The sequence below is a fragment of the Myiozetetes cayanensis genome, unplaced genomic scaffold (genome assembly GCF_022539395.1).
Source record: "Myiozetetes cayanensis isolate MyiCay16 unplaced genomic scaffold, myiCay2020 scf183, whole genome shotgun sequence".
Lineage (NCBI taxonomy): Eukaryota > Metazoa > Chordata > Aves > Passeriformes > Tyrannidae > Myiozetetes > Myiozetetes cayanensis.
The window spans coordinates 1-72,089 of record NW_026087393.1 but is presented as its reverse complement, the minus strand read 5'-3'; the positions used below and the strand labels follow the sequence as shown (position 1 = coordinate 72,089).

The following is a 72,089-nucleotide window of genomic DNA, read 5'->3' as shown; positions in this document are numbered from 1 at the left end:
AGACAAGGATGGAGAAAATGATAATTAGAATTCTTTGATTTTCTGCTAGCAGGCTCTGAATGGCAAGAGAAGTGGCATTGGTTTCTTTGGCCATCCAGCAGGCCATGTGGGAAGGAAGGTGGAAGGCAGTTTAGTGGGTTGAGAGAAAAGTTTAGTGGGAAGAGGGTAAGGTTGGGAGTAATTGCACCGTGCGGTGGTGTTAGTATAGATGGAGGAGATGGGGGATAGGTTAGGTTTTAGGGTAAGGCGAATAGTAGTGGGTTTAAATCTAAGCGAAGTGGTAATTACAAATGAGCCTAAAAGTTCTAATTCTTGGGGATCTGTATCTAGGGTACCTAAATGTAGGAGGGTTTGGGAAATAGTGTTTGAAGAAGGAAGGAGATTATCTACGAGGGAGGTGTTTTGGATAAACCCGTTCTAGTCAGGAATACCCACGAGACAGCTTTTAAATGGATGACTCACGCTGTCGAGGGAAAGGCACATTGTATCAGTGTTGGTGGCTTTGGTTAGGGTAATCCAGACGTTTTCTGCTGGTCACTGCATCCAGTCTTGAAGCCACTCAAAAGGAAGTAGTCTTCGAGAAACAAGAAGTTAAAACACAAAAATGTAAAACACTACAGGAAAGCTTAGCATTAGGAAACCACGGAGGTAATAAATTGTCTGAGGGAACAGAACATGTTGATAAAAAGGATACTAAAACCATAAGATAACACAAAACAAGGAGATAGTAGCATCAGCAGATTTAGGATGGGCCAAGGTTACCAAGACCCTGCCAACATCACAAGGGAACTACCCAAATTAGGAAAGATTTGAGGAAAGTTCAAAAGTTTACACCGAGGAAGACCAACCAGATGATCACCTCCCCCGATGAAGGCTCCGGATCTCCCACCTCTAAACCTCCCCAAATTGAAGACTCCGCCCAGACTCCGCCTATATATGAATATTATGAGTAGATGTTGCAATGTAATGAATATACATGTATAATGATGTAATCCCTACTCAGAAATTGTATAAAAGAACTGCACTAATTGTTAACGACGGAGCTCTTTGCCCAGGGTGACCTGGAGGGCTCCTCAACGCGTTGCTAATAAAATACCTCCTGCTTTGAGCATGAAACTTTGTCTCTAAAGCAGTTTCTCTGTGCTTCTTTGGGGCAAATTCGGCATCAGTCTGGAACTGAGAAGGTTGAGGCAGTCTATGGTGGAACAAAGAGGTGGAGAATCAGGAGGGTTTGGAGTCCTCTAGGAAGGGCTTGATCCTTCTGGAAGGGACCCATCTTGGACCTGTATCAGTAAGTATGCATGCATGACCTCTTCCCCGGGTTATGATGGGGAAAGGCCCTAACCATTTGTCAGATACCAAGTCTTTGAAAAGTACTTTGGTTTTTTGAATAGGAACAGAGTTTGTTCTGGTAAAGTGTTTAAAAACTGGTACCTGTCCATTCTCAATCCTGTTGAGGAAGTTGAGGACGTACATGGCTTTTTGCAGACACTCGTGTGGGGAGAGGCCACTGCTCTTTCGTTTCTGCCTCTTCAACATGGATTTGAGTGTCTGGTGAGCTCTCTCAACAATTGCCTGTCCTGTGGGAGAGTGAGGAATACCAGTGCGGTGTTCCACGCCCCACAAGGCCAAAAACTCCTGAGTGTTCCTTGCTACGTAGGCAGGCCCATTGTCGGTCTTTATCTGTTTGGGTATGCCCATGTGAGCAAAGGCTGTGGTGAAGTGTTTCTGTACATCACGGCTCTTCTCACCAGAGTGTGCAGTGGCCACAATGTAATTTGAACAGGTGTCAATAGACACATGAACGAATTTTAATTTCCCAAAAGAGTCAATGTGTGTGACATCTGTCTGCCAGATTTGTAGTGGGAGCAAGCCTCGAGGGTTTACTCCTTCTGCAGGCAGTGGAGTGATGAGCTGGCAGTCAGGGCAGGCTGAAATGATGTCACGAGATTGTTTTTGAGTGAGGCCAAATTCTTTTTGTAGCGCTCGGGCACTCTGATGGAAGAAGTCGTGGGAGAGTTTGGCTTGTTCTAACCACTGTGGGACGACAGCTGACCCTGCCAAAAGGTCGGCTTGTCGATTCCCCTCTACTATTGGACCAGGAAGTGTGGTATGGGAGCGAATATGAGTGATAAAAAATGGTGAAGAGCGGTGATTTACAGTAGAAAGCAATTTTTGGAATAGCCGAAATAACTGTTCATTTTTAATTTCTCTGAGGTATGAATTCTCACACCGTTGGACAAGGCCCACCACGTAGGCCAAGTCAGAAATGATATTAAGGTTGTCTGGGAACAAGGACAAGGCACGAACAACTGCTGACAGTTCAACTAACTGAGGAGAATCTTGGACCTTGTGAATGTCTTGTTGTCAATGATCCCCCTCTTTCCAAACAATGACAGCATTTCCTGTGGTGCCTGAGCCGTCAGTAAAGACTGTTAAGGCGTTTGGAAGGGGATTAGGAGACCAATTGGATGTGTATTTAAGGGAATTTTGTCTATGTTTTGGATAAATTTGCAAGGGGGGTAATGGATTTTAATTTCACCCATAAAGCTGGATAGAGCAATTTGGAAGTCCAGGCTCATGATCAGGAGTTGTTCTAGATGTTGGGAAGTGAGTGGGAGGTAGATGTAGGCGGGATCTACACCTGCGAGTTCCCAGCACCCGGTCCTGCCCTTGTAACACAATTTGGTCAATAGTTCCGGAAGGGAAACTATGGTTTTTGTGAATTGGTGGGGGAGAAAGATCCACTCCCATAGGCACAGCTTACTGTTCCTGTCGTAGAGTTGGCCCAGTAGTGCGAAAGGCTGAGTGGATCCTCTCAGCACCACAAGAACAGCTTCTTCTTTCTCTAGGCGTCGGTGTACCTCACTCGCTATCTCACGGGGTGCTCTGGTCGCTGTCGGACTGGAGCGGGGTTGCAGCTGCGTCTCCCAGGACGGGGTGGTGGTGGTCCGAACACGGGTGGAGCGGGGCGCGTCTGCGGCGCTGGGCGCAGGGTCGGCGACCGGCGGTTTCGGCAGCGGCGGCGGCGGCAGCAGCTCCAAGCAGGGGGGTCGCTCGGACCGGGGGTTTTTTTCTTGCAGCAGCAGCGACGTGAGACTGTGTGGACCGGGGGTCCACGGATCGCTTGAGTGAGGCAGGGTCGTGGGGTGAGTTTGACTCCGGAAATCAAATGGCACCAGTAGCTCAGGTGAATCAGAGACCTTTCTTAATATAAGAAAGGGGAGTTCTGACCGCGTTGAGCGCCATTTATCGCGGGTGGGGTTTGTCCCCGCGAAGGACCCTCGAGCACATCTTGTATAGGAGACGAGCCCCCAGATAGGTGACTCACAAAATGGCGTTTATTAAAACAAGGTGTCAGTTTATATAGAGGGGTACATAGAAGGGTCTCGAACAAGGGTGGGATTCTTGCCAGGGGCACGAATCCTAAGGGTTAGAGATAAGGGAAAATGGAGGGATTGGCTGCAGGGATATGTCCAGCCATATAGGGAGATTTGGGAGTTAGGGAAGGAAGGGAAGGAATGGTGAGGGGCACAGATAGGGGAATTCTGCAGGGGTCTGTGGAAGCGGCGTCTTATCACTGGATCTCAGGCGCTTCCTGCAGTTGCAGCTGTCAAAGCACCTCTAGATCGATTTCTTCCTCCGAGGTTTCTTCGTAGCCTTTCTGTATCTGTCTCCATTCTCTGTAGGCCTCCATTGCTCCACCCCCGACAGATTTGTCCCATGGATGAATCAATATCCCCCAAATTCAGCCATTTGAGTGTCAAGTTGCTCAATCTAGCAGTTATCCAGGCACCAGAGGTTCCCACTTCTGCCCTATAAAGACTGTAGTGGGTTGACCTTGGCTGGATAGCAGGTACCCCCTAAAACCACTCTCTCACTCCCCTCTGCAACTGGACAGAGGAGAGAAAAAAAAACACAGCTAAGGATTCATGAGTAGAGATAAGAGCTGGGAGAGGTCACTTACTGATTACCTTCACAGGCAAAACAGACTCAAAGTGAGGATATGACAGGGTTTGTAGGGAAAAATCCTCTCTGTGCTCCGTCTCACAGGAACAGAGTTGCTGTGATGAGAATCCTGGTGCAGGCACGCAGCACAGAACCACAGAGCGTGCAGGCAATCAGGAGGCAAAGAGACCTTATTCAAGTTTCCTGCAGCTTATGAGGCTGCTGGGAGGAAGGGAGGGGCTCGGCTACTCAGCTAGCCAATGAGAGGGGATGGGAGGTTAACACTCAAGGAAAACCCAGGAACTGGGGAGAGACAGGTGAAACAACCAATGAGGCTAGGGTAGGGGCATGGGCTAACTTTGTGGGTGGAACAAACATGGCGCTGCCCAAAACAACCTCGTGTAACAAAGTGAAAGGGGTTTTTCTACACAGCATAGGGGACCCTGGCACAATAGATTCTCAATAGAGTTTCCTGTGTTGACTTCGGGAAACTGAACCCGCGTTGACTCTTCCTCTACAGATGCTGTTTCCAATGCGTATATTTGGTATCGTCTCTCACAAGGATATTACTTAAATTTATTACTAACAGGATAAGAGCCAAAGACTGAGAAATAAAACAATCTTAAAAATACCTTCCCCCCACCCCTCCTTCCTTCCATGTTCTCCCTCCTCCCCCCCAGCAGTGCAGGGGGACAGGGAATGGAGGTTAAGGTCAGTTGTTGTTTTTGCCACTGCTCCCGTGGGGTCCCTCCCACAGGAGACAGTCCTTGATGGATCTCTCTGGCCTGAGTCCATCCCTCTGGTAACTTCTTCACAAACTGCTGTCCCATGGGTCACTTCTCCATGGTGTGCAGTCCTTCACAAATGAGCTGTACCAGCGTGGGTCCCCCACAGGGGCCACAAGTCCTACCCAGGAAAAACCTGCTCCAGTGTGGGCTTCCCTCTCCATGGGCCACAGATCTCCAGCAGGACCCTACTCCATTTTGGGCCTCCCATGGGGTCACAGCCTCCTTCATGCATCCACCTGCTCCAGCATGGGCTCCTCCATGGGCTACAAGTGGGTCTCTGCACCCCAATGGTCCTCCATGGGCTGCGAGAGGACAGCCTACTTCACCATGGTCTTCACAGGCCACAGGGGCCTCAGCTCTGTGGCAGTGATTTCACGGACCAACCAGTTTGAGTGTAAACCAGCAAATCAGTTTAATGCCAACTGACCAACACTTTTATATCTTTCAATTACAAATGAGGTTACGTCAGCATAGAACACGTGACACTCCCAAACCAGTCATTCTTGAGCCCGTCCTGTGGGCATGCCAGTCAAGCACTTCATTGGGGGGGAGGGGGCCTACTGCAGAGACTATACTTCCCATCCTTCCTTGCAGCAATCTTCCTGTAAAAGCATGCCTCCTCAGGCAGGGACACATGAGAACCTGGTTATGGGGGCAGAAGAGAAGCCACCGTTTCCGCCACACAGTGGGAACAACATGACTGCGCCCATGCCTCCACGCTGTGGCCATGTGGTGGCGCTTCCACAATGGCCATGCGGCCGGGGTGAACTCACGGCCCCTCAGCAAACTCACAGCAGGGGTTTAACGGCTGCCCCTCTATAACGACCATGCAGCCTGAGCTAGGTAATGGCTCCTCAGAAACTGCATGCCAGAGAAAAAGCGGCACTGAATTAGGCAGCATGACATTCTCCTCCTACTGTTGGCAGCAGGAAGGTGGTACTGGGTCAGACAGTATGCTATCTCCTTTCCATTCTCCCTCCCTCCCCTGTGGTCTTCACAGGAAACAGGGGCCTTGTAATAAACTATATATATTTTAAAGGGATTTTTTGTTAAGTTTGATGTATGGTTTCCGTGTGTATTTCCCACATAGCTGTTAAATGCTTCTAACAAACTGCCGTTTGTTCCCGAGGCTGATAATGAAGGGGGGAAGTCTGGCAATGTAATTAACTACACTCAAGCTGACAAGCTGGAGACACCGAGAAGTTTCCTCTAAACAAGGAGTCAAAGTGATTTATATGTGCGATAAGCCTGGAAGGGGAGGAAAAATACCTATTAAATGCGCATGTTCCAAGCCGGGTGCAGATGGAGCTCGTTAGCCCTGTAAGGCAATCCATCTACATCCTAAGGACCTCGCTGCCACCGTCCAAGCTCGCTTGGCCCCGGCAGATGAACCTTAGGATTAAAGGGTGGGCTCAGTTCCGCGCACACTGTTTCTCACCTAAAAAAAATCCAATGCGCAGGCTGGAAGGTGTAAAGACCTTCCCCGGATCTTCGCTTGCGAAGACTGGCCATTATTATTCATCTGACGGGCATCGAGGAAGACTAAAAATCTTCATCGCAGAGACCCCGGCCCACAAAGAAACCCCCAGACCACCGACGCCAGTAACACAGCCCAGGAACATGTATGGGGAAAACTTTGCAAAAAGCACATGCCCTGGACTATGTATGAGTAAGAACCTAAGCACTGAGCATGTCTGGACGGGAACCTGGAGGGTTCAAAAGGCAAAGTTTGAGAGCTTGGGGCGGGCGGCGGCGAGCCGTGAGAGAACTTTGTTCTGTTCTGAACGCCCGCCCGCCCGCCCGCCCCCCGGCGTGCTGATTGTTTATCTACCGCTTACTAATAAATTTGCTTGCTATTGTAAATTGGCTTCTTCAATTTATTTAAGGCATCACTGGTAACCTATAACAGACCTCAACTCTGTGGCATTGATTTCACAGACCAACCAGTTTGAGTGCAAACCAGCAAATCAGTTTAATGGCGACTGATCAACACTTTTATACCTTTCAATTACAAATGAGATTAGGTCACCATAGAACACGTGACACTCCCAAACAATTATTTTCAAGCCTGTCCAGTGGGCATGCTCAGTTGGGCACTTCCTTCGGGGGGCCTGCAGCAGAGACTACACTTCTGATCATTCCTTGCAGCAATCTTCCTTTAAAAGGTTAACCCTTTCCCCACACAGCTCCGGTGCCTGGAGCAATGCCTCCCCCTCCTTCTGCACTGACCTTGGTGTCTACCCTGTTGTTCCCATGTTCTCACTGTGCTCTTCCCTGGCTGGAATTCTTTCTGCACCACAACCTTCTGTTCTTAAATATGTTATCACAGAGGTGTTACTATTACTCCTGATTGGCTTGGCCTTGGCCAGCAGAAGGAAGTCCATCCTGGAGCCAGCTGGCATTGGCTCCACCGGACAGGGGAAGCTTCTAGCAGCTTCTAACAGAAGCCACTCCTGTAGCCCCTCCCCCTCACTACCAAAACCCAGCCACAGAAACCCATTACACCTACAGTGATTAACTGGAGGCACTTAGGTTTTTTCTAGGAAGAACTTGGTAGGACAAACTAAAAGAGTAGGTTTATATTAGATATTGGAAATAAATTCTTTACTGTGAGGGCGGTGAAATACTGTGTGATGGTTTTAACACCAGCAGGGAAATTAAACTCCAAATAAACCACTGCCCTTCCCCTTTCCCTTTTGGTAAGGAAGGGACAATAAATGAGGTAAAATAACAATTTACTAGAAGCACAATAACAACAGCAGTATTAATAGAAAAGTACACAAAAGAGAAACAGCATTACCCACAAAAGGATATACACCACTGGGAACAAAAAAAACCCACTTCCTGAAGATATTGCCCATGTGAAGAGAGAACCAGGCAAGATGGTGAACTTTCAGTTTCCCATGTCCAACTTTTCCTGCTGAAACCACACTCCAGCAATGATGTGGGTAGTATAGAATAAACACTGTGGTCAAACACAGTACTAAAAACTCCACCCCCTTTCTCTGTAACCAGGACATTTTATACCCCTTATTCTATACAATACATGTCATGCCCCAATTTTATACCTTTCAACTATATACATATACATATAACTAAACACAGGTATTATTTCAGTAGTCACTGACCATTGCTTCTAAGATATCTGTTAAGTTCATTTAGTCCATGACTGGTATAACTGGAGAAGTCCATACTCATTCTCTCTGGTAGTTACAACATACAGTAGCAGTGTCATTCAGATGGGAAGTTGGGAAAGCACTGGGTAACTTATCAATTCCTCTGCATGCCAAAATCTCCTAAGCCTTTACTGGTGTAACAGGGTGAGTTCGAAAGGATGCCGAGATTGAAAACCAAGACTGCTAAAAGCTCAACAATAAACCCAATATTTGTTACAAAAGTTGCCAAGTAAACGGGAACCTGAAAGAAAGAGAACAATAAGAGAATGCGACACCCTACTCAGGCAGGTGTCACCAAGAAAGTTATCTTACCCACTCCCGATATCATAGGAACCTCTACAGCAGCTGCGTCTTTTGGACAGGTGATGGCTCACACGTGCAGGCGTCCCCGCTATAGACAAGTGGTCTTTCATGTGAAGCAAAAATCTCTTTCAACGCATGCATGAATACTTTGGAATTCCCCTCTCATATGTGCTGTTTAACTCAAGGGGTCTTATCTATTTGGGTCAGGGGGCTTTACTTAATCTTCTCTTCTTCAGTTTCTCTTTCAAATGTCCTCTAAGACAACCAACCAATCACAGAACACCAATTAAAACAGTTTATACAAGAAACTGTCTCTCCAAGGACGAAGTTCAAGTTTATCAGTGAACTTGGCAGGCAAAGAACAAAACTTTTGCAGGTGGCTGGGCCAAACACAGACCAAAAAATATCAACAATCCCTACAACAACTGGATAGGGCTCTATTGGAGAAATTAGAAGCCAAAATAAAATTCTGCAAGGGGGGGTGTTGGGGCCTTAGCAATTCTACATGACTATACTGAGTTCTGAAAAGGTCATGAGGTAACAGTAAGATAAACAAGAAACGGCCTGCTGCTACAAGAATGCAGGAGTCAGCAAAAGCAGAATGAGAAAAACAGTGATAACAGAAACCGTATGCAAATGTGGGCTTCAAAACCACAAATCGGTGGGTTACCTGAGGCGCGTGGACAGTGCGTGCTGACCAATCGTGATGGCGTGCTGTGCTCGTGTTCGCGTGAACAGAACTCAGAAGAATATAAATTGTACAGCCTAACAATAATAAAACTGGATTTGAACTTGCATCTTGTGGATGTGTGTGTGGTTCTTTCCCGCTCGCTTGTATGCCTGCAGCAGGGGGGAATAAAAGTCATAATCCCTGACAATAAATATATCGAGGCAGCTACCTTTTTCATAGAGGAGAACCACAGACAGATCCCCGCAGAGGTTGAGAATGCTGTCATCCCTATAGTGCGGGCTAGCGATTGTCCTGGGAGGTCCAAGCAAACAGAACCTGTAAGCATCACGCTCAAACCAGGAGCAACACCGGTAAGACAAAAACAATACCCCTTGAAGCTAAAAAACTGTAAAGGATTAGCACCCCTAATTTAAAAGTTTCTTAATTTTGGGTTATTGGTAGAATGTGAATCCAAATACAATACCCCCATCCTGCTGGCAAAAAAGGCTGATGGTAAGAACTATCGATTGGTGCAGGATCTAAGGGCAATCAACAAAATAACAGAGGATATATACACCCAGTAGTGCCCAACCCCTATACCTTATTGACCACTTTAACAGATGATTTAGGGTGGTTTACTGTGCTTGATCTCGAGGAGGCCTTCTTTTGCATTCCCATGCATAAGGACAGTGAGGAGCTTTTTGCTTTTGAATGGGAAAATCCTGAGACAGGGAGAAGAACTCAAACACCTGGGCGGTTCTACCACAGGGCTACAAGAACAATCTGACTATATTTGGAAACCAAGTGGCAAAAGAACTGGAGGACTGGAGAAGGCAGCAGCCAGAAGGAGTTGTCCTGCAGTATGTGGACGATATACTAATTGCTACCAAAAGCCGGGATGAATGCATGGAACTCACTGTAAGTCTTTTAAACTTTTTGGGACTATGTGGGTATAGAGTCTCAAAAGAGAAGGCACAAATTGCAAAGGCAATAGTCATCTATTTGGGACTTGAGATCTACCGTGGACATTGACGACTCAGCACAGAGCAGAAAGAAGCCATCTGTCATCTCCCAGAGCCCCACACTGTACAAGAAATGCAGGCTTTCCTAGGAATGGTAGGGTGGTGTCACCTGTGGATAGCTGACTATGGGTTACTAGTCAAACCCCTATATGAAGCACTGAAAGCAGCCAAGGAAGGAGTCGTGACATGGACAGATGAAACCAGAGCCGCATTTAAATAGCTGAAACAATCTTTAATATCAGCTCTGGCAGTGGGACTACCAGACCTAATTAAGCCTTTTGAACTGTTCACATATGAGCAACTAAATGTTACTCTGGGGGTACTGTCACAGACCCTGGGAAACCAGCGAAGGGCTGTGCCTTACTTCTCCAAACAGCTAGACAGTGTTAGCCAAGGGTGGCCGGGGTGTTTGAGAGCTGTAGAAGCAAACTGTTATCCTGATCCAGGAGGCCTGAAAACTCACCCTTAGGCAGCGCATTGTCATGTATGTATCCCATGCAGTCCAAGCTGGACTTGAGCAAAAAGGGGGCCATTGGCTGTCCCCTAGCAGAATGCTTAAATACCAAGCCGTGTTGTTGGAACAGGATGATGTTACTCTGAAAACAACATCTATTGCAAATCCTGCTATGTTTCTGTCTTCAACATTGACTGACAGTGTGCCCGAGCATGTCTGTTTGCAGACCATCGAGGAGGCCTATTCCAGCAGACCAGACCTGAAGGACGTGCCTCTGGAAAACCTGGACTGGGAACTGTACACGGACGGAAACAGTTTCCTGCAGGATGGTAAGCAAATTACAGGGTACGCAGTGACAACCAAGGACGAGGTAATTGAGGCGAAGAGATAAGGCCTTATGAAATATTATATGGGAGATCATATCAAGTTCCACATATTCCTGTGGACATTCACATGAGGGGGAAAGTTGATTTACAAAAGTATTTAATGGTTCTAGGTTCTACTTTACAGGAACTCCAGAGATTCATCCAGCTATCCAGACCCATAGGATTGGACCCCCCTGCTCATCAATTCCAGCCTGGAGACTGGTGTGACAGTAGGCATGGACCCACCAGTTTGAGTGCAAACCAGCAAATCAGTTTATTAGCATTTAAGTCACGCTTTTATACCCTTCAATTACAAACAAGATTAAGTCACCATAGAACACGTGATACTCCCAACCAATCATTCTCGAGCCCGTGCATTGGGCATGCACGGTCGAGCACTTTTTCGGGGACCTGCTGCAGAGACTACATTTCCCATCCTTCTTTGCAATAATCTTCGTGTAAAAGGTTAACCTTTTCCCCACATATCCCCCTTCTTTATTATAACAAGTTACAGAATGGTATAATTCTTAAACCTTTTTTAACATAAAGCAACCTTATCTTAACTAGCTATACAGTAACTTCACTAACCATTTAACTTTCATCAGTCTGGGGTTTTTAACAGGTGGGTCGCGTAGGACTTTTCTCTGAGGGTATTTATGTAACTGGGTGAAAAACATCAGCTTTATTTCATGGGGAAATGTGTTAGGGTATGAGTATTGTGTTTAACTGTCCTCTGAGGACATTGGTGTCGTTGAAGTAGTATTGTTGTATAATTGTGCTTTTATTTGAGGCATTATTGATATGAAGTGCCCTTGAATTCACACACACACACGCATCTTTCCACTCAATCTGCCACACTTCATGCACACATGTTTAAAATCGTTATTCTGTTTTTGCATTTCAACCATAAGTTTAAATTAGCAACAGTTTTTGACTGTGTGTTTCTTCTGCTTCAGTTTCATCATTTGTCCTTTCTGGTGATTGTTCCTGTTCTGAAAAAGAATTAATATAAGGCTTAACACATTGAGTGGGGATCTATCTTAATTTGGTACCCATGGACATGCACGCATATCCTCTCCCCCTTTTTTTGTTTTTGTAACATTTCTTTTAATGTACGGTGTGCTCTCTCAACAATAGTTTGTCTTGTGGGTGAGTGTGGGATGTCTGTAATGTGAAATACACTCCAATCTTTAAGAAATGTTTTAACTTTCAATAAGCAGTAAGTAGGACCATTATCTGTTTTTATAGTTTTTGGGACTCCCAAAACTGCGAAACAGTTAAGCCAATGCCTAATGACATCTCTTGCCCTCTCCTCTGTATGTGCAGTGGCATTAATATACTTAGAGGGGGTGTCAATGGTGACATGTACGTACTATAGTTGACCAAACTCAGCTATATGAGTGACATCAGTCTGCCATATCTCATTAGCTATTATGCCCCAGGGATTAACTTCTTCCTTAGATGGCATTGGGGTAAATTGTTGGCAGTTAGGACATGATATGATGATGTCTCTGGCCTGGTTCATAGTGAGTTTGAATTGTCTTTTTAAAGAGTGTGCATTTTGATGAAAAAAGAGGTGAGAGAGTTTGGCCTGCTCGAAAGTTTTGGGAACAGCAACTATCATAGCAGTGGCACCTGCTCTTTGATTACCTTCTGCTATGGGTCCTGGAAGTTCTGTGTGAGAAGGTGTCACAGTTCCAATTTTAGCAAGGAATTTTTCTTTCCCTTCCCCCTGCCGTGTGTGCTCTGTGTATAGGCCATCAGGTGAACAAAAGAATCGGCCTGATCCACTAATGGCTGAGAGATTAGTCTCCTTGACAACGAAGGGGGAGGAGTTGGGGGGTGCTAGTGTGTGGCTGGAAGGAGGTGGGAAGGAGAGGCTGGTGTGCCAGTGGACTCAGGACCTGCTGCAAGCTGCAGACGCTGCCTGGTTTTTTTTTTCTTCCTGTCAAAGGGGAGTTTGCTGCTGCTCTCTTCTCAGCTGTTGCTGGCTGCAGGCCCTGCTTAAAGCGAATCCTAACCAGCTGAAGTTCGTGAGTTTTCTTCCATTGGGAGAACTTTCTGTTTTATTGCTGTTTTTTCTTCCCCCTTCCCCCCCTTTTTCCAGTGTGGGAAGGGAAGGGGAATCGAGTTTTTTTTTGTTTTTTCTCCAATATACCCTGGGGGGTGTTGTTTTTTCCCCTTCCCCCAACCCACCTGGCGGTAACCAAGGATCTCACAGCGCCGCCTGGTGACGGGCACTGGACATTACAAGTTCTACTCCTCCAGTGATCCAAAATAGCCACCTGGTGAATGGTACAGGACATTACAAGTTTTACATCTCCAGTTACCCAACGGTGCCCCCTGCTGACTGTGGTTGGAACTGCACCAAAGGGTGTAAAAAAAATTGAACTATTTAATTTTCCTTTTGCCGGTTTATCAGTTTTGTTCTTGAAGGGGATTATTGGTGGGTATAGGAGTGTTGCTAGGTTGTTTTACTTGGTTTTTTTCCGTGTTCCTGTTAATGCACACATACCTTTTAATAAAGGGCTGTTATTTTCCCTTTTCCATTATTTGTTTTTCTTCAATCGGAACCTCTTAATTTTGGATTTATAATTGCTTAGAAAGAGAAGTTTGGGTCTGCAGACCAGACCTGAAGGACGTGCCTCTGGAAAACCTGGACTGGGAACTATACACAGATGTAAGCAGTTTCCTGTAGGATGGTACACGAAGTGACAATCAAGGACAAGGTAATCAAGGCGAAGGCCTTGCCAATGGCTGTATCATCCCAAAAGGCGGAACTGATTGCACTGACAAGAGCACTAGAAATGAGCGAAGGAAATAGGGTAAATATATGGACTGATTCTAAATATGCACTGATCATTGTACATGCTCATGGAGCCATCTAGAAAGAGAGAGGGCTACTAACTGCCCAAGGTAGCGTGATCAAACATGCAGACCGAATCCATGTACTCCTGCCGAGTATTTGGAAACCAGAGGAAGTGTCTGTTATGCATTGCAGAGCTCATCAAAAGGGGAAAACAACTCCGGAATTGGGAAATCATTTTGCCGACCAGGAGGCAACAGGGGCTGCAGAAAAAGGTACCCTAGCGGTAATATCACAGAAGGAAATAGATCTGACAGGGTTCACCACAAAATATGATGAAGACCATCAGTGAGTTTCCGTATTTCTCCCGGGAGGCGAATCAGCTGACTACAGGGTGGAGCCTACTCAATGGTGTGAGATTTAAACAGTTGCTGGGAGCACCAGTGACCTGGAGTGGGCAAACAAAGATGTGGCATGGCAGTTAGCGAGGCAGTTCGCGCATGCAAGGCAAGCAGGAGGGACATAGCTACCTCCCAGCTCTCTCGGGTGAGGCTTGGTTCTTTTTCTTTTCTCTTTTTCTTTTTCCTTCCCCCTTGTTTTGGAAGCAATGGTTTCCAAAAAGTGAATGCAGTTGCTGCTGTTTTCAAGAAGGACACCAAGATGGATGCAGCTGTTCAGGTCACTGGCTGCACAGTGTTTGAGCCTGGCATTAGTACCTGAGGACAGTGTGAGTGGCATCTGTGTACAGTGCGAGCAGGTGAATGATTTGCTATGCCTGGTGGTAGAGCTCAAGTAAGAGGTAGAGACGCTAAGAAGCACTAGGGAAAGTGAAAGGGAAATTGATTGTTGGAGTTGCACCCTTTCGATCCTAAAGGAAGCCCAGCAGGAGGCAGTGAAGCCCTGCCCCTCCTGCCATCAGGCAGATGGAGTAAACCAAGTAGATGGGGAGGAATGAAAACAGGTCCCTGATGGGAGAGGTAAAAGAATCCCCTCCCGACCCCAGTCACCTCCCCAGGTGCCCTTAAAGAACAGGTTTGAGGCCCTGGACCCAGAGAGTCAGGTAGAGGACAGTCAGGAGGAAGATCTATCTGGAGGGTGTCCTGGTTACACCCTGTCTACCAAACGGATTACAACCACAGCCATAAAGAAAAAAAGAAGGGTAGTTGGAGTTGGTGAGTTCCATCTGAGGGGAACTGAGGGCCCTGTATGTCGACCGGACCCATTCCACAGGGAGGTCTGCTGCCTTCCCGGGGCCCAGGTGAGGGATATTAGTAGGAGACTCCCTGAGCTAATTTGGCCCTCAGATTATTATCCACTATTGGTAGTTCAGGCAGGCAGCAAGGACATTTATGGAAGAAGTACCAGGGTGATTAAAAAGGATTTCAAGGTGCTGGGTAGATTAGTTAATGGGACAGGAGCACAGGTGCTGTTTGCCTCAGTTCCTGCAGTAGCAGGGATGAATGAGGAGTAGGAAAACCCATCTCATCAATAGGTGGCTAAAGGATTGGCATCGCTGGAGGAATTTTGGTTTTTTTTGACCATGGAGCAAATTCTATGGTACCTAGTCTCCTCAAATCAGATGGGCTTCATCTATCTAGCAAGGGCAAAAAGGACTATAGCCTGTAAGTAGGCAGGGCTGATCCAGAGAGCTTTAAACTAGATTTGAAGGAGGAAGGGATTGAAACCGGGCTCTCCAGAGATGAGTCTAAGAGTAGGAAGCCCAGGTTAAGAGTGAAACCAGCAGCCCAACTGAAGTGCATGTACACCAATGCACACAGTATGGGTAACAAACAGGAGGAGCAAGAAGCCATCGTGCAGCAAGAAAGCTATGATGTAGTCGCCATCACAGAAACATGGTGGGATGACTTGCATGACTGGAGTGCTGCCATGGATGGTTACAAGCTCTTCAGAAGGGACAGGCAAGGTAGGAGAGGTGGAGGGGTGGCTCTGTATGTTGGAGAGTCTCTTGACTCTGTAGAACTTGCAGTCAGTAATGGTAAGGTTGAGTGCCTATGGATCAAAATCAGGGGGAAGGCCAGCAAGGCTGATATCCTTGTGGGAGTCTGTTACAGACCACCCAACCAGGATGATGAGGATGATGAATTTTTCTACAAGTAGTGGGCAGATGTCTCAAAATCTCCAGTACTTGTTCTTGTGGGTGACTTTAACCTGCTGGATGTCTGCTGAGAACTCCACACAGTGGAGAAGAGGCAGTCTAGGAGATTCCTAGAGTGTATAGAGGATAATTTCCTGCTCCAACTGGTAAATGAACCTACCAGAGATGGGGCTACGCTAGACCTTCTGTTCACAAACAGAGAGGGGCTGGTGGGAGATGTGGTGGTTGGAGGCCCTCTGGGGCACAATGACCATGAAATAATAGTTTTCAATATGCAGGGATGCAAGGAGGGCCATCAATAAAACCTCTACGCGGGACTTCCGGCGGGCAGATTTCAACCTATTCAGAAGACTAGTTCAGAGTGTACCCTGGGAAACTACCCTTGAAAACAAAGGGGTCCAGGAGGGATGGACATGCTTCAAGAAGGAAGTCTTGAACACACAGGAGCAGGTTGTCTCAGTCTGCCAAAAGGAAAGCTGGTGGGGAAGACGACCAGTCTGGCTAAACAGGGACATTTTAAAGGAAATTAGGGTAAAAAAGAGAGCCTACCGATTATGGAATAAAGGGTTGGCTACTCAGGAAGAGTTTAGGAATATAGTTAGGTCTTGTTGAAAGAAAATCAGAGAGATGAAGGCAAAACTTGAACTTGATCTTGCCACTTTTGCCAATCCACAAAAATGGCTTCAAGGAGGACCCGGGAAACTTTCAGGCCTGTCAGCCTGACTTCAGTGCCTGGCAAGGTTATGGAGCAGATCATCCTAGGTGCAATTACACAACACCTACAGGATGGACAGGGGATCAGAGACAGCCAGCATGGGTTTAGGAAGGGCAGGTCCTGTCTGACCAACCTGATCTCCTTTTATGATTAGGTGACCCACCTAGTGGATGAGGAGAAGGCTGTGGATGTAGTCTACGTGGACTTCAGCAAAGCCTTTGACACCGTCCCCACAACATACTCCTTAAAAAGCTGGCACCCACGGCTTGGACAGGGGCACTCTGTACTGGGTTAAGACCTGGTTGGAGGGTCAGGCCCAGAGAGTGCTGGTGAACAGTGTTGCATCCAGTTGACAGTCAGTCACTAGTGGTGTCCCCCAGGGATCGGTGTTGGGCCTAGTTCTGTTTAATACCTCTATCAATGATTTAGATGAGGGGATTGAGTCCACCATTAGCAAATTTGCAGGTGATACCAAGTTGGGACTGACTGTCAATCAGCTGGAAGGCAGGAGGGCTCTGCAGAGGGACCTGGACAGACTGCAGAGTAGGGCTGATTCCAAGGGGATGAGGTTCAACAAGACCAAGTGCTGGGTCCTGCACTTGGGCCACAACAACCCCTGCAGCGCTACAGGCTGGGCACAGAGTGGCTGGAGAGCAGCCAGGTGGAAAGGGACCTGGAAGTTTGGATTGACAGGAAGCTAAACATGAGCCAGCAGTGTGCCCAGGTGGCCAAGAAGGCCAATGGCATCCTGTTCTGTATCAGGAACAGTGTGGCCAGCAGGAGCAGGGAAGTGATTCTTCCCCTGTACTCAGCACTGGTGAGGCCACACCTGGAGTGCTGCATCCAATTCTGGGCCACTCAGTTCAGGAAGGATATTGAGGTGCTGCAGCAGTTCCAGAGAAGAGCAACCAGGCTGGTGAAGGGACTGGAACACAAGTCCTATGAGGAGAGGCTGAGGGAGCTGGGGTTGTTTAGCCTGGAGAAGAGAAGGCTCAGGGGAGACCTCATCACTCTCTACAACTACCTGAAAAGAAGTTGTAGCCAGGTGGGGGTTGGTCTCTTTTCCCAGGCAACTATCAGTAAGACAAGAGGTCATGGTCTCAAGCTCTGCCAGGGGAGGTTTAGGTTGGATATTAGGAAGAAATTCTTTACAGAGAGGGTAATCAGACATTGGAATGGGCTGCCCAGGGAGGTGGTGGATTCTCCGTCCCTGGAGGTATTTAAGAAGAGACTGGATGTGGCACTTAGTGCCATAGTCTAGTAACTGTGGTGGTACTGGATCAGGGGTTGGACTTGATGATCTCAGAGGTCCTTTCCAACCCATCTGATTCTATGATTTGCAGCAGCTGCCCAAGGCACCTCAGGCTACAAACTGGGTGTTAAAGAACTCTGCAAGGAGTGTTTCTTTGTCTTGGCACCAATGACTCAGCTGTGATAACTTCCCTCTGGGGAGGAATTAGCACCTTCAAACCCAGCCTGAGGTGTCATCTCTGATAATGGGCCATACTGGAATGGCATAGTAGGCAGCTGCAACCACCTAGACCATCAAAGACTCCAAAAATATCCCATGACTCACATCATCCACTGTGAAACTACCCACCCTGGCAGAGGCACTGGGCATTCCTACCTGAACTTAAACTTCGGCTTTTGGGACTTCTGTTACCACTCATTGGATCCAGAGGAAGACCAGAATTTCAACAAGACTGCAACTACCACTCTCCACAAGATTGCCATCATTACTTCAACAAAACTTGAACCATCATCTGGACCAACAGTTTATCCTTTCTTTTTACTTTTCACCCAGGGGGGCCACGTGATCCTCAGCACAGGGGTCAACAAACACTGTTCTGTTCTTGTCCAGGGTGCTGGGTTGTACATCTGTTTCTGTGAGTTAAAACCAGTTTTTCTCTGTATCCTTGCATCTATTGTAATTTATTTTTCATAAATTGTAACTCTGACTTATAATCTTTCTAGAGCTGGGTTCATTTCTCACACCAGTTTACTTTTAAACCCACATACCAGGCAAAGCAAGGGAAGAAAACAAAGAATATTTCAAGTTCTTAGATTTCACGTTGGTCCAGAGCTGGGGTTGCAAGACAAGGAAAACAAAAGGGAAAAAGAGGAGAAAGAGAGTAAGGAGGCCTGATCCCTGTCCTTTTCTAGTTAACCTGGTGAACACCTCTTATATAAATGAGATTTCTCATGCTGTTTTATTCACGCATGCACGATCAGCCCTTTTCCAGGAAATGAGTTGGGGGGCAACTGAGTACAAGTCTCAAGGCAGAGCAGGAAGTTGTCTCAAAACATTGCTGCTCACCTCCTTGGGACCCTCTCCTCTGATCTTCTCTTGGAAAAGAAAAAAAAAAAAGGTCTTTACTAAAGAATATATATATAGGTAACAAAAAAAAAAACCAAGCAAAAACTAAAGTAACCAAACTCTCACCAAAAACAATAAAGTACTTTTTTACCTTTTGGTGCAGTTATAATCACAACCAGCCGGGGGCCTGGTGCATCGGGAGGCAGGGGTTGCACTTTCTGACTCACAGTCACCAGGGGGAACTGTTGGACACTTAGAGGAGCGGGGGCTGCAGTTGCTCACCGATGGTCGGCAGGGGGTGCTGTTGGACCCTGGTGACTGCCCCCGTCACGGAGGCCAACATGCAGGAGGCAGCCAAGTAGGTCCCAGGCATAGGAAGGGAGAGAAGGGAGGGGGCTGCTCCCCCCATGGACTCACACTGGCAAAGGCTGGCTCCAGCTGTGGATTCCCTTCCTTGTCAAGGGTGGCGGCTACTGCTGTCACAGGAAAAAGAAAAGGGGAAGGGTGGCTGTCATAGTTCTGATTTTAGCAAAGAATTTTTTCTTCCCCTTCCCCCTGCCGTGTGTGTGTGTGCTCTGTATATTGCCCATTAGGTGAACAAAAGAATCAACCCGAGCCCACTAGTGGCCGATTTGTTTCCTTGACAACGAAGGGAGGGGGTTGGCTGGTGTGTGACTGGAAGGGGGTGGAGGCTGGGGGGAGAGGGGAGTCTCTTTCTCTCTCTGCCCTGGAGGAGAGCCGGCTGCGGGCTGCAGACACTGCCGGGTTCCTTTGTCTCTTTTTCCTGTCGGAGGGGAGTTCTGGCTGCTGTTCTTGGCTCAGTTGTGGCTGGCTGCAGACCCTGCTTACAACGGACCCTAATCAGCTGAAGTTTGTGAGTTTTCTTCCATTGGGAGAACTTTCTGTCTTATTGCTGTTGTTTTCCTTCCCCTTCTTTCCCCCACCTGGCGGCAGCCAAGGATCTCACAGCGCCGCCTGGTGATGGGCACTGGACATCACAAGTTCTACTCCCCCAGTGATCCAACAGTGCCACCTGGTGACTACAATAGGACACTACAAGTTTTTGCACCTCCAGTGACCCAACAGCGCCACCTGGTGAATGGTACAGGACATTACAAATTTTGCATCTCCAGTGACCCGACGGCGCCCCCTGCTGACTGTGGTTGGAACTGCACCAAAGGGTGTAAAAAAAATTGAACTATTTTCCTTTTGCCGGTTTATCGGGTTTGTTCTTGAAGGGGATTATTGGTGGGTATAGGAGTATTACTTAGTTATTTTACTTGGGTTTTTTTCGTGTTCCTGTTAATACACACATACCTTTAATAAAAGGCTGTTATTTTCCCTTTTCCATAATTTGTTTTCCTTCAATCGAAGCCTCTTAATTTTGGATTTATAATTGCTTGAAAAGAGAAGTTTGGGTCTTTTCCTCCTAATCCATCCTCAGCAAAAGACCCTTCTCTCATTTAAACTGGGACAGTGACCCTTCCCCCCAGAGGCTCACCATTCACTGGCTTTTTGATGAATTTGAGGCAAATCCAAGCAGAAGAGCAGAGCAGTGTGTGATTCTTCCTCTGTACTCAGCACTGGTGAGGCTATACCTTGAGTATTGTGTCCTGTTCTGGGCCCCTCAGTTCAGGAAGGATATTGAGGTGCTGGTGAAATAAAGACAAGATAAAATACAATAAAAATTTAGCTATGTTAGTAAAATTTAGCTATGTTAAGTGTGACTTTGCAAAATTGTAACTACTTGAAAGAAGGTTGCTGCCAAAATTGTGGGCAGTTAAGATAAAGCTAGCTTACGTAAACAAAAGGGACTGCCAGGGAAAGCAGGAAAGACTTCTAGCATGTAGCATTGCAAGGGAGACAAAAGAGGGGTGGGGGAAACCTAAGTTTTTTGAAGTGATAAAACTTTATGTAACTACTATATAGTAGTAAGAATAGGAGTTAGGTAACCAAATGTCTATTTAGATAAGGCAGACTTTGTAAAGAGTGTACGTGATAGATAATTTTGAAACTCACTCCTTCAAATGTATAAAAAACTGTTGTGTTTCTTTTCTTGGTGGAATGCAAGGGAGGGGTAAAACCCCCTGCATCTCCCCAACCGTAATAAAAGTGTGCTTTACATATTGTTTAAGGATTTCTTTGAATCAATTTGGCACCCCAGATGGGACAAGACCTCCACTTGTCTGTGAAGACCCTCCAGAACTGGGGACCCTCTGCATGCCCCTGGGCTCCACTGGATCATCATGGGAGTGGATGAAGGTCCTGTGAAAAGGTATACAAATTCTAAAGCACTCTTTTATTTCTCCCTAGGGTTCTGAGAAGGAAACCATAAGTCATATACTGGCTTTCTAGGGCTCTGGCTTGCTAGCAACTAACAAGAACTGCATCCTTCTATTTGTGGGTTCAAGTCCCACTGGAAGGTTGCATAGGCTTTGATTGTGAGTTAGAGTCTCACCAAAGCTATACCAAATTCCTCAGGCTAAGAGAATTTGGAAGAAAGGGACAGATGTTTTTGGGTTTACCGTTGTGGCTGGATTTTGGACTTGGACTCAGAATTGCGATCATTATAAGCCTGGTAATTTATTATCTTTGGGTTTGTTTTAAACCATCTGTGGGGATCCCTTATGTGTGTTGATCATATTGTTTGCTTTTGTTTGTGAGTATTGTCTTATATGTTATAAAATTACTGTTGTATGTTAAGTAAGCAAATATTGGGAATTATATTTCTGTATATTTTGTTACCCTTTTATTTCCAACCACATCAAAACGACTACCTTCGTGTGTTTATGGGAGATAGTGGTTTCATGGTTTACAGAACTAATTGGGCAGGAAACTGACTCTAACACTTATTGTTTGCAGGAATTAGGCCTGGAAGTTTGTTGGCTGCTTGCAGATGCCACAAACTCCAGGCTTATCTGTAGGAAACATGTCCCAGGGATGCTGGGTGAGGCATCCTGGGACTGGTAGTTTCCTGTGCTGTACTCTGACACACGTGGGCAGAGTGTGTTTGGTCAGGAGAGTCACATGTTACCTGAGGGTATATAAGAGGGCCATTTTCTTTTAATAAAAGATTTGGTGGTTAGAAACCCTAACTGCCAGATCATATCTTATTATATTACATTAATAAGTCACAAATGGCGCCTAAATGCAGGGAATCTCCCTGTATCAGGGAACATTTTAAAATACCTTAAAACAAGGAAACTCGGTAGCACTCAAATGAGATTGTATCAATTCTCGGAACACTTCTAGCGAAAAAATGAAAGACGTCTTTAAAAGGGTCGGGACTTCAGAGCAAAATGCAGCTGAAGGACGCAACATTAAACCGAGCTCAAAAAAATTGACAGTGCACGTGCCAGTAGAAAGAAAAGCAGAAGAAACTACAGCAAGAAGTGAAGTTACTATGAAGTGGAGGCAGTAAAGAAGCTGAGAAACAGAAACCAAAGCTGACAAGTCGGGAGCAAAAAACCAGCAGTGACAGAAAGCATGCAGGAGCAAAGCAGCAAGAAAAAGGCAAAAAAACCCATGGGAAGTTCTATCTCCACAAAGATAGAAAAAGACACAGAGGTTCTGTATCTCTTGTTAAGACCATATTCCATAGAGATCATGTGAGCAGAACTAACAGACCTTCTGCAATGGTTAAAATCCAAAGCACCCCGCCTGTCGCTCATAGAAGCCTTAAATATAAACACTTGGAACAGGATTGGAGACTTCATAAGAGACAAAACTAGAGCAGGTGACATACAAGCCAATAACTGCCTTCCTGCCTGGACCCAGATTATGAACGCTTTGTGCACTGCACAGAGACGACAGAACTCCCCAGGAAATACCAACACACATTCCCCTGCAACCCCAAACCAGGCTGCAACTTGCAGCCATTCATCACCACTCAGAAACACTCATGAGGATGCAAGACCCACACGTGCATCCCGAGCAAATACAAACTCTGGAGGGGAACTGCACAGGCAGGATCAGGGGGGATGTGATATAAGTAATGGCGAAGGTCTCAGTTTTTGTGCACACGCAATTAGCAGGGAAAGGACAGGAACCTTAGTTCACGAATCCCACACCCAGGGGCGAAACATAGACTCCCAGCATGGTGGGGAGGAACCCAGCAAACTTACCCCCTCATGCCACTAATGATTCACAACCATGTGCATCGGCACAGGCGCTGCCATCTTGCACACGAAACAGACCTGAACTGAACCTGAACCGTCTCTTCTAGACGTGCAACCACATTGTCCCAACCATGGGAGTGGTGAGGGGGGAGGAACCTTTCCGCTGCAGTGGTCATCTTCCGCCATACAACTGTTGGGAACCAAATATATTGGGACCGCAGGTGGCGAGGCATCAGAAGATGATGAGGAGGAACCGGAGGTGGTTCTTCCGGGCAAGGACGAGGGGGCAGGCATGGGGAGATTTGTTGACTGGTGGAGTAAGTGCTGTGAGGAGGCTATAGGGACAACAGATTGGCAGGTTATTAAAGCATGCCCAGTTATCTATCAGCAGTGCCAGAACCCTCATTTCCAAAGTTTTCCCTATCAGGTAACAAAGGAATTGGGACAATTAGTTAAAGAGTCTGGCGTTTCCTCGACTCACACGTTTTCATATTTGGAAACGCTGAGTTCCACCTATGTATTTACCCACATGACTGGAAAACACTGTTGAAAATGGTTTTAATAACCACTCAATACGGTGTTTGGTTAACAGACTATCGGGAGAGCTGTGCAGTGTATATAAATGACCCAAGGAACTCACAAACAGGCATGACATGTAATCATTTGGCAGGAGAAGGGGAGTACTCATCAGCAAACTCACAAGTACACTACCCCCAAGAGATATTTGATGTATCGCTTTGAGAGCGATAAGAAAACTTCCGAACATGGACAGAGACAGTAACCTGTCATTTAAAAAGATCATGCAGGGATCAATAGAATCTTTTTTCCAGTTTCTTGTTCGGCTGCAAGCAGCATTAAACAGGCAAATAGAGCATGAAGAAGCTAGAGAGATGCTTTTTAGGCAACTGGCATATGAAAACTCGAACCCAGATTGTAAACAGGCTCTGCAAGCCATCCCTAAAAGGGAAAACTGCACCAATGCTGACATGGTTCGAGCATGCCAAGGAATTGGGACTGTTGAGCAAATAACTAATTCTTTAACCACAACCCTAAGTGTGCAAATGAGATTGCAGGATGGGGCAAGAGCCAAAAATGACTGCTACAGATGTGGTGCTGCTGATCATTTATGAAAGAATTGCCCCAAGAAACCCCCCACAGCAGTATGCAAATGTCAACATGGGAAGAGGGATTCAAAAAACTCTTCACAACAGGGAAACGAGATAGGGTGCAAAACCGTGCACCCGATTCATAAAATAAATACGGCTCAGGAGTCCATGCCCTCTTTATAGGAAGGTCGTCAACTACCAGGATGGGTTTGTTTGTTTTACCTGGAGTGATTGACTCACACTCCCACAGTGAAATAAAAATAATGACCTGGACTCCAATACCTCCCAGTCACATACCAGAAGGACAAAAGCTTGCCCAGCTAATTCCTTTTTACAGCGTGTCACCAACTGGGGAGGGGGAGAGGGGCTTCGGAGCTTTTGGAAGTACAGGTGAGCCACAAATATACTGGACAAAAGTCATTTCTACAACACAGTCAAAGATGGCATGTCAAATAGATGGATGCAGATTCAGAGGCCTGGTGGACACAGGAGAAGATGTTACAATCATTAGAGACACTGAATGGCCAGCTGATTGGCCTACTGTTTACCCTGCTTCAACTATTCAGGGGGTTGGAGGTACACAAAGGCCTAGGCAAAGTGCTCGATTACACACAGTGCTGGGACCAGAAGGACAAGTTGCCAAAACAGCTCCTTTTGTTACTCCTATTCTGTGCACACTATGGGGACGAGATGTGCTGGGACAGTTTGACACAGTCATGCAAATTGCTTCTGCAGAAGGGCAGAATTTTCAGTGAGGACCATTGACCAGCCATTCCAAAGACCAATTAAGGTGAGCTGGAAAACCAATGACCCTATATGGGTTGATCAATGGCCCCTGAAAAAGGAACGGTTTGCTCACTTAAGAGAATACAGGACATATAGTGCCAACCTCCAGCCTGTGGAACACTTTGCATCCCCAAGCAAAGTGGCAAGTGGAGAATGCTGCATGACTTAAGAGCAGTCAACTCAACAATAGAACCTATGAGAACATTGCAACCAGGGCTTCCTTCAACTGCTATGCTTCCAGTAGGATGACCATTAGTGATAATTGATTTGAAAGATTGTTTCTTCACCATTTTTCTGCACCCTGATGATACACCATGGTTTACTTTCTCTATCCCCACTCTAAACAACGCACAGCCCATGCAGAGATATCATTGGTTCATCTTACCATAGGGGATGAAAAACAGCCCGGCAATATGTCAGACTGTAGTGGCACAGGCTATTCACCCTGTCAGAAGGCTTCATCCCTCAGCAATCATTTACCACTATATGGATGATATCTTAATTGCCACGGCCAATGAAACTGAGTTGCAAACTGTTGTTACTGCTCTAACTAATGCTGTCCAAGAAGCAGGGTTACAGGTCTCTCCAGAGAAGATCCAGCAATCACAGCCCTGGACCTACCTTGTATGGAGGATCACGCAGCAGATCTCACCACAACCACTTCAGATTAAGGTAAAGGACACCTTAACCTAGAATGAACTGCAAAAACTTTTAGGAGCTCTCAACTGGTTAAGACCTTTCTTAGGCTTAACCACAGAGGAACTGCACCCCTTGTTTGAACTGCTGAAAGGCAACCCAGACTTGACATCTAGTCAGTCTCTGACTGCAGAGGCAAAGTAGGCACTAGAGATATGTTCTAAGGCAATTGAGAGCAGACAAGGCAGAAGGAGAAATCCTGAACTACAAATCTGCCTTGCTTTCCTAGCATCTGTGATTGGTCCAGTTGTCCTCTAACAGCTAAATTAATTTTTCTAGGACCAACTCATCATGGCTAGGCTTCGCAACTGAAGATTGGAGAAGGACTGTACCCATGCTTGCTGCAAACATGCTGATGGCTAAAAAGGCCAATGTGAGATAGACAAGTCCAGTTGCAAAAGGCACAGCAGAAAGTCTCTTTGGGAGGTATTGGCAAGACACGATTCTTTCTGCATTGTCTTTTCTCCTCAAGAATGATTCTACGTGTGTTCTCAAAAGAAGCAACAGCGTTATAAATAGTGTGTCTCCATGTCTCCCAATTGAAGGCCAGAGTAGACCAATGATGATGATCAATATGGCCAAGGCTGAGAGATGGTTTCAGGGAGTCCTTGTATCTCCTCTTCGAGGTTCTTCTCTTGCAGCAACCAGTGACAAGTTCACCGTAGAGCACAATCTTAGGGAGGCGGTAGTCCTCCATCCTGGATATGTGCCCTGCCCAACGCAGTTGTGTTCTCAGCAACATGGCCTCAATACTCGTAGCCACTGCCTGACACATAAGTCACATAGTCAGTCCAATGGATGTTTAGGACTGTATGGAGGCAGCGTTGATGGAAGTGTTCTCAGAGTCGCAAGTGGTGAAGGTAAATGACCCATGATTCAGACCCATATAAAAGAGTAGACAATACAATGGCTCTGTAAACACTGATCTTTGTACTTTTCTTCAGGTGTTTATTATACCAAACTCTTTTATGTAGTTTACCAAAAACTCTGTATGCCTTTGCTAACGTGTTGTCTATTTCTTCATCAATTTTACCATCTGAGGAGATGATGCTTCCCAGGTAATTAAATTACTGGTCTGACTTGAGCTCCGATTCACCAATGATGATATGGGGATGATGAAAGACTTCCTGAGGTGCAGGCTGAGAGAAAACTTCTGTCTTCTTCAAGCTGACTTCCAGTCCAAAAAGCTCAGTAGCCTCTGCAAAGCAGGATGTTAAATGCTGCAGAGCTGCTTCTGTGTGGGCGACGAGGGCGGCATCATCAGCATAAAGCAGATCATGGACAAGATGATTTTAAGTCTTAGTATGGGCCTTCAGGTTGAATAGGTTTCCATCGGTACGATATCGGATGTGGATATCATTTTCTTCATCGAGGTCTGCTCTGGTCCTTTGGAGAATCATGCTGAAGAAGATTGTGAATAAAGTTGGTGCAAGAACACAACCTTATTTCACACCATTGGTCATTAGAAAGGACTCAGAAAGTGCATTGCCATATCTGAATTGACCAAGCTAAACCTCATGAAGCAAAATGATCATTTTGAGGAACTTGGGGGGACATCCTAATCGTCCCAAAAGCTGCCACAGACCTTTTCTTCTCACAGTATCAAAAGCTTTGGTGAAATCAACAAAATTTACATAGAGTCCTTTATTCTAGGACCAACTAAAAGACACATATATTCATCATTGTTTAAAGATAACTAGATTTTCCCATTAGCTTAAACAATTTTCAATTGAATTTATTCTTAACAGAACAATATCTTATTGATGAAGTTTTCTGAGGCATGTAAGCTAATTTCTTGCAGGTGGGCATATGGTGCACTCTCTATTAGTTCCCATGTTTCATCTACATTCTACATCCTGAAACTAATTGTAGTCCTAAAAGAAAAGGCAACTACTATGACAAGAAAGCAAATCCCTTGGTTGATAAGGATATAATTTTTATCTAAGCTTCTAATTTCCTAAGTCCTTTAGAAAGGAGACCCTCTCTCATTTCAGTGAACATGCAACCAATCTACTTGAAATTCAAATCCAAGAAACGCACCAAGATTTCAAATTAGTGCTTGTATTAAAACTTCTGCTTATCAGAGGATATTAAATAACCTATCTATGGATGATTGCTGGGAAGTGTAACAAGCTAAGGAAAAAGGGGGAAAGAAAATGGTGGTGTGAAGGTACATAGAATAAAGGGGTCCAAAAAATTAGGAAAGAGGAGGTTGGATCTAAGCAATGAGACTTTAGAAAGACTTGAGGTGAATGCTGCTATAAATTTCCCTGATGAACACAACACTGGGGTCTGGATAGAAAAGGCTAGAGAGCAGAGACAAAGAGTGCTTGGAGGGGTATGTCTGACATCAGGCAAGCTAGTCTTGCACTCCTGGTTAACAGAGTAAAAAATGCTAGGGATAACATGCTTGCTAAGACATCCTTGCTTAAAGAACATTATTTAAGGAAAAAGTTGCAGGTATTCTGTATTACCATGTAGAATATTGCATTTGGCAAGGCGAATATGGTTTTATTGCCTCCTCTGATTTCTTTCAAGAGAAAATATTAGAAGCATAATTTGGAAAAGACAAATGTCTGAAGGAACAATCAGGAAATACAGATACTTTGTGAATTTTTAATTTGTTATAAAAAGTTTCCTCTCATTCTTGCTCCAGTTTTTAATTCAGTGCAAACAAGAAGGTTTTGGTAAATGAATCACTTTCTGGTCAGGTGATGTTAAAGGTACTAGGAACATCTTTCCTGATTCCATTCAGGAGAGAGGGTAAATCCCCAGGGTTTCCATAACTCACTCTCTCTCTGGTTCCTGGGTGTGGGTGTCAAGGAAGGAGACTGCTGCAGCCTCATGCTGAGCACTTCAAGGAGTTCCCCTGGGCCTGTGGGATGCCAACCATTCTTGCCGTGGCAACCGCCATCCAGGTCTCTCTCTGCAGTTCCCATAGCCAAGGTCTCTCACCACAGCAGCTGCCATCCAGCTCTCTGGGTCATCCCAGCTCCTCCATTGTTACTCCATGTGGCTTTGCTACATTGGAATCCATGCTACTGACTTGGTGGCACAGAATTTTTCCTGTGGAAGAAATATCCTTCTAGGTTTTGTTTTTGACCTGGGGGAGGGGGCAGTTGGGTAACATTTTTCTTCTGTTGTTGGGGGGGGGTTTGTTTGGGTTTTTTGTTGGTTTTCTTTCCTTTTTTTAGTAAAATTGGGGTTTTTTCCTTCTTCATTCTGCCTCCTTGTAATTTCTAATTTGTCAATATTTGGGGGAAGAGAAATAGAAAAAAAGAAAAAAGGAGGGGTTTATCTCATTGGACATCTCACCTCCTGAACATATTTTCAATAAACCAAGACATTTACCCACAAAAAGGTGTTCACCACCAGAAATAGAACTAAGATGGAGGTCGCTCCTCATAGTTTGCTGTAAGACCTCAGCCCCAGAGTGACAAACTCAAGTAGGAGTATTACTTTTAAAAATATACAAGGCTTCAAAAATTCACCCATTGAATGTTTTGGAGAACCCTCAGTTCTTTAATACCTTGAGGTAGCGTAAAGGGAATACAAAGCATGTGTTTTCTCAGGAGATACTTTTATTGATAATTTTAGAAAGGTAAGACAAAGGTAAGATGGCAACTGTTCCTGTGCTCTGTGCCATGTGGCAGTAAGAACAAAGGCAAGATGGCAAGGGGCTCCAGAAGCTAATATTTCCCACCCCCCAGCCTGAGACAATGAAAAACAATGACAGACCCCCTAAAGCTAGGTCCTTTCAGCACCATATCCTGTAGCTGTGTCTTGGAGAAAATGTGAGGAGGCGGACAGCACCAGCAGAAGAAGTCTACTTCATAGAGTACCATGGGGTAAGGCCCTGGAGGGAAGAGAGGCCCAAGAAAGATAGTTGATATTCAAGGATCACCTCCAAGCTCAGGAGCAATGCATCCCTACAAAAAGGAACTCGGGCAAAAGTGCCAGGAACTGAGTGGATGAACAAGGAGCTGCTGGACAAACTCAAACACAGAAAGGAAATGTACAGAGGGTGGAAACAAGGACAGGAAGTCTGGGAGGAATACAGAGAGGTTGTCTGAGCAGCCAGGGATCAGGTTAGGAAAGCTGAAGCCCTGATAGAATTAAACCTGGTCAGGGATGTCAAGGACAACAAGAAAAGCTTCTATAGATATATTGGTGTTGAAAGGAAGACTAGGGAAAATGTGGATCCTCTCTGGGAGGAAACAGGAGACCTGGTTTCCCAGGACATGGAGAAAGCTGAGGTACTGAAGGATGTTTTTGCCTTAGTCTTCTCTGACGAGTGCTCCAGCCACACTGCCTGAGTCTCAGAAGGTAGAGACTGTGAGAATGAAGAACCACCCACTGTAGATGATCAAGTTCAAGACCATCTAAGGAACCTGAAGGTGCATAAGTCCATGGGACCTGATAAGATACATCCATGGGTCCTGAGGGAGCTGGTGGAGGAAGTGGCCGAGACATCATATTTGAGAAGTCGTGGCAGTCTGATGAAGCTCCCACTGACTGGAATGTCAGTATAAAATGTGCTTAAAAGTCTCTTATTTAACTGTTTCAAGCCTAAATTCTATTACCTGAACTTGAATATTTGGAGTATATAGCAACATTTCACTTTCTGAATGATAGTCAATTCTGGACAGTTTGAGTCTCCCTCTGTCCAGTCGTACATATCTTTAGAGTAAGTATTTGAGATATGGCTACAAATCCCTCTAAATAATTTATCTAGGCAATAGAAGTCCATGGTGAAGACCACAGTGAGACAGGCTGTCCCCTGCAGTACATGTAGGTTAACAGTGGAGCAGAGATACACCTGCAACCCATGGAGGATTCCATGTCAGAGTAAGTAGATATGCTCTGAAGGAAGGTGTGACCCCATGGGAAGCTTGCATTGGAGCAGGCTTCTGACAGGAACTGTGGACTGTGGAGAGGAGCTCATGCTGGAGCAGGTTTGCTGGCAGGACCTATGACTCCATGCATGCTGGAACAGTCTATGTCTGAAGGACTGCACCCCATGGAAAGGACGCTGGAGCAGTTCATGAAGAACTGCAACCTGTGGGAAAAATTCATGTTTGAGAAGTTCATGAAAGACTGTCTCCCGTGGGAGGGACACTACAGTGGATCTGGGGAAGAGTGAGAGGAGGCAGGAACAGCAGAGGCAACGCGTAATGAACTAACCACAACCCCATTGAAACAGAGCAGGGTTTTTAAAGATTAACTAAGAGTTGGTACCATGCTCTGCCAGAGTTGCTCTGGTTATGTTGAAATATAACAGAGACAACTTGTTCTGTTCTGCTGACTGTACTGAAGTAAGAGATAGAAGGGATGTACTTTGAGTAGTTTAGCAGTCATAAATAAAGATAAGGTGGACATCTGAAAGAGATAAGAAGGCCATGAGTCAGGGGGTTTTGCAAGCCCCAGAAAACTAGGTCAGTGAACAAAGAAAGTTGAAAAGTTCACACAAGGAAGAAGAGCAAAAGACCCCCAAGGTGAGGCTGAATGTTGTAATCTCTTGTGAAAATTGTATCAATGACCTGACTTTTCTATGAAAACTTCGGAGCTAGTTTGTCCAGTTGTCATGTTTTTGCTGGTTCTTAGAAACTAAGCAGGAATTTTTCCCTTCCCCCTACCCACTGCGTGCAGGGTTGTTATGTGGGCAGTTAAGTAACACAAAAGAAGCTACCCTCTAGTTAATGGCCCTCAGAATCTCATGTCCTGGGAAATGGGGGTGAGGAGTTCCTTCTTACTCTTTTTTCCTCTAGTCTCCTGGGAAACAGGGGGAGGAGTTCTGACTGGCTGCTAATGCTGGAACAAGGTCAGAGGATAGCTCAGAGTGGTTTTTGTTCTCAGCCTGGCTGCCAGCTGTGGATTCTGCTTGGATTTTCATGGGAGAGGAACTGTTTCAGGAGGTTTTTTCCCCTTCACCGTTCCCGTTTGTTTCTTTCTTAGCAGTGGTTCTTGTGCAGATCAAAGGGAGAAGGAAAACTATACCCCATGATTCAACCAACCAAACAGAGTGAGTTTTTTTCCCATTGGGGAGGACTTTTTTTTTTTGTTGTTTCTCTCCCTCCTCTCTTTCCCCTTTCCCAGTGTGTGTGGGGGGGAGGGAAACCCATTTTCGGTTTCTCCAACACACCCCAGAGGGTGTCACTCCCCGTGGCAACAACCAATGATTCCACAGCGCCCCCTGCTGACCAGCATAAAGAACTGCAGGTTTTCCAGTGATCCAACAGCGCCCCCTGTTTACTGTGGTTAGAATTGCACCAAAGGGTGCAAATGGAACTGTTTACTTTTTTTTCTTTGATTGTTTATTGGTTTGTTTTGAAGGGGATTATTTGTGGGTATAGGAGTATTGTTTGGTTATTTTACTTGTTTTCTTTCATTGTTTCTGCTAATGCACATATATCTTTTAATAAAGGGCTGTTATTTTTCCTTTTTCCACAATTTTTTACCCCTCAATCAGAGTCTCTTAATTTTGTATTTAAAATTGCTTAGAGGGAGGAGTTTGGGTCTTTCTCATAACTCATCCTCAGCAAAACACCTGTGTCTCATTTAAACTGAGACACCGGTGCAAACCAGCTAGTTTCCCAACGTTGCACAAAATAAATACCTTGCTACCTAAAGACAAAATTCGTCTCTGAGCAGTTATTTTGTGCCATTTTCAGCATCACCATTCCCCATCCCACTGTGTCATTTGGGGGGAGAAGGCAGAGAAGTAGAGAGTGAAGTTGAACCTGTGAAGAAGGGAAGGGTGGGGAATGGTGTTTTCAGATTTGTTCTTATTTAAATTAAATTAATGTTCCCCAAGTTGAGACTTTTTTGCCAGTGATGATAATTGGTCAGTGATCTCCCTGTCCTTATCTTGACCCATGAGCTTTTTCATCTGAAGCAAGATAAGACTTTAAAAGAGTTAATCGAAACACTTTCACTGTAAGCCCATAATAACCCCTTATCCCCCCTGTACTGCTCAAGGAAGGCTATGTTCTGTACTAAATGCACCAGACCCTAAAAACCCACATCAAACATTGAACAAGGAACTCAGCACCCATAAATCTTACCCAGAGGAGCCAGGTTAGACATCTGAATAGGTGAAATAGGCCTGGAGCCAAGGTTTTCTTCAAACCTCAATGATCAGAACATAGAACAATAGAAAGTACGAAAGGTCTCCAGGGTCACCCGATAAAGAAGAGTAGATTTGAGACTCCAGGATGAAGTAAAGACTGGATCTACCCTGAATTATTCCTCAAAACTGAAGACCACGCCTCAAACTCCACTCTGATCCCTCCTGCTATGAATATTGTAATCTAATAATGCAGTAATATGAATATGTATGCGAATATGTTGTAATCATGGTCAAAGCTGTATAAATCACCCCTTCATACCTGGCCCCAGCGAAGTCTCTTTTTCCAGCAATAACTGGGAGGCTTCCGCGGTCACTTTCAATAAATACCTTGCTGTTTAAAGGCTTAAAATTCTGTCTCTAAACAGTTTTTACTCCACCTTTTTGGGCATCATTTTGGCGAACCAGCCAGGAGACCTTGAATCCACCCAACTGTAGAGGCCATCGGAGGTCAGGACCCCTTCCCAGGCGCCAAAGGTAAGCTTTTACCTATAAAGGGGGGGCTCCTACCTTCGCTGACTTCTCACGGGGTGGATAAGGATCTCATAACTAAAGGTATTTATTCTGGTTCTTTTTCAATTACACCGGTGTCTGTGAAAAAGGTGTCCCCTTGCCAAGGCACCCCATAAAGAAGGACGCTTCTTTCGGTCTGTACAGGTTATGTTTGGCCAAATGTTTATCTGAACATCTGTTTGGGAAAATTGAGAAGTCGGTATCTCAATAATTTCCTTCTGGTTTCTGGTTTAGATAAGGATTTTGGGCCCAGCGTTGTCTAGTCTTGTTTTATATGTAGTTTTTGTGTTGAAATACATTGTCTATTTGTTATATGTGGTTGGTTTATAAAAGGCATCTCGCAACTGTGACAAAAACTGGGTTTTGGCATTTCACGGTCTGTGGTGACATTTTGTGGTCTTACTCAGTAAAAGTGTCTTGTGGCTGCAACAGAACTAGGTGTTGGCATCTTACGGTCTGTGGTAATATCTTGTGGGTTTAGTTAACATGGGAGGGACACAAGGTAAAGAAGTGAACCCAAAGACCCCACTAGGATGTATTTTAAAGCATTGGAAGGAATTGGGTGGAATTCCTGGTGGAAGTTTGAGCAAAAAGGCTTTACTCAGATACTGTAAACAATGGTGACCTTTATATAAATTAGGCGATGGATAAAAGTGGTCCCCTGATGGCACCCTAAATTATAATACCATGCTACAACTAATGTTATTTCTCCGTAGAAACGACAAATGGAATAAAGTGGTTTACGCAGATTTATTTTTCACCCTAAGAAATAAACCAAAATGACAAAAAGACTGTGGGATAAATGTAGCACCCCAAGACCCCCTTGTGTTAGCGCTTGAACAAGATCAAAAAAATCACAAACAGAAAAAGCGTTGCTGTGATGCCTGTAGCATTGGTGAAAGGTGCCTTAACTTGAGGAGAAGTAACAATCAAGAAAGCTTGATCAGTCTCACTGATCTACAACCTTTTGCCCCACCCATAAAGGAAGACACTGGGGACAGCCGATTGGAGTCTTTCTTCAAGAAAAGAGAAAGCACTCCGAAAGGGAAGGAAAAAGGGAAAGGAAAAGAGAAAGACGTGCCAGATCCAGGAGAGGGTAAAGCAGAAGAAATGCCAGATCGGGGGAAAGATAGGGATGTCTTGGCAGTGGAATTCAAAGTTTTACTTTTACTTTTTCAATCCGAGAGTTAACGTGGCTGCAAGACAAGGGCAACAGGCCTGAGTTTCTCAAGCAGGATTGAATCTTTCACGTGTACTAGTGAAGAGGATCTTCCATCTTAGCTTCTATTTTTGGTTCTTTTCAGTTATGTCCTAAACTGAGGAGGGTTAACTCCACCAGACCAAGAGTGTTCAGATCCATGATCCACCCGTCCTTGTAAAACTTACAGGAAAGTCTGGAAGATGCACAAGAGCAGTGCTTTTCCCCTGCTCTGTGACATCTCCTTTACAGCAGAGGTAAAATAAATCAACTAGTTATAACTGGAACTGAAGTTGTCATCTCTGTCATGGTTTAGAAACATGTAAAAATCTTCATAAGCATGCATCTGACAATGAGCAGTGTTATCTCTTGAGCATGACACAATTTCCAAATATTGACAGTTTAGTTTTATTTCTTAATTGGTTTATAAACAAAACAAAACAAAAATAAACAGCCACACACACACAACCTGCCAAGGAACTAATGTTTCTCATTACAAAACCTGAAATAACACAAATCCCCCAAATCCCCATTAAAATGGCATGCTATTTTTACATAAAATGAAGATGTACAAAAAACTCCTGAAAGTACGAGGTACTTTGCTAATACATTGTGCTGGTTTAAAAGTCAACCAGCAGGAGAAATGAACCCAACTCTAGAGACATTATAAGCCAGAGTTACAATTTATGAAAAATAAATTACAACAGATGCAAGGATACAGAGAAAAACTGGTTTTAACTCACAAAAACAGATGGACAACCCAACACCCCAGGATAAGAACAGAACAGTGTTCATTGGCCCCTGTGCTGAGCACCACGTGGCCCCCCTGGGTGCAAAGTAAAAGGAAAGGAAATTGGTTGGTCCAGATGATGGTGGCAGTTCTGTTGAAGTAATGATCGCAGTCTTGTTAAGAGTGGCAGTGGCAGCCCTGTTGGAGTTCTGGACCTCCTCTTGATCTGACAAGTGGCACCAGAAGTTCTAAAACCCCACGATTATATATGCTTAGGTTCAGGTGGGAATGTCCAGTACCTCCCCCAGGGCAGGGAGTTTCACAATGGGTGATTTAACTCTGTGAATCATGGGATATTTTTGGAGTCTTTGATGGTCTAGGTGTTTGTGGTGGGTTGACCTTGGCTGGATGCCAGGTGCCTACTCAACCACTCTATCACTCCCCTTCCCATCAGAACAGGGGAGAGAGTAAGGTGGAAAAAACCAACTTGTGGTTGCCTTGGGATAAGGCAGTTTATTTAAAGCAAAAAAAGTAAAGTAAAGCTTGCATGCACAGAAGCAAAAGATAGCAGAGTTTATTCTCTACTTCCCATGAGCAGCGATGGTCGGCCACTCCCAAGAAGCAGGGCTTCAGTACGCATGACAGTTCCTTAGCAGGCAGCCATTGGAGACAATGAATACCTGCCTTCCTGCTCCATACCTTAGCTTTTATATCTGAGTTGACATCTTATGGTATGGAATATCCCTTTGGTCAGTTTGGGTCAGCTGGTCTACTTGGGTCCCCTCCCAGGATCTTGCCCTCAACTGAGGAAGGAATGTTACAGTGCTGATGCTGTGCTCAGCAGTAGCCAAAACACTGGTGTGTTATCAACACCATTCTAGCTACCAATGCAAAGCACAGCACTGTGAGGGTTACTGTGGGGAAATGAACTCCAGCTCAGCCAGACCAAATACAGTGTTGCAGCGGCCTATTATGCCAGTCCAGTATGGCCCATTAGCAGAGATGACTCCTCAGGTTGGATGTGAAGGTGTTAATTCCTCCCTGGAGGGGAGTTATCACAACTGAGTCATTAGGTGTGCCCTGGGCAGCTGATGCAAATGATCCATTACTAACAGTCCATCAGAAATTACATAGAGGGTATAGAATACACAGGTTTGGTTATACCCACATAGTAATAAACTGGTCCTGACCCCTGTAACTAGGACATAGATGATGATTTATGTGGAAAGCACTGAAATGGAAGTTTTATAAATGCCTCAGATGGATACCAAACTTGACTTTCTGAAGCCCGCAAAGGATACTGGGGCTGGAAATCAGGAGCTGCTGACTCCCATATCTATTGCTAAACTGCTAGTTCATGTATTTCTATTAATGTTGGTAGTATTCTTAAAATGTACCATTTTAAGGTTTTCATTTACTTATTCAAATATATTTGGTTTTCTTCTGACCTATTGGCTTAATTGCAGTTACTGTTTCTACCTTTTACAACAAAAGTGACCAACTTCTGGAGATAATGCAGCATTCGTCTTTATGTCTCCTGACTGTAAACTAAGAGCAAGCTACTATAAAAACAGCATCTGCTTTCCTTGCTTTTGTTTATCACCTTTTTTTAATCCTTAACTTTTACTAGGGAAATTGTTTTTTTGTGTTATCTGGTGCAGAGATGTAGCCGTGTAGTAAATGTGGATTTTTAGTATAGCTGTGTAGTTTCTCACACTTTAGAATAGCAGTTGACACTTATCAAACACATTCTCACACTTCATATTGAATTTTCTAAATTCTTTAAGCTTGTTTACGTTCTTTTTGAAGGAAGGTCTCTAGCAAACACATCCTGTTTAGGAACATAGGCACCCTAGGCTGGAACAACAAGATATCTTGTACCCAAAGAAACCCTGAAGGCCTGGAACCTTGGAGAAGCTCCAGAGACAGTGTGTACTGTGAGGAGGAGGAAAATAAGAAAGAAAGGGGTCTTGAGACCTCCAACTCAATTCCAGGGTGGTGTGCCAGGGGGGCAATTCCAGGGAGGATCTGAGGGCAGATAGTTCTCAGATTGGATGGATAGTACTATAAAATGGTAGAACCCCTGGACACAGGTGAGTGCTTTTGTACTCCTTGTACTAGAAGGCCTTCATTAAAAGACCTGCTCTCTGTCTTATCTATACTAACATTGTCAGGTGAGTCTTTTTCTCCCAGTTTTTAGGCAAAAGTTATAAAGATTTTAATTAAAGTTTAACTCAAATATAAAGGTTTAACAACCTCTAGAAATCAATTTGCAATATGCTGATCTGTTTGACTCAGGTAGTCATGCTGTAGGCTAATTAGCATCATGAATATCTGTTGGACTAGCGCACTACTACTGACAGAATGATGGGAGAGACAGGAGTTGTATCCCTGCATAGGGAATCTATTTTCCTTGGCAGTGCTTGGAGGAGCACAGGTCTTTCATGCACATTTACTTGGGTGTACTGGTTTGGGCTGAGATAGTTAATTTTCTTCACAGTAACTAGTAAGGGACTATGTTTTGGATTTGTGCTGAAACTGCTGTTGATAATGTAGAGATGTTTTTGTTATTGCTGAGTAGAGTTTATACAGAGTCAAGGCCTTTTCTGCTTCTCCTCCCGCTCCAACAGCGAGGATGCTCAGGGGGCACAAGAAGTAGGGAGGAGACACAGCTGGGACAGCTGACCCCAACTATTCAAAGGGATATTCCCGATCATATGACATCATGCTCAGTATATAAAGCAGGGGGAGGAAGAAGGAAGGGGGATATTTGAAGTGATGGCATTTGTCTTCCCAAGTCATTAGGCATGATGGAGCCCTGCTTTCCTGGAGATGACTGAACACCTGCCTGACCATGGGAAGTGGTGAAAGAATTCCTTGTTTTGCTTTGCTTGCATACACAGATTTTGCTTTCCCTGTTAAACTGTGCTTACAGACTGGGGAATGAGAGGCTGAATAGTAGCACTGTGGAAAGGGATCTGGGGGTCCTGGTCGATGGCAAGTTGAATATGAGTCATGTATGCCCTGGCAACCAAAAGGGCCAACCATGTCCTGAGGTGTATCAAGCCAGCATGACCATCTGGTTCAGGGAGGTGATTGTCCTGCTCTACTCTGTGCTGGTGTGGCCTCACCTCGAGTCCTCTGTGCAGTTTTGGTGACCATAATATAAGAAAGATATAAAACTATTAGAAAACATCCAAAGGAGGGGTATAAAGATGGTGAAGGACCTAGAGGGGAAAACTTATGAGGAGGGACTGTAGTCACTTGGTTTGTTCAGCCAAGCGAAGAGGAGACTGAGGGGAGATCTCATTGTGGTCTACAGTTTCCTCACAAGAAGTAGAGGGACAGATGTTGGAGGATGCAGCAAGGCCGTGGAGCCTAGCAGCAAGGAAAGAATGTAAATAAGAAGTGAACATCCAATCATATGTGAAGGTTGGTAATAATATATAGATAATAGAGCTAAGAATAGTTTGGTATGTAAGATTCTACAGAGAGAGTGTGAGTGCAACTGTGAGAGAACAAGATGTAATATACTGAATGAAGCAATAAAAAGTTGAATTTAGACCATCATCATGAAGTGCCCAGTTTTTATTCTATGGTCGTCCTTGTATACAACAACAACTGGTGAACCCCGAGTTTTACGAGCCAGGAGGGATCATGACTAATACCGACAAGACTCCCACCCTGATATGGAGTCAAAGTGGACTTGATCCCCGTTGAGGGATTGGAGATAATTCCCTGAGAGGAATTGAAACCGCAGATCAAGGTGCGGTGAGGACAAAGCCCGGTGAAGCAGAGAGCAGTGGGGTGCTGCAAAAAAGGGTCCAGACCGGAGTTTTCTTGACACCTGAGGCAGGTAAGCCACTGGGAACTTTAGGGGCATAATGGGACCAGTTAGAGTCCGGATGGAAGCGCATAGTTGACACTTCAAGTGCCCTGCTTTGACAACGTGACGATGATGATGACCGCTCCTGACCCGAAGTTCAAAGAAACTGTGGTTCTGAGTGGGGTTTGCAGCGGCACAGGGCGGGGGGGCACTGCGAAGTGGCAGAGCTAAGCAGCAGAACCAAGCAGCAGCGCTGCTCAACAAGGACTGGTGGGGCAGGGCGGCTCAGCTCTGCAGACCTTAGCCGGGGCCAGGACCGGGGCTGGGACCACCTCAGATCGCGATTGAAACTGTCATCTCCCCCCCCATCCACAATGTGTGCTGAAGACAAGCCGAGACAGAGATGCAAGGCAGGCTGGAGGGCTACTGAGAAAACACGGGAAGGCAGAAGCCCAGAGTACCCCTCCCTTCCACCCCGCACTGCACTACAAAGGAAGGCATTTGAACAACACTATGCCAATGTAAACACGGTTACTATAACAACCATTCACTGTGGAATTCCGTAAAACCCGTCCACAACATTCTTTGAACTTTTAACAATGTTAATAAATTAAACAAGAGGCAAAAATATGTTTACTTTGCAAGTTATAGTTTCATCACAACAGTCACTCACAGATGGAGGACACGGAGTTAAGCATTGTTACTCTAAAGCTTGTGTGAGAGTGGTGTCTGAAACCTTTCAAACGCAGGAACTCACTAGGACTTTGGCTGCTGTTGTGATCTTTGAAGGGAGGCTGGATAACTCAGTCAGTAAAGCATGGGACTCTCAATCCCAGGGTTGTGGGTTCGAGATGGGCTTCGGTCCCAAGACTGAGCCTGTCATTTTTTTCCCCATGCAGTCCCTCTGCAGAATTACCTGACTCTCTCATTTCTACCACGATAACTACTCAAAACTGAGTGAACTATTAATGGGAACAGTTTGTAAACTTTTTGTTAACAGTGGAAACAACTGGAAGCGGCAGATGGACAGGAGCCAAGAGAGTTTACTGCATTCCAGACATCGGAGATACCAACATCCGGAGGGCACGGAGACAGCAACGGTGTGGAGAACCAGCACAGAGCAGGACAGTTATGCAGAACCGTGCTGGGAGCAGAGGAAGGCAGGGCCGGTGTTGATGCAACCGTGCGGCGGTTGCAAAGCCAGGGCACTGCGGGTTCCGGGACAGAGTGGGAAACGCCTCCCCCTGACAGCATCAGGGGGAGCCGCCCGTGATGAGGAGAGTCCTGGAATTGACCCAGAGCTGCAGGGCTCGGCAGTTGTGGTGTTGCCGGCACAGCTTTCTCGGCAGTGTGACAAAGCTGCCAAAACTGCAACTGTTAAACTAGAAGACTTTAAAAAAAAAAAAAAAAAAAGAGCCTTGAAGAAAATTTCCATGCCCGTGACTGGTAGTGGAACTTGCTGAGGAATAGTTAAAAGTTTAGGAGATCTGTAATTGGTCCTGGTTACTTGGTTACTGTGATTTTGTAATTGCAAATTACACCTTCCTTCTTTTCTTTTCCCCCCTCCTGGCATTAGGTTAAGGTACATTTCAGTTGGGAATTTAAAGTGTACAGACATGATTTTCTTGTCTTCTTTCAGTTCACCTGACATTATTTCTGCTATGCTGCATAGAAAACTCAAATTACTACAAGATGCAAAAATGCAGAAGTTACTCACCAATATTATACCCTTAAGTTCCTTAGCTTTGGTATTCTAAAACAGGGCTAACTCACTCATAAAGCAAGTCAAGAGAACATTTTACACACCAAACATATTTTCAATACAAAAAAAGGGGGGAGGAGAATATGCATGCACATAAACAGGTACTGGATCAAAAATGGATCTCATTTAGGTTTGTTAAACTTTATATTCCTTGTATTGATTCCTCTTCAGAACAGGTGGAATTGCTGAACATGACTACCAAAGATGGAAAACTGAGAAGCACACAACCAGTAATACTTGGGATATGAGATGTGTGGTTGAAATGCAAAAATATAATAAAAGTTCTAGCTATGTGTGAGTGAAGAGTGATTGAGGTGGCCACCTTTTTGAATGACTGGGAAAAAAGCTGTGAGAAAAGCTGTGTAGATATCTATGTGTGTGAACTTAAAATACTTTAAGAGTATTAAGATTTTAAGAGGATGTGTTATATAAATTTAATTATGGTAAGTTGATGCATGCTAGCCTTCAACGATTGGAAGCAAGAATCAAAGAGTTGCAAATTGATGCTGGTCAAGACTAACTAACTAGTCTGTTTAGTAGATGGGAACTATCAAAATGACTTTTGTCTATAGTCAGAACAAGGTTGTTTGTGTTGCTTATTATTGTAGTTGTACTACTGATGTTGCCATGTTTGATGTTGTGTTTGCAAAGGACCCTGCAAAGGAAGATCCAGGCAATTTTTGTGGCACAAATACAAAAAAAGGGGGAATTGTTGGAGGATGCAACAAGGCCGTGGTGCCTAGCAGCAAGGAAAGAATGTAAATAAGAAGTGAACATCCAATCATATGTGAAGGTTGGTAATAATATATAGATAATAGAGCTAAGAATAGTTTTGGTATGTAAGATTCTACAGACGGTGTGTGAGTGCAGTTGTGTGAGAACAAGATGTAATATACTGAATGAAACAATAAAAAGTTGAATTTAGACCATCATCATGAAGTGCCCATTTTTTATTCCATGGTCGTCCTCTATATACGACAACAGACAGACACCAATCTCTTCTCTTTGGTGACCAATGACACGACCTGAGGGAATGGCATGAAGCTCTGTCAGGGGAGGTTTAGGTTATATAATAGGAAAAATTTCTTCACCCAGAGGGTGTTTGGGCACTGGAACATGTTCCCCAGGGAAGTGGTCAGAGCACCAAACCTGCCAGAGTTCAAGAAACATTCGGACAATGATCAGGGACACCCAATCAGCAACCCAGAGCCCCATGCGGACTGGGAAGCTCTTGTGAGCCAATCAGGTGCGGAGAGGGTGTTGCCAGGAACATCCACAGGAGATTTAAATGGCTCCAGGGAGCATGTAGCATCTTAGGAGGACATGACATATCAGTTCGTGCAGGCAGTTAACAAAGGTAGGGTGCAGAATTTAGGGAATGAGTCATCACCCACCCAACTAGAAGACTAACTATGGTTTCCACTCAGTCAAAAACCAGTTGAGATTAATTCAGTTGGTTAGAGCATGGTGCTAATAAGACCAAGGTCACAGGTTTGAACCCTGTACAGGCCATTGGACTTGATGATCCTTGTGGGTCTCTTCCAACTCAGAATATTCTGTGACTCTGTCACACTGTCAGAAGGAACACGGTGACCCAAATGGATCTCAAACATCAACGTGCAGCTGTCCGAGTGCCTGAGCTTGTCACTGACAAGTACCTGTTTGTGGTGTGAACAGGTGGATGATCTGCTCAACCTGGTGACAACTCAAAGAGGAAGTGGAGAGGTCAAGGAGTATCAGGGTGTCTGAGAGGGGTAGTTCACTGATCTGTAACAAGTGCACTCTGGTGAAGGACCTCCAGAAACAGGTGGTCAAGCTGCAGGAGGCAGACAAAAGACAGATATCAGGGAGGTTGGTGGGGAGTTGGACAGTTGGTTCCAAGTTGCTATGGTGGGGGAACCACAGTACACTGAGGAGAGGTCAAAAATTCACACCCTGGCGCACATGAAAGGGAGGGAAGGCATTAACACAGGGGCTTGGGAAGCAGTGGGGGAAAAAAACAGTGGAAGAGGAAATAAACTAGTAAAGGGAAGGAGCTTCTTTCAAAACCAGACATTCCCACCCAACCAGATATCCCCACCCAAGACAACCTCATAGCTCTAGGCAACACCCGACACACTGGAAGAACAGCCAGAGCTAACTGGATCAGTCCAACCTGCTCCAAGAATAAAGAAATTAACAACTAGTTCAACCAAGAAAAGGCAGTAGGTGATAGTAGTGGGTGACTCTAAGAGGCACAGAGACATTCATCTGTTGACCTGACCCACTTTCAAGGGAGATATATTGTCTTCCCAGAGCTCAGATCAGGGACATTACTGAGAAACTGCCAAACCTAGTTAAACCCACTGATTATTACCCACTATTAGTGTTCCATGTGGGAGTCTGCAATATAGCTGACAGCAGTCTGGGAAGCACTAAGAGGGACTACAGAGCCCTGGGAGAGATAGTAAAGGGCTCTGGAGCTCAAGTAGTTTTTCCATCAATCCTCCAGGTCAAAGGAGAATGACTCAAAATGGCCAGACAAATCTGGCAGGTCAAGCAATGGTGCTGTAGTCAGGGTTTTGGTTACTCAGACCATGGGACTTGCTTTGCCAAGCCTGCTTTACTGGGGGCTGATGGAGTCCATCTGACAAAGAAGGGAAAAAAATATCTTTGGGGACTTGCCAGACTGGTGAAGGGGGCTTTAAACTAGATTTGTCATGAGAGGGCACCTATCCATCCCAATCCTGCCAGTCAGATGCAAACACCTCTAATGGATTCCCGGAACAGTGCAAAGGCATTCCAGATACTCCAGCCAGCAAGTCAACTTTATCTGGAGCCTGGCTCAGATGCCTATACAAAAATCCACATAGAATCATAATCATAGAATCATAGAATAGATTGGGTTGGAAAAGACCTCCAAGATCATCAAGTCCAACCCCTGATCCAACTCTAATTACTATATCATGGCACTAAGGGCCATGTCCAATCTCTTTTTAAAAACTTCCAGGGATGGTGAATCCACCACCTCTCTGGGCAGGCCGTTCCAATGCCTGATCACCCTCTCTGTAAAGAATTTCTTCCTAAAAGAAGTATGGGGGACAAACAAGAGGAACTAGAGACTTGCACATGCCTGGGTAGGTATGATATCATTGGCATCACGGAGACATGGTGTTCCTATGACTGGAGCATTGGAAAGGAAGGTTTTAGGTTTTTTAGGACAGACAGGCTAGGGAGACAAGGAGAGAGTGTAGCCCTCTATGTCAATGACCATCTGGAGAGAATGGAACTCTGCCTGGGGAGGGATAAGGAGCCAACTGAGAACTTGTGAGTCAAGATTAAGGGGAGGGCAGGGACAGGGGATGTTATAGTGGGCATCTGTGTCATGGTTTTACTGGTTCTTGGAAACTGGGCAGGAATTTTTTCCCTTCCCCCTGCCCACTGCGTGCAGGGTTGTTAAGTGGCACTTAAGGGACACAAAAGAAGTGGTTTTCTGGTTAATTGCTCAGAATCCCCTCTCCTAGCAAACAGGGGGATGACGGGATGACGATCTACTTTTTTTCTCTCGTCTCCTGGGAAATGGGGGGAGGAGTTTTGGGTTTACTGTGGAGGCTGGAACGGGGTCAGAGTGGATGCTCGATGGTTCTTTCTGTTCTCGACCTACTTGCCTGCTGTGGATCCTGCTTGGATTTTTCATCAGAGAGGAGTTGTTTTCTGGAGGGTTTTTTTTTCCCTTCCCCGTTCCTGTTTTGTTTCTTCCCTGGAGGTGGTCCTTGTGCACGTCAAGGGGAGAGAGACGACTGTGCCACGCAATTTGACCAGCCGAACAGAGTGAGTTTTTGGGGTTTTTTCCCATTGGAGAGGACTTTTTTTTGTTGTTGTTTCTCTCCCCACTCCCTTTCTCCCCTTTCCCAGTGTGTGGGAAAGGGAGGGAAACCCATTTTTTTTTGGTTTCTCCAACAAACCCTGGAGGGTGTTACCTCCATGTGGCAATGACCAGTGATTCCACAGCACCCCCTGTTGGTCAGCATAAAGAACTGCAGGCTCTGCATCTGCAGTGATCCAACAGCACCACCTGGTGACTGGTACAGGACACTACAAACTCTGCATCTCTGGTGATCCAACAGCGCCCCCTGTTGTCTGTGGTTAGAATTGCACCAAACGGTGAAAACTGAACTGTTTACCTTTTTTTTCTTTGCTTGTTTATTGGTGTGTTTTGAAGGGGATTATTTGTGGGTATAGGAACATTCTTTGGTTGTTTTCTTTTGTTGTTTCTGCCAATACACATATATCTTTTCATAAAGGGCTGTTATTTTTCCCTTTTCCACATTTTTTTCCCCTCAGTCAGAGTCTCCTAATTTCGTATTTACAATTGTTTAGAGGGAGGAGTTTGGGTCTTTTTTCTCATAACTCATCCTCAGTAAAACATCTGTGTCTCATTTAAACTGGGACAGTCTGCTACAGGTCACCTGATCAGGAGGATGGTGTGGATGAAGGCCTCTATAGGCAGATAGGAGTGGCCTCACGCTTGCAAACCCTCATCCTCATGGGGGATTTCAAGCACTCCAATATCTGTTGGAGGGACAACATGGCAGGGCACAAGCAATCCTGGAGGTTCCACAAATGACTGAGGAACCAACAAAGAGAGGTGCCATGCTGAACCCTGTGCTCACCAACAGGGAGGAGCTTCTGGGGAATATGAAGTTCCAAGGTAGCCTTTGCTGCAGTGACTATGAGATGGTGGAGTTCAAGATCCTCGGGGCAGTGAGGAGGGCATGCAGCAAGCCCACTGCCCTGGACTTCAGGACAGCAGACTTTGGTCTCTTCAAGGACCTACTCAGTAGAGTTCCATGGAATAGAGCCCTGGAGGGCAGACGCCCAAGAATGCTGGCTGAATTTCATGGATCACCTCCTCCAAGCTGAGGAATGATGCATTGCTACAAGAAGGAAATTGGGTTAAAAGACCAGGAAACCTCCTCAGGTGGATAAGGAGCTGTTGAGAAAATTCAGAGTGAAAAAAGAAGCTTTCAGGAAGTGGAAACAAGTACAGGTGGTCTGAAAGGAATACAAGGGAATTGTACAGGAAACTAGGGACAAGGTTAGAGAAGCCAGTTAGAATTGAGTCTGGCCAGGGATATCAAGGATAACAGAAAGGATTTCCCATTCAGGACATTCTATGATTGTATGAAAATGTCTTTACCTCAATCCATGAGTTTTCTCACTTTTACCCTTATGATTCTCTCCCCCATCCCCCTGGATGAGAGTGAGTGAGTGGTTGTTTAGGGTTTAGTTGCCTACCAAGGTTAAACCATGACATTGGGGTAGGACCTAGCATTGTGAAAAATCAGATGAGAGAGTGCCTTACAGTTCATCTTGATGCTTGCAAAAGATAAAGGTATATTCCCCGAACCAGATGGGAATTTTTTTTTTACAAAGCTTGTCCTTGTTTATGATCTTTTGCTGAATTTTCAAAACTAAAACTTTTCCTGGGGAAAGGGCAATTTCTTTTAGTTTCTGGATTTAAGAAACCACTGCTATGTCCTCTTAGAAATGAGATGATTATGTAATAGATCTGTGAAAGCAAAAGAAAGGAGGAGTAGTTCAGAAAGCAATCTGTATTACTAGGAAAAGGGATAGAAAGAAGAAAACAGTTGATGCTGTGCAAATCCCTGGTGTGCGCATGTGCTGAATGTTTTGCGCAACTCTGTGCCTCCAAGGATATAGAGCAGAAATCAGAAAAGCCCAGCAAAGGGCAGGGGATGACCAGAGGTAAGGTACAACCTCTATCTGAGGAATGACAGTTTTTGACCTTGGAGAAGAGTTGTACCAAGGGTGGAGGTGAGAAGCCCCTCTTGAGTCCTGAGAGTCATGGGTACATGGGGAGAGGAACATCAGCTCACTGCCTTCCAGCACATGCTGTACTGCAGGAACATGGGTCTTCACATGGATGGGGAACTCCTTGGCACAGGATATGGTAGGTGCTTGTCATGGTTTTGTTGGTTCTTAGAAACTAAGCAGGAATTTTTCCCTTCCCCCTGACCACTGTGTGAAGGGGATGTTGAATGGGCAGATTGACTGTGGTTTAGGCATTTAAGTAACACAAAAGAAGTGGTTGGTAAGGCCACATTCCTAGTTGATGACCCTCAGGATCTTGTCTTTGGGGGGGGATTAGGAGTTCCTTTTTACTTTTTTTTCCTCTCGTCTCCTGGGAAACAGGGGAGGGGGAGGAGTTCAGGTTGCTGCTGAAGCTGGAACAAGGTCGGAGTAGGAGCTCAGAGGTGGCTTTGTTCTCAGCCTGACTGCTAACTCTGAATTCTACTTGGATTTTTTATCAGAAAAGAACTGTTTCAGGAGGTTTTCCCCTCCTCCGTTCCCACTTTTCTTTCTTGGTAACAGTTCTTGTGCATATCAAAGGGAGAGGGAAAAACTATACTGTAAGATTCAGCCAGCAGGACAGAGTTCCTGTTGGGAAGGACCTTTTTTTTTCTCTCCCTCCTCTCTCTCCCCTTTCCCAGTGGGGGGGGAGGGAAAACCTCAATTTTCGGTTTCTCCAGTACACCCAGGAGGATGTTTCCACACATGGCAATGACCAGTGATCCAACAGCGCTCCCTGCTGACCAGCACAAAACACTGCAGGTTCTGCATTTCCAGTGATCCAACAGTGTCCCCTGCTGACTGTCATGGGACACTACAAGTTCTGCATCTCTGATGATCCAACAGTGCCCCCTGCTGACTGTGGTTAGAATTGCACCCAAGGGCACAAACAGAACTGTTTACCTTTTTTGTTTGTTTGTTTTTGTTTTTTTGTTTGTTTTGAAGGGGATTTTTTTGGGGGGTATAGGAGTAATGTTTGGTTGTTTTACTTGTTTTCTTTCATTGTTTCTGCCAATACACATATATCTTTAAATAAAGGACTGTTATTCTTCCTTTTTCCACTTTTTTCCCTCAGTTGGAGCCTCTTATTTCGGATTTACAATTGCTTAGAGGGAGGAGTTTGGGTCTTGCTCATAACTCATCCTCAGCAAAACACTTGTGTCTCATTTAAACTGAGACAGTGCTAAAATCCCAGAGTGATGTAAAAGGCATTGAGATTCACTAAAGCAAAAACCAGTTAGCCCTGCTAAATAAAAACACAGATGATCAGGTTTAGAATGTCCCTGAACTGCCAGATGATGGTGCAGCCTTCAGGGGAAGCTTCATGACATAATTGCTCCACCCTTCCCCAGGCACTGACTTTTGACAGCTGTTGATGAATGGGACATAAGGTGAGATGAAGATTTGGTCTAGTGGTATGCCACTTGTTATGCAATACCTTTTAGAAATTCCTTACCTGATTTATTTTGATGTTTCCTCAGCAGAAAGTGTAGGTTTTCCAGAGAGAAAGTTTTTGTTTCAAAGTGCAAAGCAGTTTCAAAAGACAAAAATAAATAATAACTGATATATGAATGAAACTTTTTGAAATTATGAAACCAAGAAGTTTTACCTGAAAAAGAGCATAGTCTTTTTAGTTCCTCTAAATGTCAGAGATTGGATTTATTTGTTCTTTTTGAACAGGACAAAATACCAGTCCTAATTGTTTCATAGAATACCAGATTGGAAGGGATCTCAAGGATCATCTGGTCCAACCTCTGTTAGCAAAAAGATGGCCCAGCACCCTGTCCAGCCAAATCTTAAAAGTGTTCAATGCTGGGGAATCCACCACCTCCCTGGGGAGATTATTCCAATGGTTGACTGTTCTCATTGTGAAAAATTTTCCTCTTTTGTCCAATCAGAATCTCCCCAGGAGTAACTTGTAGCCATTACCTCTCATCTTTGCCATGTAACTCCTTGTAAAAAGGGAGTCTCCATCTTCTTTGTGACCACCCTTTAAATAATGCAACATGGTGATAAGGTGTCCCCTAAACCTTTGTGAAGAAAGATTAAGCTCAGATACCCTCAGGACCAGGCAGTGGAAGGATTTTGGAGAGTTTATTTCTGAAAGTTGAGAATACCAACATGACATCACTACCTACACCAGGCATGGAAAAACATGCCTGCAAAGCAGTTGGCAAGGAGGGTTGCCACAGCTCAGGCGGTTGCAGTGGCGGTGGTGCTATTCCCAGACAGTAGATGCAGAGGCCACTTACCACATACGAAAGGGAATTTCCCCAACTGGTGACCATGACCAACAATGATGCCTTAAAATCTACATTATATAGATTACAGTATAGGTTTTTAGCACTTTTGGTATAGTTTGCTAGTGCCTTTGACCTGTTAGTACGTTTGTACAAGACTTCTAAAAATGTTGTTTAATATTTCTTGTCAAGAATTCCAATGGACAAAGATTGTAACAAGATAAAGAACATTTTGTCTGTAGTAAAAGACATAAAAGGCACATTGCTTGATATAACTGTCAGAGCTACTCAGAAACCTTGAAACTGTTCCAGAAGGCATGCTACTGTGCCAAAGACCAAGGAACAAGATAAGGAAGAGGAACACGATGAAGATAAAGGGTTGTTGAGATCTCTGAATCAAATTTGAAAGATGTGTCTAAGGTGGGATAAGGGAGGTCCAATGGGATGGACGGTTTTGGGAAGTGGATATAACAGATTATGTAATATTAGATATTAGTATAAAACTACAACACCTCTGTAACTCCGTGTGTGTACTTTGGGAATTATTCCAATGCACTCAGCATTCTGTAAATAAAGAATGTTTTGCTTTCTAATACTCAAAAAGGAGTGTTAGAGGTTTCTTTCTGGTCATTTAAGGCATCAATCGGGGGGAGGGGGGGGGGTTGCCTGGACAGGAACTGCAAAAGCTGGGGTGTGGGGTGGCTCCAGGGGTTCAGCGACCAAAAACTCCCTCCCAGCTGCAGTCTCAGGAATCAAAAAGGGAGTGTTCCGATCCTGGTAGCAAGTTTTATCCTCTTAAGTTCTCGCAGTATCTCCTGGTGGGACCCTTCATCACTCCCCACTCCCCACCCTGCACAGGGGAAAGATGTCTCTTTTCCAGGCAGCAAGGGACCAGAAAAAAATACATTTCTTCAATAACTCTTGTTGAATTTTAATAGCAGTATATCAGGACAGCCTTGGTCAGCTGTGTCCCACATGTTAATGTGTCAGACTGCTTTTGGAAGGCAAATTTTCTTTTTCCAGTTTACAGTATTACTTCTCATTCAGTTGCAAAAATGTCACTAAAAAGTAATATCCACAAATCACGCATAAAAGTGGTATATTTAGACTATCATTCTGTTCAATTATCTACAAAGTTAAAGGATGTTTCTGTTTCACCATAATCATAATCAAGCACTCAGATACAGTCACATGTACTATTTACATCTCATGATATCACTAACTATAGACACTTTAACTTTTTTAAGTGTGCCAACCCAAGACCTTTTTTCAAAACATACTAATAAATTATGTCGATCCCAGATGTTTTCTTACAGTGGGAGGGACTATGCTCTTCCAGTCACCATCTTGTAGTCCATCCACTTGAGAGGTGTAGGAAGAGAGATTGAAGTTTGGGGCAGCTGACCTGAACTGGCCAAAGGGATATTCCATACCATAGAATGTCATGCTAAGTATATAAACTAGGGGGAGTTGACGGGAGGGGACTAACTGGGTATTGGTCAGAAGGTGGTGAGCTATTGTGCATCACTTCTTTCTCTTGGGTTCTATTAATTTCTCTCTCTCCTTTTCATTACTATTATTATTGTTATTATTATTATCATTCTTATATTTGATTACATTTTATTTTGTTTCCATTATTAAACTGTTCTTGGTTCTACCCACGAGGTTTACTTTTTTTTTTAGGATTCTCTTTTTCCCCGGCATGGAGGAAGTGAGTGGCTGCATGGCACTTAGTTGCCGACTGAGGTCAAACCATGACAGTTTCTTCCTGTTTGTGTTTAATATCGTTTAAGGCTGGTAAACAAATAGATTTTTCACAAAAGACTGCAAGCAGAGTCACTTCATTTCCCAAAATAAATTGTACCATGCCAGTGCTTCCTAGCACTGGCTAGCAATGTAATTATCTCTAATTCTTACAACCTTCAGTATCATTAGCTAAATTTGTAATTTTTTTCTTTGAGCTACATGCTCAATTCTTTGGCTCTACTCTAGCAAGTTCATGAGGAACTGACAGTCCTCTTCTAGGGTACTCTTGAGAGTCCACTGATCATGTCATGCGGTTTTTGAAGGACAGATCACATAGATCAACCTAGAGTCACAACCACATAGATGATCATTCTTCTGGAGGACCTATATTTATCTCATGGCATCTGGTTTCTTTTCAGACACTTTTTCATATGTAAAAAAGGCAACCAGAGCTACCAAACAATGGAGGAACAGAAGAAAACCAGGTGCAGTTTTACCACAGCTGCCTTCACTTCATCAAGAAGGGAACTTGGTGTGTTATGAGGAAATGAGTGCTGGCTAAGTGGTGTGTTTCTGTCCTATGTCTTTGAAACTTTATCAGGAGTCTGGGTGTGGCAGGATAACCCCTACCTGACAAGATCTAAAATTCAATCAGAGAATGCATACAATGCAAGCCATCAGGCAAGTTATCATGCCAGTTCAACTGCTGGTGCCAGGGTGCTGTCTTGGTGTTCATTATGCTAAAACCATCCTGCTTCACCAGACTTCAGATAAGCTGGTAACTGGCCTGTAGATGTGTGACTAGCAGTCAATCACTTTAAAAGTCCACTCCCCTTTCATACAGCCAGGTTCTTCTAACATAACCCTTCTTGGGGTGTATGTGTGGAGATTCCTCCCTTGGCTGGGGACGTCCTCCAAGGATACTCCTCAAGGTTGAGAGAAAGAGATCCCTCCACGAGCATTGGTATGAGTTAGTTACATCAAATCTCTACTTAAAAATTATTTCCTTTTTGCTATCTTTAATGTAATTGTTTCAATAATTGCTTCAATATAGTGCACTGTCCTATCTTATACTACACTACTAGTAGTTTTAGCATTTATACTGTGTAGTAAATAATTCTGATTAAGATCTTTTGTCTGATCGTTTGTAATAATAAATTATTCATTTTACATAAATATTCTCATTTTGCCAATCATTAAGACCTGCGGGACAAAAGTGGTTCAATCATACCTCTGTAATTCCTTAAATTTAAACCATTGACATAATCCAAGGCTAAGATTGGATTCAGCCACACCTAGATTCCTCACTGAGATGGGGTTTAGAAAGCAAGGGAGGCCTTTCTGCACCTCATGACTCAACGTCAGGGCTTTTTAATAAATTTTGTCTAAACCTTCCACTCCCACCCATGACACCAGGAAACCAGGAAAAAATCAAGGGCTTTTTTGGATGTTTTTGATGATATTTGTTTCTAGCATGTCCTTTTGTTCACAGTTAGGAGCTTCACTCAACCTGTCCACTTAATGGAGTTTGTATTACACATCTAGTGAAATATTTTTGACTGACTTACCTCAGTACTAACTGCTTCATCTGAGGGATTGATCAGGACTACAGTTTCTAAGGCATCACTTCTGTGGTGAAGAATCTTTTGACCTGCAAGCGCAGAGAGGAAAAAGAAGACATTAAATTCAACCAGCATGGTTTAAACCAGTGCTTTCCCAGAGCTAGTTATACATTCCACTGTGTGACAGCCCTCAGGTTACACAGGACAACACACACTGGCCGCAGCAACTACTGTGATTGCTCACGTCTTCAGGAATACACATGGCATGTGTATGGACCAGAAATGCCACTCTAGAAAATTCATAGAATCACAGAATGGTTTGGGTTGGAAGGGGCCCTGTAGTGCGTTTCTGTGGTTAGATTTTGGTAGCAAGGGGGCTACAGGGGTGGTTTCTGTTAGAAGCTGCTAGAAGCTTCCCCTCTCTCGTGGAGCCAATGCCAGCTGGTTACAGGATGGTCTTCCTGTCTCTAGACAAGGCTGAGCCAAACAAGAGTGATAGTAATGCCTCTGTGATAACATATTTAAGAAAAGAAATCTATTGCACAGATGAAAAATCCAGCAAGGGAAGAGTGGAGTAAGAACATGTGAAAAACAACGTAGACAGCAAGGTCAGTGCAGAAGGAGGGGGAGGAGGTACTCCTGGCACCGGAGCTGAGGCCTCTACAGCCCATGGTGAAGACCAGGGTGAAGCAGGTTGTCCCCCTGCAGCCCATGGAGGACCATGGGGGTGCAGACACCCACCTGTAGCCCGTGGTGGAGCCCATGCCGGAGCAGGTGGATATGCGAAGGAGGCTGTGACCCCGTGGGAGGCCCAAGATGGAACAGTCCTGCGGGGGACCTGCAGTACGCGGAGAGCAGGTTTTTCCCTGGTAGGATTTGTGGTCCTGTGGGGGACCCACGTCGGTACAGCTCATCTGTGAAGGACTGCACCCCATGGAGAAGTGACCCATGGGACAGCAGTTTTGTGAAGAACTGTTGCCCGTGGGATGGACTCACGCTGGAGAGGTTTGTGAAGGACTGTCTCCTGTGGGAGGGATCCCACGGGAAGCAGGGGAAGGACTCTGAGCAGCAGTAGAAACAACAACTGACCGTAACCCTCATTCTCTGTCTCCCTGAACCGCTGTTGGGGAGAAGGTAGAACTTGGAAGGAAGGAGGGGTGGGAGGAAGGTGTTTTTAAGATTATTTTACTTCTCACTCTTTTGCTCTGACCCTGTTAGTAATAAATTCGATTAATATCCCCACTTTGAGTCTGTTTTGCTGCTGATGATGATCAGCAAGTGACCTCTCCCAGCTCTTATCTCACTTCATGAATCCTTCGCTGATTTTTTTTTTTTTTCCTCTGTCCAGTTGCAGAGGGGAAGGAAGAGAGTGGCTTTAGTGGGTACCTGGCATCCAGCCAGGATCAACCCTGGCTGCAAGCACACATTACTGGGTCATGTCAACCTTCTCATCCACCAACACCTCCAAGTCCTTCTCCTCAGGGCTGCTCTCAATCCATTCTCCGCCCAGCCTGTATTTGAGCTTGGGATTGCCCTGACCCAGGTGCAGGACCATTCTCTTGTCCTTGTTGAACTTCGTGAGGTTTGCACTGGCCCACCTCTCAAGCCTGTCAAGGCCCCTCTGCATGGCAACCCTTCCCTCCAGCATGTAGACCGCACCACACAGACTGGTGTCATCGGCAAACTTTCCGAGGGTACACTCAATCCCGCTGCCTATGTTGCTGACAAAGATGTTAAACAGCGCTGGTTCCAACATTGACCCCTGAGGAATGCCACTTGTCACTGATCTGCACTTGGACATAGAACCATTGACCACAACTCTTTGAGTGCAACCACCCTACCAATTCCTTATCCACTGCAAGAGTGGTCCATCTGTCAAGTCCATGCCTCTCCAGTTTGGAGACAAGGACGTTGTGCATGACAGTGTCAAATGCTTTGCACAATTTCAGAGGCAAGCATAGCGGTCTTCATCACGTAAATGTGCCTGTTTAGAGCTTCATATGTGACTGCCTCCCTCTTACCGTCCTTGGCATCAGTAACTGATTATCTTACAGGGTGGGTAGTTGATTTTTGTAAGAGAAATGCAGGATTGCTGCTCAGGTTGATACTCAGATGCTCAGCTGCAGAAGATATGGGGTTGCTTTAAAGTAACTCTACCAGGTTTTTACAGCATATCTCTACACATTGGACAAAACAGTTTTGTGACCCGTCAAAGGAAGAAAGGAAGAAATTTCCAGGTTGCACAGAAGTGGTTGAGTAGCTAGATTGTGCCCACCTCTAGTTTCTGTAAAGTAGGTCAAAATCCTGTCTAAAGACTTCTGGAAAAAATATTTATCTGTTTGGAAGAAATCTAAGTATTTCCTCATCCTTGATTTTATTCAGTAAGGCTTCAAATTAAAAACAGATATGAATAAAGAGTCTTGGCTGCTGCTTGATTCAGAACCAGTCCAATATAGAGAAGTAGTAAATACCATGTCACAGTTCTTAAAAGGGTGATTTCCATGTGCATCATCCTAGTTCCCACAGCCATGAAATCCCATTGCTCGCCTACTCAAATATTAATGACATCTATGGTAGAATTATTGAGATTGGGATAGTGTATGTAACATTTTCTAGAGAAGTGACTGAAAAAGTTCCTAACTTACACAGTTGATCTTTTCATGTTGATCAAGCATCATGATCACAGGGCCCACTTTTTATGGTGATTATGTTGCAGTTAATTTTATGCAAAACCAAAATGTAAAGGAATAGTAAGGGAAAGAAAGCAAGCCCTGCTTCAAGTCTTGTTTACCCTACATGCTGTGGGAGGAGATAAGGTCCCGATACTACACATGGGGAAGTGTCTGGAGAAGTCGGTGTGGGTTTCTCCTCCCATGGTAAAAGGCAAACCCCTCCGTGGGATTGTCTTTGCTCAGGGACCAGAGTGTACCTGGTGGGTAATGCGGAAGGATGGGCAAACCCGGTGTGTGCCTCAAGGAGATTTAACCTTGGGGGGAAAATAATCTGTGGTTTAAGTTGTATGTTGCAGGAAGTAAAGTAGCAGGCCAATGATGAACGAATTTTGTGAGGAGCAAGGAGAGTGCGACCATGACCAAAGCTGGGCTGGTGTCGGTGCCTGTAAAGTAAGATATATGCAGGTATCCCCCAAAAATGCCAAGGCAGTGGAAAGAATTCAAAAAGGTTTATTTTGAAGGCCTGTTGCCTTAGGGGTTTTGATTTTTTTAAATTTTTGTAGATTTTAGAAGTAGTTGTGTAGTGAACGTAGATTTTAACGTAGCTGCATTTTATCCCTTACCCTTAACACAGTAGTTACACATAGCCAACCCTGTTACCCAATTCCCATATCAATCCCCCTAAATTCCATTAGCCTGTTTAGTCTCATTTTCAAGGTAGAATTGTAGAGAACACCCTAAAATCTGCGCAAGAAGATATAGACACAACGGCCTTCAAGACCAGAGCCGGGGCAGTGGCTGGACAGGAATTGGATGGAAATCATTATAAAAATTGTAACACCTGTGTTCGAAAGCGTGCGCATGGGTTTGTATTCCTGGAGCCTCCAGGCTCATGAAAACCTCTGCTGCTTATCTTACCTCCTACCTAATTTGACCTGGAGTCTTTTTTCCTCTGCAGCCTTTTAGGCAACAGCCAGAACACTGAACAACTTGCAAAGGAAACCTGCACCAGGCTGCAAAGCAACGCTGGGCCTGAGAGAGAGAGAGAGAGAGAGATAGATGCCTCCTCCTTCTTCTTTAGTTCTATTATCTCTCTGGCCTCTCTGCTGTGCTTGCTTGTAACATCTGTTTTATCTCTTCCAGGGAGCTGCCCACAGGGGGAGTTTTTCTCTGGCATGTAAGAGGGAAAGACAAAAGTGGTTGTTCTCACACAATTCTCTCAACGTATATTTCTTTAGCCATGACAGGTTTCTTGAGCAAAGACAAATTTCCAAACCAATTCATCTCCTCGCCTATTTCTTGCACGGGGTCCCCCTCGACCCCCACAGTGCCCAATGATTGATTGTGTTGCTTCTAAGGTCCTGAGTACCCATCCTGATGGAATGGAGCCAAAGATCTGGAGGGGTGGAAGAAACCCGTGAAAATGGGAACATAATACCTATCTGTAAAAGGAGAGGGGATAGTCAGAAGATATATAAATTAGGTGTGAGTGCAAACTTTCGCTTTTGCTTTAGTAAACTGTCTTATCTCAACCTACGAGTCCTTTTTCCGTCTTATTCTCTCTCCCCCGTCCGGTTGAGAAGGGGAGTGATAGAGCAGCTTGGTGGGCACCTGGTGTCCAGCCAAGGCCAACCCACTACAGTGCCTTTCCCCTGGTTCCTATCACTGGTCACCAGACAGAAGAGATCAGTGTCTGCCCTTCCACTTCCTCTCATGAGGTTGTTGAAGACCACAATGAGGTCTTCCCTCAGTCTCCTCTTCTCTAGGCTGAACAAACCGAGTGATCTCAGCCGCTCCTCATACGGCTCCCCCTCTAGACCCTTCACCGGCTTCACGGCCCTTCTTTGGACACTCTTTAATAGCTTTATATCCTTCTTATATTGTGGCACCCAGAACTACACACAGGACTTGAGGTGAGGCCACACCAGTGCAGAGTGGAGTAGGACGATCACCTCCTTCAACCGACTGGCGATGATGTGCCTGATGCACCCCAAGATACAGTTGGTCCTTTTGGCTGCCAGGGCACACTGCTGACTCATATTCAACTTGCCGTTGACTGGGGCCCCCAGGTCCCTTTCCACACTGCTGCTTTCCAGCCTCTTGTTCCTCAGTCTGTACATACATCCAGGGTTGGCCTGTTTGAGCTGCAGAATCTGTCACTTTCCCTTGTTAAACTGGATACGGTTGGTGATTGCCCAGCCCTTTAACTTGTCAAGAGGCCTCTCTGCCTTCGAGGGAGTCAACAGTTCTTCCCAGTTTAGTGTTGTCAGCAAACTTACTCAGTATACCTTCGAACCCTGCATCCAAATATTTTATGAAGCACTGGCGGTAAAATGGAGCCCTGCGGAACCCTACTGGTGACTGGTCACCAGCCTGATGTAACCCCATTTGCTATAACCTTTTTTGCCTGACCGTCCTAGTTAGAGCAGCCGGGACCAGTTCATCACTGTGTGGGTGTAAGCCAAGCTGTGCATTCTACACCCTCTATGTCATTTCCCAGGAACTGTTAACAGCAGACCATTTGCAGCAGCTGCCCAGAGCACACCTGACCCATCAGGCTATAAACTGGGTGTTAAGAAACCTGTGAGATAGGAGGATGTTCCTGTCCTCACACCGATGACTCAGGTGTCATAACTCCCCTGCGGGGAGTCATTAGCACCTCCACACCCAGTCTGAGGGGTCATGCCTGCTAATGGGCCACCAAGGATTCCAAAAATATCTCACGACTCACAATCACCCATTGTGGAACTCTCCACCCTGGGGGAGGTACTGGGCATTCCCACCCGAACCTGAGTGTATATAATCTTGGGGTCTTGGGACTTCTGGCAGAGGAGGACCTGAACCTCCACCGGACTGCGACCACCATTCTCGACCAGACTGAGACCATCACTCTCATCAACAGGTTTTCCTTTCCGATGGCACCAGCCTTAGAGCCTGTTCTTTTCACTATTCTTCCCTGCTACTGGAAGGATCGAGGAAAACGCTACCTGTGCTCCTGATCCTTCAACCAATCATCCCAAGGCCCTAGAATCCCTTTTGATTGCCCTCAGACCTCTCTTTGCTATCTCATTGCTGCCAACATGAAGAACCAATAGTGGATAATAACCAGAGGGCCATACTAGACTTGAGAGTTTTCTAGTAATATCCCTTACCCGGGAGCCAGGGAGGCAGCAGACTTTCCTGTGGGATGGGTCCAGTCTCCATACTGGAGTCTCCCTTTCCCTTAGAAGGGGAAGTCACCTTATGACCACTACCCTTCTTTTTTCTTAACAGAGGCAGTGGAGAGGTAGGCTATCTTGCCCTAGGTGACCCCTCGATCCCAGAAGGACCTTTGTCCACCTCATCAGTTGCCTCTCCTTCCAATTCCAGGACCTCAGACCTGTTGTATAAGCTACCAAATCTATTTGTCAACTGTAAGTTTTCAGGTGGAGTAGAAGCCTTCCTCCTAGTACAGGCAGTGACCAACTTCCAACCTTCACATTCAACAGACATTTGAGTTAGCGCTTGACGTGGTTCTGAGTCCACATGTGTCTCCACTTCAGTGGGGGTTTGAGACTCCTGAGACTGTAGGGTCTCTGAAAATAACCTGGCAGTCTCTCGCTCCTTCTCATAAATGCTGCACGGCCTGCTCACTTCCTCCTGTAACTACTTCACCTGGTGACACAGCCCATCAACAACACACCTTCTGCAAAAGGAGTGATTGTCAGCCCCAACCTCACGGAGAGGCATCACGCACTCCTGGCGACCTGAGACCTGGAAAGCTACATCTACCGTCAAAAGGTCTGTCTGGCTGGAGGCTTCTGACATGGTTGGTGCAGTGACTCCAGCAGCTACCAGGGAATGAGCTCTGCAGCATGTCACAACCATACCTGAGGGAGCCTACACTAGTAAGAGTGGGGATGAAGAGACCTCTTTGTGCCTGTCTGTGCCAACTACTGTGTCTGTTCACTTCCAGATGGTCACAGACTGGTGCCCAGTTGCTGGGTTGCATGTACTTTGATTCTCCTTCTCAGCCAGAAATATGGCCTCCTATGGAAAGGAGCCCTTCCTCGCAAACTGCGGTGCAAACTGCCGTGACACGCCGTGTTTGCCGCTGTGGGATACCTGCCTAAAGAGCAGGCTGTGGACAAGCTGTTAGTGGGCCTTAAGCCTGAATCAACCAAGGACTTTACCTCAGGAAAAGTACTGGCACTGATGTCAGCCTGCAAGAATGCTAACTGTGAGATAGCAGCAAAGAGAAACAGGCGGAGAAAAAGGGCAGAGAGAAAGTGCAGGGAGAAAAGGATAGCAAGTACTAAGTGCTGAAAAGTGTGTTTAACTATTTCCAACCAATCGTGTAAGAACATGTATGTGTAAGAAAAGTATATAATGGAAACTGTAACGCATAATAAACGGGATTCTGCCTCTCGATCATATTGGTCTGCGTGTAGTTTCTCTGTACCCTCTCGCAGTGACATGCCACGCTCCGTGCTCCCTGGGGGCTCCTAATGAGAGAGTGGAGGGGGCCGCTGTCACAGCTGGCTCTGCCCATGCTGACTCAAATGCTCTTGTGCAAGCTGCTGGCTCCACGTGGGTCTCGTCACTCTCCTGGGGTTCCCCTGGCTCAAGGAACTCTCCCTGTTCACTGTGCTGCGGGAAGTGCCTGCACTGAAGCTGTTCGCCTTGTCTCACTCATTGCATTTTCACATCTTTCATGCTTCATTTTGCAACTACAAGTACTCATTTTCAATGAAATTTCACTTGTTTCCATGTTGCAGAACTGAGTTTTGAATCACTAACAAGATTTAGTCATAATCTTAAATCAGAAGAGGAAAAAATGATAACAGAACTTCAACTTATTAAATGCACCTTTTCACGTTGCTCTGTGCAAAATCATCACTTCACATCAGTAATAAAGTTCCAGCAGCCTTACAGGTTGGTCAGATGTGATGCAAAACGGCCAGGTCTTGCTTCAGACAAGGGTTGTATACATTGTCTTGACAGATGTATATCTGGCAGGGGGAGGAGGGTTCGTTAAAAATGTACCGCAGCCCATGGGGATGTATGCTGTAGGTAACAAGCTACTCAACAGGGGGCTTCCCATTGTCACCAAAACCCGGGAAATAAACTCTCCAACCAGTTTACTAGGTTAGAAAGCCAACATTACTTTATTAGCAGCACTAGATGCATGGGGATTACTCATATATATATATATGAGTAAATATTTATGAAACTAATACATATTCATCCCATTTCTTTGACATATGTATTACATTTCCTGAATACGGTAATTATTTTTGTGAACTTATTTGGATATGAATAGGCATCTTTTGAGGGTCTTTGGTGGTCCTTTGGGAACATCCCATTCCCCCAAAATTCTCTTTTATGGTCCCGGATCTTCTGATGAATCATTTTAAAAGTTTCTATCACTACCATTAATCTCTAGCAACATTTAGAAGGAAAATTTCAGATAATATTTATCTTACTGATAAAACGAGAGTCAGGCTTAAAAGAGTTAACTAAGAAAGACCCCCTAACATCCCCCGCAGTACAGAGACTCGTTCTGTTCTAACTATTGGACCAAAATTTAGAAGAATCCTGGAAGCATATATAATAGGCCTAGAGGTAATAAATTAGGATAAAGTAAGTTAAGGTAGACATTTGAATAGGAGAAATAGGCCTGGAGCCAAGGCTTTCTCCAAGCATCAGTGAGTCGGGTAAGAACAATGGAAAGGTAGGGAGGTCAAACCGAGGAAGATGAGAAGATGACCCAAGGCCAAAGGCCGGATCTACCCCCAAAATTGTGGGTCAAGAAAAGCTCAGCCTCACGCTCCGCCTGTACTCCTCCTATCATTGATATGTATAGTAGATGTTGTAATCACATGCATAAGAATCATGCATGAAAATTGTATAAAACCCCTGATTTTGTGTGCTACCTCTGAGCAAGTTTTGTGTGGCACGAGCCACGCTTGCTCCCAACGTTGCAATAAATACCTTTGCTGCTCAAAAGATCTCTGAGCAGTTCTTCGTACCGGATTTTACGGATTCACTGGGATCTATAAATCTTTGCAATTACTTAAAATTGAACCAGGTCTCTTGTTGAACACAAACAGTTTATTCTAATACATAGGAAGGAAAGCAATAATTCACAGATTAAATAACCCCCTTTAAAGTCGCAGATGGTTTTGATCCTGATATAACATAATGCCCCCTGAAACAACAGAAGTGTCACATGAACCAGTTATTTATGTTTCTATAGACTGGAGAAGTTATAGTGTTGAGATGAAATTATTTCCTACCACTGGTTCTATCTTTTGTTAAACAAAATGTGACAAACTCAAGTACATTTTAGCACCATAGCAGTATAGGCATAGTTTTTCAGTGACAAAAATTTCCAGTAGTGGCTGTTTAATAGATAGACAAAAATTTCCCGATATCCAGATAAACGTCTCCCAAAACCATATTTTTGATACAGAGTAATACCCAGCATATTCTGAAACCGCTCAAGTGAATGAGTTACCACTTAATTCTTTGGGTCAGTACAATTTAAAAAATCAAACATTTGAGAACTTTTCTGTAATATTTAGCCTGCATTTCCTTTAGTTAAATGTTCCTAGTTCTGCCTTTTTGTCCTTTACAATAGCATAGTTCCACCCGCTTTGGTAATTACACTGCTTCAGTACTTGTATAACATATCTTTGCCATGGATAATTAAGGACAACAGATCAAATTAAAATAAAAAATTGTGAAACAAGAAAAAGTTACATTGATAAGAAAAGGACCATGCTATAATTTTTCAATTGATTTGCCATGGCCTCTTCATTTCTTCAAGCAATTAGACAGTCAAAATGTAAAAAAAATCTGGGACTAGAACCAAAGCAACAGAATAAATCAGCATGTAAGCTTTCCCCCAAATTAGGTAACAACAATAAAATCCAGCAGTTATCTAAATAATACAAAATTAATATTAATAAACACAAATCGGACATGTCTGTGAAAAGATACTTAATTTTTTACTTCAGAGGAAGCAGGACAGTGCATAGTGTGAGGTGAAATGGAACATAACCCACCCAATTTGTACTGCAGCATTTGAATTTGTTTGCAGTTGCAGAATCACAGGATGGTTGAGATTGGCAGGGGGGGCTAGAATAGATTGCTCAGGACAATATCCAGTTGTTTTTTTAATATCTTTGAGGAGAAATGGCCACAAGATGACACTCTAAACTATATACATTGTTAAATCACTAGTGATGGTATAATTGGCTATTTTCTATTAAATATAATTGTAAGAACTATATGAGTGACTATCAAAAGGTGCAGGTTCCAGTCACCACCGTCTGGTTTGGCCACATATTAGTCAGACACAGGTGCAACTTATTCAGTTCTTAACACAACAGAAGGAGAATTAAGCAATGACACTGTAAAGGTTATCGGCCTCGACAGGGGTTCATGAAACACTACCCTTTTTCCAACCTATAAAATTTAAATTGGGAAAACAATGGGTAACTCATCAGTTTCTCTATTTGCCAAACTCCCCATAACCTTTGCTAAGAAGAGATTTATTGGAAAAATTTGAGGCGGAAATTAAATTTTAAAATGGAGATATTGAAATTTTAATTCCTGAAACTAAATATGTCGAAGCAGCAGCTCTTCTTGTGCAGGAAATAACTCCAGTTAGCAACAACGTCCCGACTGAAGTTGAAGATGGGGTTGTTCCTATCGTGTGGGCCAGTGGAATTCCAGGAAAACTGAAAAGGGCAGAACCTGTAAGAATAACCCTTAAGCCAGAAGCTATACCAGTAAGGCAAAAACAGTATCCTTTAAAATTAGAAAGCCTAGTCGGATTGGTTCCAATAATAGACAAATTTGTTAAGCATGGTGTGCTTGTAGAATGTGAATCTAAGTATAGTACACCGATTTTACCAGCAAAGAAAGCAAATGGGAAAGATTATTGAGACCAATCAATCGATTAGTGGAGGATATCCACCCAGTCGTGGCTAACCCGTGATGCCCCAAAAGGTAGGTAAAAAAAAAAATACTTCGAGGCAGAGTTTTATGCCTTTAAACAGCAGGTATTTATTAGCGGCCGCGGAAGTCCCCCAGCTAGTGCTGGGAAAAAGGACTCTGTCCTGGTCCAGTAAGAATGAGTAATTTATACAGATTTGACAATGATTACAACATACTCGCATACATATTCATATTAGATTACAATATTCATAGCAGGTGGAGTTAGGGGTGGGTTTTGAGGTGTGGTCTTCATTTTGGGGAATAATTTGGGGTATATCCTGTCTTTACTTCATCAGCGGGTCTTAATTCTACTCTTCTTCCTCGAGTGACCCTGGCGACCTTTCATTCTTTCCATTGTTTCGTGTTCTGTTCACTGAGGCTTCAAGAAAGTCTTGGTTCCAGGCCTATTTCACCTATTCAAATGTCTACCTTGGCTCCTTTGGCTAAGATTTATTACCTCTGAGTTCCTTGTTTAATGTATCTTGTGGGTTCAGGTCTGGTGAATATGTACAGAACAAAATTTCCTTGGAGTAAAGTAGAGAAAAGGGAGGGGGAGAAAAGTGGGTCTTTACAGAACGGGGAGAAAAGTGGGTCTTTACAGTAAAATGCTTTGATTAACCTTTCTAGAGCCTTGTTTCTCTTCACCCATATATTTTATTAACCACCTTAAATGATAACCTAGAATGGTTTACAGTATTAGATTTAAAAGATGCCCTTTTCTGCATCCCCTTGAGCAAGGAAAGCCAAGAAACCTTTGCTTTTGAATGTGAAAATCTGGAAACAGGGAGGAAAGTCCAATTCACCTGGACAGTCTTGCCTCAAGGATTTAAAAATAGCCCCACTAGTTTCAGAAACCAACTGGTAAAGGAGTTAGAAGATTGCAGAAGGCAGAATCCCGGAGGAGTTGTTACAGTATGTTGATGATTTCCTAATAGCTGCTGAAAACAGAGAGCAATGCATTTCACTCACTGTTAGTCTTTTAAATTTCTTAGGGCTTAGTGGGTAGCGAGTATCAAAAGAAAAAGCCCAAATTGCAAAAGAGACAGCAATCTATCTGGGATTTGAAATTCTTAAGGGGCAAGGTCAACTCAGGAAGGAAAGAAAAGAAGCCATCTGTCGCCTCCCTGAACCACGAACAGTTCATGAACTGCGCGTCTTCCTGGGAATGCTAGGATGGTGTTGATTCTGGATTGTTGACTATGGACTTTTGGTAAGACCGTTACATGAACTTTTAAAAACAGCCTATAAGAATTTCCTCATTTGGACAGACCATGCAAGATCAGCCTTTAAGCGGCTAAAGCATTCCCTGATGAGAGCACCAGCTCTAGGTCTGTCAGATCTCTCAAAACTGTTTGAACTGTTTACCAATGAAAGGCAGAATGCTGCCCTAGGAGTGCTTGTGCAATTTCTAGGCCGTCAGCAAAGAGCTGTAGCTTATTTTTTTAAACAAGTTGACAGCATCAGCCAGGGATGGCCAAGCTGTCTGAAGGCAGTAGCAGCCACGGTGCTGTTAATTCATGAAGTTCGTAAGCTGACTTTGGGACAGAGCATCACTGTATAGGTACCTCACATGGTACTGATGGTGCTTGAACAAAAGGGGGGTCATTGGTTATCCCCCAGTCGAATGTTGAAGTACCAGGTGACCTTGTTGGAACAAGATGTTGTCACTCTCAAAGTAACATCGATTGTTAATCCTGCTATGTTTTTATCATCAAAGCAAGTAGAAACTATCCCCGAGTACGATTGTTCACAGACAATTGAAGAAGCCTACTCCAGCTGACCAGACTTAAAAAATGTTCCTCTGCAAAACCCTGGCTGGGAATTGTACACTGATGGAAGAAGCTTTGTTCAGGAGGGAAAATGACTGACAGGGTATGCGGTAACCACCACCGATAAGGTAATTGAATCGCGAGCCTTACCATCTAATGTTTCCACTCAAAACGCAGAAGTAATCGCTCTTACGAGAGCCTTGGACTTAAGTCAAGGAAAAAGAGTAAACATCTGGACTGACTCTAAATATGCATTTAGCATAGTGCACTCTCATGGAGCCATTTGGAAAGAAAGAGGACTGCTATCAGCCCAAGGAACCAAAATCCAACACGCCACTCAAATTAAGGAACTCTTACAAAGTATCCAGAAGCCAGCAGAGATTGCTGGAATGCATTGCAGAGCACACCAAAAAGGAAAAACTTTCCCTGAAACTGGAAACCATTTCACTGAGAAATCTGCAATAGAGGCAGCAGAAAAGGAAGTAGTATTACCTAAAATTGCCTCAAAGTACAATAAAAAGGACTTTCAGTTAATTGAATCCCTCAAAGCTAACTTTCAAGCTACAGGATGGACTGTTACCCCTACAGGGCAGGTGATAGCCCCACCTACGATTATGGGAGAACTAGCTAAAAGAGAGCATGATACCACCCACTGGGGTGCAGAGAATTTATTAAAACACCTTATGAAAACAGTTATGAGTGTAAAAATTGCTGAAATTATACCATCGGTCTTAGGAAAATGTGAAATTTGTTGCAGAAATAACCCAAATACTAGCAATAAGATAACTGTAAGAGTCACAAAAGCTGGAAATCTTCCTGGAGACTGTTGGCAAATAGACTTTACTGAGTTACCCCAGAAAGAAGTGTTAGTAGATACTTTTAGTGGATGGTCAGAAGCCTATCCTTGTCTTTTGCTAGCCTCAGAAGGAGGTGTTTGCACAGTTGTTGTACTTATGTGGATCAAAGTGGAAGAATCGCCACAGATCTTGCAGAAATTTGGAAACAAACCCAAATCTTACATCAAGTAACCCTTGACAATACCTCTTTGGGTTTTGAAGAAATTTGGAACAAATTCACTTCATGGCTACCAAACTGGAATTGGCTAAAACAACTGTTTGTAGGAATTGTAGTTATCATCTGCATTTGTATATTAGCTTGTATTATGAATCAATGCTGGAGCTGTTGCAGTTGCTTATGGTTTAAAGTACACTTTAAATAATGAGACATTGGTCCTAATAACCAAGTCTCAAGAAAAAGGGGGAAATGATATCAGAGTTTTGAGATGTAACAGAACTAGTAGTGCTTGCAACAAAATGTACCATAGAAAATTACTGTGCTTCAATTTAAAGGAACCAGCCAAGCAAAGTAAAAAAAAAAAACAAAACCAAACAATAGAGAAAGGAACTTGTGATTAACAGAAGTAGCCAAGCAAGCAAAAGAGGGGTGTTATACAACCAGGTGTATTGTCTTAAAGGAGCTCATAAAGCAGTCACATAGAACTTTGGGGGCTCCAGACAGAAATGACCCCTGGAGACCCTCGGTGAAGCCCCTCAGAGACCTCATAAGGCTATGGATATATGCTAATTAGTGCTGGGAAACGTCATGAATATGTAACAGGATTGTGGGAAACAAAAATGAATAATCATGTGTATCCGTGCTTAATTAGACACTGTTTCTGTTGGTCTGTGTTTGGCCCAGCCACCTGTGGGAGTTTGTTCTTTTCCTGCCAAGTTGTGAGAAAACAGGCACTGATAAAGGAGAACTTCATCCTTGAAGGCAGCACTTTGCATAAACTAAAATTAATTGGCATCTCACTATTGGCTGATGGCCCTCCAAGGGCATTTGAAGGAGAAAGGGAAGAGGAGGGTGATGAAGTAAGCCCCCAGACTCATTTAGGGAAGACCCCCCAAGGTGTATCACGCAGGCGCAGGGAAATTCCAGTGCACACATGCATGCGCAGAATGGGTACCACTTACATAACCGGAGGAGGGACTGAAGGTCTCTAGCTGGGCAGTGATGGCCACACCGGCCCAGGTAGACATCACGGGCAAATTGGATAAAAACCGCAGGTGGCTTGTGCTTGGAGTTCTCAAGCTTCACACGAAGGACAACGTTACCTTTTGCGGGGACGCCCGCTATCTTGTGAGCCTGCCGACACTCCGAGGATGCAGCCTCTGCTCTGGGGAATTCTAGTCATTCTGGGGTCGGTAAGACAACCTCGTAAAACACACCTGCGTGAGTGGGGGTTTCACTGAGGTCTTACTTCTCTCCTTTCCTGTCTCTCAGTTTCTCGTTTTGTTGGCCACTTCTTTGTAATAAATATTGGGGTTTTTGAGGTTTCAACGGTGTTTTAGTTTCCTTTTCGGTATCCCTCCGAACCCTCCCTGGAACATCATGTAATGCAAACATATAAGCCATAGCTCAGATACCTCGGCATGCACTTTGGTGAAATGATTCCCAGTGCATCTGGTGTGCTGTAATAAAGAATGCCTGACTTCTAAAACTCACAAATTGAGGTTTCTTTTAAGAGCCGAAGTTTAGGCAACACACCAGTCAGGTATTTATGCACTGCAATGGGGGAATACTGCAGTATAGGAATCATGATTACATATGGTAGCCTTCCATGGTATCTCATACCACATGGAGTTGCCTGAACAATGGTGTGTGATCAAAAAATGGTTGAGCAGTGTTCTCTTTCAGTTTTCACTCCTTCTTCCTTTCATAGCCCTAATGATGGGCATCCAAATTTCACATATCTCTTATCAAGGATGTGAAATAAAGTGGAGAAGGTGCTCCAGGCTCCAGAGCTGAGGCCCCTGCAGCCCATGGTGAAGACCATGGTAGAGCAGGCTGCCCCCCTGCAGCCCATGGAGGACCATCGGGGTGCCGACACCCATTTGCAGTCCATGGAGGAGCCCATGCTGGAGCAGGTGGATGCATGAAGGAGACTGTGACCCCGTGGGAGGCCCAAGACGGAGCAGCGTCCTGCCGGAGACCTGCAACCCGTGGAGAGGGAAGCCCATGCTGCAGCAGGTTTTTCCTGGGTAGGACTTGTGGCCCCTGTGGGGGACCCACGCTGGTACAGCTCATTCGTGAAGGACTGCACCCCATGGAGAAGTGACCCACGGGACAGCAGTCTGTCTGTGGGATGGATTCATGCCAGAGAGGTCCGTGAAGGACTGTCTCCCATGGGAGGGACCCCACAGGAGCAGGGGAAGGACTCCTCTCCCTGAGCAGCCGCAGAAACAACAACTGACCGTAAACCCCATTCCCCATCCCTGTGCACCACCACCGCTGTTGGGGAGGAGGGAAAACATGGAGGAAGGAGGGGTGGGGGGAAGGTGTTTTTAAGATTATTTTACTTCTCACTCTTTTGCTCTGACCCTGTTAGTAATAAATTCAATTAATATCCCCACTCTGAGTCTGTTTTACTGGTGATCGTGACTAGTAAGTGACCTCTCCCAGCTGTTATCTCAACTCTTGCATCCTTCGCTGTTTTTTTTTTTTTTTCCTCTCCTCTGTCCAGTTGCAGAGGGGAGTGAGAGAGTGGCTGTAGTGAGTACCTGGCATCCAGCCAGGGTCAACCCACTACACCATCCCAGTTTAACCTTGATGAAATGGTATTGCTCTAAGCCTCCAATAAACTCTGGTAAGCATGAATTGCATGTTTTACTAGGATGTAACCTTAACTCTCAGTTGTATGGACCACACATAAATGCCACTGTCAACTTCTTCACTGTGGTTGGTGATTATGTTTTGTTGGGGCATTTTTATTTTTTCAAAAACATGTTCCAAACATACCTTTCCCAGAATCTCAAAGCCCTCCAACTCCAAGCCTTCACGTTCAGTAAAGATGCTGTTGTTTTTCTGACTGGTGCCAAGGCTTTTAGAACTTGTATGAGTTGTCAATAGCTAGCAGGAGAGCACAAGCACCAGAGCACAGTAGTCAGGTAAATAAGCAAAGGCCTGATCCACTGACCTCATTGCCCTTTTTCCGTGTCTCAGCCCTTTGCCACTCTGAAGACTGTGCCCATTTTGGGGAAGCTACCATGGGGTTTCCGTTCTGCTGCACCCAGAGGAGCAAAGATATCCAGCAGTGGCCCCCAATGCAAGCAACTGCACATGGCCTTGCCCCTGCACACTTCCAGAACATTACCGGTGGGGTGGGGGACAGCAGGCAGAAGATTGGCTTTACCTGTGGTTGCCCTCCACAGATTACTTAATCCAGTGTTGGCTTCCACCTAAAACCCTGGGAAACTGCACGGTCTCCTAAAAGGTGCTTTCAGGTAGGGCTTGCTTAGCTCCAAATCTGGGTATGAAGAGACTTTTGTTATGGGCATATCTGCAGCAACAGCATACATAGACAAGTAGCCTCCAACCCTGTCCCATCCTCCTCCTGGCAAGCATACTAAACCCTTCCCTGTTGGGAGTAATCTGGATGAGGATGAGGAGTTTAGAAGGTGGAAAGAAATGACTTCTGGCAACATAGGCCAGACAGCATCAGACATACAGGCTGTTAGATTGTGAGCTTTCTCTCTTGTGGGAGAGAGCAGGTTTCTCTGATTGGCCAAAGTTCAGTCAGAGGCAGTTAGTTTTCCCAATTAAGTACCTAGTAGTTATCTGAAGATGCATGTATCCCCCCTATTAAGTATATCAATCTCAAATCCTATCCAATGCCCTGTCCAAGTTTATATATACCTATCCCCTTTTTCCAGAACCTTCCTTATCTGCATATAAAAACCCTCCATTTTGTAAAATAAACTTAGATCAGCTTTAGCACCCACAGCTGGTGTCTCTGTGTGATTTGACCTCTGAGCTCAGCCGATACACCACCGGGCACAATGAGAGAAACTGCAGCTCAGCTGTGAACCTGCTGGTCCGAGAAGACCCCGAAACTCCAAACCGTGTTAGACGGCATCCATCGTGGCCTGACCTGTCGTTTTCTTAAATTAAGAAAAATTCTCAGTTCCACCAGGACTTCACGTTTGTTCAGAGAGGGACAAGTACCGGCGGTTCCACAATTCGCTTTCGGAAGATCAAGGGAGATTCTTCCTACCTGCTGGACAGGTGAGCGTTTTGTGGCATTTCCCACCCCTACCCCTCCTTTCAACCCCCCTCCTTTTAAAAACTCCATCTGGAAATTAACATCTCGAAAATGGGAGCCACATTAAATAAGCCAGAAAAAGAAATCTATAAGAAAATCAGAGCTCTGATCGAGTATGAAGGACATAAATTTGACAAAAAGTCCCTAAAAGCCTTGTCTCAGTGGCTCCAAATACATAAAGCTTTTGTCCCAGAGAACCTAGATTACGAAAACTGGGATAAAATCGGTCATCACCTTTGGAAGATAAGCCAGCGAGGTGATACCTTAGCAGCTGAGGGGTTAATGGCTTGGAGGCTTGTTTTAATGGTGTTAGAAAAAAACCGGCAGAAATCACAGCCACAAGAGCCACAAACAGCAAAACCCCCAGAAGCAGAGAACGCTTTGAAATCTGGTACCCCCCTCCCCTTCGCAAGGCACAGCCGACAGACCTGCCGACGAACGGGCTTCCCCCCCCCTCGTTCGCCCTGCTCAGCCAGGAGAGCAGCCGGAGAAGGATCGCCCTCTCCTCTGTCCCGCTGAGCCGGGACCGGCGCCGACATCAGAGCCCCCCCGAGCCGTGGACACGAACAAAGGCAGGAGCCGCGGCAGGAATGCAGATTTTCCCTCCCACTTCAGAGAGCTGGATAACAAATTATACTACGGCGAAAACGCCCCCCTCCCCCCAAGCCCCCTCGACCTCGGCAACGGTGTGACCCCCGCCCCAAGCCTTTCCCAACGAGGCATGCACGGCGGGACCCCGGCAGGGACCCCGGCAGGGACGGTGGGGGGAGAACAAAGGCTGGGGGGGTGCACCAGTGCCGCATGGCAGCCAAGATGGCAAAAGAGAGAACAAAGAACCAAGCAAACCGCGCGAAAACTTTTCCGAACTTTACCGGGGGAAGAACAGAGAGTGGGCGGTGACAGAGAAATTATACCCACCCCTTTACACGCCTCCCTCGTATGAGCTTGAAAACTCCTCCTTCATACGGGGAATGAGTAACTCAGCTCCAGAAGCTCCAGCCTTCTCACGTGACCCAGGGAGGACTCCCTCCGCCCCTCCGGCACATGACATCGACTGTCATGGCTGCGCCCATGAAATGCATACGGAACGAACTGCGTCGATGCGACCTATATATATTCCAGTCCCAGCTGCAATGCCTCTTACATCATCATGTGAAAAATTGAGGAACTGATTTTATTCCAAGCAAATTAAAATGAACAGAGGGTACTAACAAAAGAACTATTTCTGTATATTTACTAACTTATAGGCGTACCGTGGAGACTGTAAGGTGAAGGGTCCTATCTGGACCTCTCACCAGGGAATCTTTCGCGGCCGGGAACAGGGAACAAATTATGAATAAAAATGTATTCCTCTGTGCCATGTGGATACACAGAGAGACCCTCCATGCCTTGCAATGTGAGGATGATGCAAGACCCCCCTGTACGAGCCCAGGGGAGGTATGTTACCACCAGCCAAAAGATAACACCCACTTCCAAAGCAGAGAAATTACCTTTTAAGGCAACAAGCGGACAGTAAAATGAATATTCAACAACTGATATCAAAGGGTACAAAAAGCACGGTTTTCAAACAGCAGTGTGCTCTTTGCATGATTCAAGGGTGCACCCAACGCTGGAAATGGGTACCCAGCACTGCAATAAAAATCTCTTGCTATATTTCTTTGTCCTGCAGGTATTTTTGCCGTCTTCAAAATTCCAGAGAAAAAGTAACTTATAACAATCAGACATTTCTCAATATCAAACACTGTTTCCTAGCCTGCCTCAAATGCAGGTACAACTGCAAGCTAAATTCCAGCAGCCTGCCTCCAAAAAGCAGACCTCTACAGAGACACAGACAGAAACACCTACAGCTGCTTCGGGCACACAAACTGAAACAATAAAAAACAAAAACCAGACTACTCTTAAAAAGACAATTTCTGCATCTACTGAAAGCTTGAAAAGAACCCCTTCAGAGAAACAAGCACCGAGTTCTGCATCTATAAAGCAATCATATGCCATGATTTATCAGGGAATCAAAGAGCCATTTATTGATTTTGCCACCAGACTCAAAGATGCAATTACTAAACAGATAGAAGACCCTCACTCACAAGAAGTATTGTTTAACAGCTTAGTTATAGAAAAAGCGAGCAAAGACTACCAGAGAGTTCTAAGACCGCTCAAACAACCAACACTCCTTGAAATGATTGAGGCCTGCAGGAATGTTGGCTCTCGAGTAGAGAAGCAGAGACTCATGGCGTGTGCTACCACAGGCAAGTGTTTCACCTGTGGAGAATCAGGACATATAGAGAGGAAATGTCCCACATACAGACCACCACAACAACAGCTACCAGCCTATAACTGTCAGAGATGTGGAAAAGGCAGATATTGGACATCCGATTGCAGATCCAAATTTGATATAAACGATCAGCCACTGCCACCAAAATCACCCCAGTTTTCTAGACCACTAACACCGACACTGCCTAGAACAGCACCTAGGCCTAGAGTCTGTTTCTCCACACCCCCTCCACAAAGATGCTCGCAGTCTTTCAACCAGGGAAACTTGGCAGGGAGCATTGCGGGGAGCGCTCAGACACTAAATGCCCCTCAATGCCAGTGCCACCACTGGGTCCCGAGAACCCG

At 44.9% G+C, this 72,089-nt stretch overlaps 1 protein-coding gene and 1 long non-coding RNA gene across 2 annotated transcripts; both read right to left on the bottom strand.

The window, feature by feature from the left end:
* Window positions 1-2,006: 2,006 nt before the first annotated feature.
* Window positions 2,007-6,337, bottom strand: LOC126638993 (uncharacterized). Its single transcript, XM_050313387.1, has 2 exons — window positions 6,175-6,337; window positions 2,007-3,126 (listed from the first exon to the last, which is right to left on the bottom strand). The coding sequence occupies exons 1-2, from the start codon at window positions 6,246-6,248 to the stop codon at window positions 2,436-2,438; spliced, it is 765 nt and encodes a 254-aa protein (XP_050169344.1). The 5' UTR covers window positions 6,249-6,337; the 3' UTR covers window positions 2,007-2,435.
* A 13,882-nt stretch (window positions 6,338-20,219) lies between these two features.
* On the bottom strand, window positions 20,220-70,463 carry LOC126638992 (uncharacterized). Its single transcript, XR_007628733.1, has 3 exons — window positions 70,392-70,463; window positions 51,949-52,031; window positions 20,220-20,332 (listed from the first exon to the last, which is right to left on the bottom strand). It is a non-coding gene; the product is annotated as an uncharacterized LOC126638992 (long non-coding RNA).
* Window positions 70,464-72,089: the final 1,626 nt, after the last annotated feature.

Bases quoted from the DNA above. Each gene is read 5' to 3' on its own strand.
- LOC126638993 (XM_050313387.1), bottom strand. From the start codon at position 6,248: ATGGCCAGTCTTCGCAAGCGAAGATCCGGGGAAGGTCTTTACACCTTC. The intron at 3,127-6,174 runs GTGAGAAACAGT...GCCTCACTCAAG, and splicing joins GCGCATTGGATTTTTTTTAG to CGATCCGTGGACCCCCGGTC.